The 60,948-nt window shown below is 42.4% G+C and overlaps 1 protein-coding gene across 2 annotated transcripts; it reads left to right on the plus strand.

Annotated features, from left to right (window-relative positions):
• Positions 1-28,527: 28,527 nt before the first annotated feature.
• On the plus strand, positions 28,528-53,940 carry ngfb (nerve growth factor b (beta polypeptide)). Of its 2 annotated transcripts, none has more exons than XM_029686869.1 (3): positions 28,528-28,680; positions 49,447-49,590; positions 53,035-53,940. In XM_029686869.1, exon 3 carries the CDS (start codon positions 53,047-53,049, stop codon positions 53,659-53,661), a length of 615 nt encoding a protein of 204 aa, XP_029542729.1. In that variant the 5' UTR covers positions 28,528-28,680; positions 49,447-49,590; positions 53,035-53,046; the 3' UTR covers positions 53,662-53,940. The 2 variants fall into 2 exon arrangements, with proteins under 2 accessions (XP_029542729.1, XP_029542740.1); XM_029686880.2 differs by lacking the exon at positions 28,528-28,680 and adding an exon at positions 48,916-49,312.
• The last annotated feature ends 7,008 nt before the right edge of the window (positions 53,941-60,948 follow it).

Here is a 60,948-nt window from a genome sequence, read left to right on the forward strand (position 1 = left end):
TCAATCTCACTCAAATCATCAAGGAACCCACCAGGTACAACCCTAACTCTGTAAACAAGGGCACCCTCATATACGTCATCCTGACCAACTGGCCCTCCAAATACACCTCCGCTGTCTTCAACCAAGATCTCAGCGATCACTGCCTCATTGCCTGTATCCGCCACGGAGCCGCAGTCAAACGACCACCCCTCATCACTGTCAAACGCTCCCTAAAACACTTCTGTGAGCAGGCCTTTCTAATCGACCTGGCCCGGGTATCCTGGAAGGACATTGACCTCATCCCGTCAGTTGAGGATGCCTGGTCATTCTTTAAAAGTAACTTCCTCACCATTTTAGATAAGCATGCTTCGTTCAAAAAATGCAGAACCAAGAACAGATACAGCCCTTGGTTCACTCCAGACCTGACTGCCCTCGACCAGCACAAAAACATCCTGTGGCGGACTGCAATAGCATCGAATAGCCCCCGTGATATGCAACTGTTCAGGGAAGTCAGGAACCAATACACGCAGTCAGTCAGGAAAGCTAAGGCCAGCTTCTTCAGGCAGAAGTTTGCATCCTGTAGCTCCAACTCCGAAAAGTTCTGGGACACTGTGAAGTCCATGGAGAACAAGAGCACCTCCTCCCAGCTGCCCACTGCACTGAGGCTAGGTAACACGGTCTCCACCGATAAATCCACGATTATCGAAAGCTTCAATAAGCACTTCTCAACGGCTGGCCATGCCTTCCGCCTGGCTACTCCAACCTCGGCCAACAGCTCCGCCCCCCCCCGCAGCTCCTCGCCCAAGCCTCTCCAGGTTCTCCTTTACCCAAATCCAGATAGCAGATGTTCTGAAAGAGCTGCAAAACCTAGACCCGTACAAATCAGCTGGGCTTGACAATCTGGACCCTCTATTTCTGAAACTATCTGCCGCCATTGTCGCAACCCCTATTACCAGCCTGTTCAACCTCTCTTTCATATCGTCTGAGATCCCCAAGGATTGAAAGCTGCCGCAGTCATCCCCCTCTTCAAAGGGGAGACACCCTGGACCCAAACTGCTATAGACCTATATCCATCCTGCCCTGCCTATCTAAGGTCTTCGAAAGCCAAGTCAACAAACAGGTCACTGACCATCTCGAATCCCACCGCACCTTCTCCGCTGTGCAATCTGGTTTCCGAGCCGGTCACGGGTGCACCTCAGCCACGCTCAAGGTACTAAACGATATCATAACCGCCATCGATAAAAGACAGTACTGTGCAGCCGTCTTCATCGACCTCGCCAAGGCTTTCGACTCTGTCAATCACCATATTCTTATCGGCAGACTCAATAGCCTCAGTTTCTCGGATGACTGCCTTGCCTGGTTCACCAATTACTTTGCAGACAGAGTTCAGTGTGTCAAATCGGAGGGCATGCTGTCCGGTCCTCTGGCAGTCTCTATGGGGGTGCCACAGGGTTCAATTCTCGGGCCGACTCTTTTCTCTGTATATATCAATGATGTTGCTCTTGCTGCGGGCGATTCCCTGATCCACCTCTACGCAGACGACACCATTCTCTATACTTTCGGCCCGTCATTGGACACTGTGCTATCTAACCTCCAAACGAGCTTCAATGCCATACAGCACTCCTTCCGTGGCCTCCAACTGCTCTTAAACGCGAGTAAAACCAAATGCATGCTTTTCAACCGATCGCTGCCTGCACCCGCATGCCCGACTAGCATCACCACCCTGGATGGTTCCGACCTTGAATATGTGGAAATCTATAAGTACCTAGGTGTCTGGCTAGACTGCAAACTCTCCTTCCAGACTCACATCAAACATCTCCAATCGAAAATCAAATCAAGAGTCGGCTTTCTATTCCGCAACAAAGCCTCCTTCACTCACGCCGCCAAGCTTACCCTAGTAAAACTGACTATCCTACCGATCCTCGACTTCGGCGATGTCATCTACAAAATGGCTTCCAACACTCTACTCAGCAAACTGGATGCAGTCTATCACAGTGCCATCCGTTTTGTCACCAAAGCACCTTATACCATCCACCACTGCGACTTGTATGCTCTAGTCGGCTGGCCCTCGCTACATATTCGTCGCCAGACCCACTGGCTCCAGGTCATCTACAAGTCCATGCTAGGTAAATCTCCGCCTTATCTCAGTTCACTGGTCACGATGGCAACACCCATCCTTAGCACGCGCTCCAGCAGGTGTATCTCACTGATCATCCCTAAAGCCAACACCTCATTTGGCCGCCTTTCGTTCCAGTACTCTGCTGCCTGTGACTGGAACGAACTGCAAAAATCGCTGAAGTTGGAGACTTTTATCTCCCTCACCAACTTCAAACATCAGCTATCCGAGCAGCTAACCGATCGCTGCAGCTGTACATAGTCTATTGGTAAATAGCCCACCCATTTTCACCTACCTCATTCCCATACTGTTTTTTTATTTTTTATTTATTTACTTTTCTGCTCTTTTGCACACCAATATCTCTACCTGTACATGACCATCTGATCATTTATCACTCCAGTGTTAATCTGCAAAATTGTATTATTCGCCTACCTCCTCATGCCTTTTGCACACATTGTATATAGACTGCCCATTTTTTTTCTACTGTGTTATTGACTTGTTAATTGTTTACTCCATGTGTAACTCTGTGTTGTCTGTTCACACTGCTATGCTTTATCTTGGCCAGGTCGCAGTTGCAAATGAGAACTTGTTCTCAACTAGCCTACCTGGTTAAATAAAGGTGAAATAAAAAAAATAAAAATAAATGTCTCTCTCCATCCACCAATGCCACGTTGCACCACAGACTGTCCAGGAGTTGGGAGCATCAGGAGCATGCCCAGGCGTTGTAGAGAGGTCATACAAGCACGTGGAGGCCACACACACACTACTGAGCCTCATTTTGACTTGTTTTAAGGACATTACATCAAAGTTGGATCAGCCTGTAGTGTGGTTTTCCACTTTAATTTTGAGTGTGACTCCAAATCCAGACCTCCATGGGTTGATAAATTTGATTTCCATTGATAATTTTTGTGTGATTTTGTTGTCAGCACATTCAACTATGTAAAGAAAAAAGTATTTAATAAGAATATTTCATTCATTCAGATCTAGGATGTGTTATTTTAGTGTTCCCTTCATTCTTTTGAGCAGTGTATGTTGAGGTAGTGTATACTAGCTACAGTGTCTCAAAATGGACAAACAGTACTATTTCCGTTTTTTTCTCGTTTTTCAAGTGAAAAAGGGAGTATGCGAGAGTGCTCGTTCGGTTCGCCTAGCTGGCCAGGCGAACTGCAGCATGCTGAAGCCTTTAGAAGTGAGTTATCATATACACGGAGTGTATGAAACATTTGGAACACCTTCCTAATATTGAGTTACACCCACTTTTTCACTCAGGACAGACTCAACTCGTCGGGGTATAGACTCTACAACGTGTCAAAAGAGTTCCACAGGGATGCTGGCCCATGTTGACTCCAATGCTTCCGACAGTTGTCTGAAGTTGGCTAAATGTCCTTTGTGTAGTGGACCATTCTTGATACACACGCAAAACTGTTGAGCATGAAAAATCCATCAGCATTGCAGTTCTTGACACACTCAAACCGGTGCGCCTGGCACCTACTACTATGCCCGTTCAAAGGTACTTAAATCCTTTGGATTGCCCATTCACTCTCTGAATGACACACATACACAATCTATGTCTCAATTTTGTCAAGGCTTACAAATCCTTTTTGAACCCCTTCATCTATACTGATTGAAGTGGATTTAACAGGTGACCGATAAGGTATCAAAGTATTTCACCTCGATTCACCTGATCAGTCTATGTCATGGAAAGAGCAGGTGTTCCTAATGTTTTGTACTCTCAGGGGGGTGAGGGGGCTGAGTTGTGTTTATCTCAGCTGATTAGTATTTCTCTCTGCTTATACAGGAGTAATAAAGGACTAATTCAATAATTGTGAATAAATATATTTTTGTATTATTACTTTTTAATTTCAATGGAGAATTAAGTAGAATTAATAATTCTCCCCTCCCATCTCCCAACAGGCACTAGAGAACAATTAACAGAAATAGGAGAGAGAGAGAGAGAGAAAATTTTGACATTGCAGCTGGCCCATCTAGTGGACATCGCTCAGTTCTGCCTCCAGGGCAAGATTCATGTCAACCTGCTCACCTATACCATCCATATGGTTTGGAGAAAACACAATCTCCACTGCCCATGGCACTTTGTTCTTTATGTAATGGTGAAAGAGGTAACCATTTCCTACAGTCAATGACTAATGAGGCCTCCTTGGCCTCATGGGTGGAATGTTATAAACGTTTTTCATAATGAATCAATATATACAGTACCAGTCAAAAGTTTGGACACACCTACTCATTCAAGGGTTTTTCTTTATTTATATTATTTTCTACATTGTAGAATAATAGTAAAGACATCAAAAATATTAAATAAAACATATGGAATCATGTATTAACCAAAAAAGTGTTAAACGCATGAAAATGTATTTGATATTTGAGATTCTTCAAAGTAACCACCCTTTGCCTTGATGACAGCGTTGCACACTCTTGGCATTCTCTCAACCAGCTTCATGAGGTAGTCATCTGAAATGCATTTCAATTAACAGGTGTGCCTTGTTAAGTACATTTGTGGAATTTCTTTCCTTCTTAATGTGTATGAGCCAATCACTTGTGTTGTGACAAGGTAGGGGTGGTACACAGAAGATAGCCCTATTTGGTAAAAGACCAAGTCCAAATTATGGCAAGAACATCTCAAATATGCAAAGATAAACAGTACATCATTACTTTAAGACACGAATGTAAGTCAATGCGGAAAGTTCCTTCAAGTGCAGTTGCAAAAACCTTCAAGCGCTATGATGAAACTTGCTCTCACGAGGACCGCCACAGGAAAGGAAGACCCAGAGATACCTCTATTGCAAAAAATAAGTTTGATTGGGTTAACTGCATCTCAGTTTGCAGCCCAAATAATTGCATTAAAGAGTTCAAGTAACAGACACATCTCAACATCAACTGTTCATCAGGCCTTCATGGTCGAATTGCTGCAAACAAACCACTACTGTAGGTCACCAATAAGAAGAAGAGACTTGCTTGAGCCAAGAAACACAAGCAATGGACATTAAGTGGAAATCTGTCCTTTGGTCTGATGAGACCAAATTAGAGATTTTTAGTTCCAATCGTCATGTCATTGTGAAATGCAGAGTAGGTGAATGGATGATCTCTGCATGTGTGGTACCCACCGTGAAGCATGGAGGAGGAGGTGTGATTGTGTGGGGGTGCTTTGCTGGTGACACTGTCAGTGATTTATTTGGAATTCAAGGCACACTTAACCAGCATTGGCTACCCCAGCATTATGCAGCAATACACCATCCCATCTGGTTTGCGCTTAGTGGGACTATAACTTGTTATTCAACATGACAATGACCCAAAACACACCTCCAGGCTGTGTAAGGGCTATTTGACCAAGAAGGATAGTGATGGAGTGCTGCATCAGATGACGTGATCTCCACAATCACCCAACCTCAACCCAAATGAGATGGTTTGGGATGAGTTGGACGGCAGAGTGAAGGAAAAGCAGCCAACAAGTGCTCAGCATATGTGGGTACTCCTTCAAGACTGTTGGAAAATCATTCCTCATGAAGTTAGTGTGCAAAGCTGTCATCAAGGGAAATGGAGGCTACTTTCAAGAAAAAAAGTAAAAATAAAGAAAACCCCTTGAATGAGTAGGTGTCAACTTTTGACTGGTACTGTATATATTTTTAAACAACGAATATCTGGTGTTTCTATGTCAAAAAGTATTATTTTTCAGTCTTCTGTGTATGTATGTTAAGTGTAATATTGGGAAGCAAAACTCAAAATTTAATACATTTCAACTCTGTTTGACATGGTAAAGGTGTATTTTTGTGTGTGTGAGGTGTATACTTTTGTTTCAAACTATATTTGTTTATGACTACCAAGAATCACTGTGTGACCCGGATTTAGCACACTGCAGTAAAAGGTTAAACCACTTCATGGAAACACAGTTATCTGTATACTTTCATTCATTTACAAGTAAAATCTTTTTACAATCACTTAAATGGACTCAAACTTTATATGCTCGCCTAAGCCAGTTTTAGATATGTTTGCATAAGAATGGAAATTCTCTCTGATGAACAAAGAAACCAACCCATCAATTTCAGTAAGGAGGACTGGATTTCACTAGAGGGGGCTGTGGTGGAGTTTGTGATGGCGGGATGTTTGATCACGTACCCGATTTCAAAGGTACAGGAGGGTCACCTGATCCTCTTGGTAGGGGAGGATGGGGGCTTCATGAGCCTCAATGCCCCGGGCCAGGGATACAATAGGTACCCACCCCAGGGGCCAGCCCTTTCAGCCCCCTAGACAGGGTGGCCTGCCTTTCACACAGATCTCATTTCAAGGACCAATTTATCGATTTGATGAGTGCAGGACAGGTTGCAGGGAGTTCAGCCCTTTGAAGGGAGAAGACTATGTGCTGTGCTCTTTAGGCTGCCTCTTTCCCTTTCTCTCAAACTCATGGTTTCCAGCTTGGTTGCAATAGAATAGAAGAGCTGGGGTAAGCTAGTTTATGGATTTGAGAGCTTTGGGGGGTGTATATTTCAGTAGTATACAGTAATGATTGTATTTCTACAGTATACTGCATGTTTTGGTCGTTACACCTTAGTGACTCTATGGGCATTTGTTCAGTGCTGAGTGAACCCAATCATTCAGCATGTTACGCAACAGGTCTCTGTCTGTCTATAAATGGTTGTGGATTGTGTGGTTGAAACAGTATCTGTCTACATACCATGTATGCCTAGTTTATTTGGTAGATGAGAGATGTTTGAAATGGATGTGGTTACGATATGTGGGTTTGTTATGCTCCTGTCTTATCAGGTTGGGGCTGGGGAAAAGTGGATGTGATTTCTGAGTAGCTGTTTAATAGTTGCACTGAAGGACACAACCAGATGGATTGAGTAATCATCTGCCCCTAAAAAAAACACTTGTTTATGTGGACAAAGTTGCATGAAGCATTTGATGGTGACATTTCAAGGATCTTTTTCTCGTGGTCATGGAGCCGTGCACCTTTTTTTAATCCACTTGTGGTCATAGCTCACGGCCAATGAACATCAGTTTTACATAAAAGACCAAGCTGTGCACTTGTTGAAATTTGTCTGACTGCCACAGAGAAATGTCCTTACTCATGTCAATGAGAACAGGAAGCTCATTATTGATGTCCAGAGAGAGGGAATTTTAATGCAAAGGAGCATTCCAACTCAATGACAGAGAAAAATCCATGAGCACTTCACTGTGAATATACTGTAAGATGTGTTGTCCATTGGTTCAATATCACTCCTTCAACACACTACCACTTGGAGAAGTACCCTGGCACAGACTCAGCCCCTCAGGGAAGAAGTAGTGGGAGGCCAGCCAAGCCACCAGTGACATAGAGTGGCACTCTGTCTTACAATGCTTTATTGTGGAAGTGAATCCTTGGTGGACATATCTCTAAGGGTTTCGAAGAACAATGACGCATTTCCATCATTTTGAACATGTGATCACACTTAATGTATAGGCTTTTATTACTGTAAATAAATTCTATCAAAATTATATATTCATATAATTACAGTACCAGTCAAAAGTAAGAACACACCTACTCATTAAAGGACCAAATTCCAGCGTAGTTCGTGTTCAACATGTTTAATAAAAGACGATAACGTGAACACTACACATATACAAAATAACAAACGTGGCAAAACCCGAAACAATCCTATCTGGTGCAGAGAACCAACACTAAAACAAGGAGAACACAAAAGAACTATGGTCAGAACGTGACAGTACCCCCCCCCCCCGCGGACTCCGACCGCACAACCTAAACCTATAGGGGAGGGTCTGGGTGGGCATCTGTCCGCGGTGGCGGCTCTGGTGCTGGACCCCACTCCACCCCACTCCACCATTGTCTTTGTCCACCTCCTTAGCGTCATTTGAGTGGCGACCCTCACCGCCGACCTTGGCCTAGGAACCCTAACAAAGAGCCCCACTGGACTGAGGAGCGTCTCTGGACTGAGGGGTGCCTCATGACTGAGGGACGGCTCCGGACTGAAGGGCAGCTCATGACCGAGAGGTAGCTCATGACCGAGAGGTAGCTCAAGACCGAGGGGTAGCTCAGGACCGAGAGGTAGCTCAGGACCGAGAGGTAGCTCAGGCTGGTTGACGGCTCTGGCAGCTTCTGGCTGACTGACGGCTATTGGACGCTCCTGGCTGACTGACGGCTCTGGCAGGTCCTGGCTGAATGGCGGCTCTGGCAGATCCTGTCTGAATGGCGGCTCTGGCAGATCCTGGCTGAATGGCGGATCCTGGCTGACTGGCGGTTCTGGCGGATCCTGGCTGACTGGCGGCTCTGGCGGATCCTGGCTGACTGGCGGCTCTGGCGGATCCTGGCTGACTGGCGGCTCTGGACAGGCGGGAGACTCTAGCAGCTCTGGACAGGCGGGAGACTAGCAGCTCTGGACATGCGAGGCGCACTGTAGGCCTGGTACGTGGTGCCAGCACTGGTGGTACTGGGCCGAGGACACGCACCTCAGGACGAGTGCGGGGAGGAGAAACAGGGAGTACTGGGCTCTGGACACGCACAGGAAGCCTGGTGCGGGGGGCTGCCACCGGAGGGCTGGTGCGTGTAGGTGGCACTGGATAGACCGGACCGTGCAGTGCACTGGAGCTCTTGAGCACCGAGCCTGCCCAACCTTACCTGGCTCGATGCCCACTCTAGCCCGGCCGATACGAAGAGCTGGAATGTACCGCACCGGGCTATGCACCCGCACTGGAGACACCGTGCGCTCCACAGCATAACACGGTGCTTGCCCGGTCTCTCTCGCTCTTCGGTAAGCACAGGAAGTTGGTGCAGGTCTCATACCTGGCTTCGCCATACTCCCTGTGTGCCACCCCCCAAGACATTTTTGGGGCTGACTCTCAGGCTTCCTACCGCGCCGCCATGCTCGTTTCTCCAATTCCATTCTCCTGTAACCCTCCTCGCACTGCTCCAGCGAAGCCCAGGCGGGCTCCGGCACTCTCCCTGGGTCGACCTCCCACCTGTCTATCTCTTCCCAAGTTGTATAGTCCAGATTCTGTTCCCCATTCTCCAGAAATCCTGACATCGCTGCCTCTCCTGCTCCTGTCCATTACCACGCTGCTTGGTCCTGTTGTGGTGGGTGGTTCTGTAACGGCTTTCTTCCGTCGAAGGAGAGGAGGACCAAAATGCAGCGTAGTTCGTGTTCAACGTGTTTAATAAAAGACGATAACGTGAACACTACACAAATACAAAATAACAAACGTGGCAAAACCCGAAACAATCCTATCTGGTGCAGAGAACACAAAGACAGGAAACAACCACCCACAAACCCCAACACAAAACAAGCTACCTAAATATGGTTTCCAATCAGAGACAATGACTAACACCTGCCTCTGATTGAGAACCACATCAAGCCATACATAGAAATGGACAAACTAGACACACAACATAGAATGCCCACCCAGCTCACGTCCTGAACGTGACAGTAACCAAAAAAGTGTGAAACAAATCTAAATATATTTTACATTTTAAATTCTTCGAAGTAGCCACCCTTTGCCTTGATGACAGCTTTGCACACACGTGGCATTCTGTCAACCATTTTCACCTGGAATGCTTTTCCAACAGTCTTGAAGGAGTTCCCACATTCAGTCTTATGTAGCAAAATGTGAAATTGTGTTTTTTACCGTGGATAAAAGCAGAGACACAGAGCTACAAAGTTGTATATCATACACTGCATTTGAAGAACAATGGGAAAGTAATTCTGCTTTTAAAGTTAATAAACTTGAAACCTCACATTTGAGAAAAATGGCCTTTGAATGTTTTGGTACCAACTGGAGAGCTCTTCTTTGTCTACACCCAATTCAGCATCGTTAACACCCTCTTAAGCATTAGCCCGACCCATCTCTTTAAGGGTTGATCCGAGCGTTCTGTACTAACAGCAGCAGTCAAGCACCGAAGCTAACTGGCTAAATTGCTTGTTACTTCCAGACATAAATGAGAGAAAAGCTCACTGAACATTATTCACCCTAGCAGAGCTGTTTAGACTGTTTTTATGTTATCTAGAGCGTTGGTTACTACAACTGTGCTGTCAGATTGTCCGTTCGTAAATTCAGAGTGTTTCACTCACACTTAGCTAGCTAAACAATGAACCATAATCCCAACTCGTGACATTACTACCCTTCATGAATCTGCAGGTAGCTAACCAACCAGGTCCAATGTTAGCTACCTAACTTTATGCTATAACTAGCCAAGCAAATGGCTCAGAGATACGAATAATAAGATCACACATGTAATGTTAGCTAGCGAGGCAGCCAGCTAATGTTAGCTATCAAGCTAACAGTACACTAACCTCAAATGAAAACAACTTTGTCAAAATTGGAAACGTGTAATATCTGAAAATGTAGCTAGCTACACTATCTTACATACATCATGGTTGGACACGTCTCCCACTGATGCCATGGTAGCCCTTAGTTTGAAGATGTAATCTGGATACAGGTGTTTTCTCCATCTCCTTAGCTATCATACTGTAATTCCACTAATGTCAAAACTCTGTCCTCCAGAAAGTGGCAGGCAACAATTATGCAGTTCTACTAAGCAAAGCTAAGTAAGACAGGATTACCTACACATACTAACCAGCTAAAATAGACAGAAGCGTGCTATATGGCAGAATAATCTGAACTCATCTCTCGACATGTCCAGCCCACTCATTATCTCAGCCAAGCATGGCTAGCAGGAAGGTTGCTGGCTTTTTCTGTGGCTAAACCAACTAGGCTTGTAATTTAACTAGTTTATTTGCATTTACAGATGGCCTACATGTTTGTTATTAATGCACATGAAAGTTCACATGTTCCAGAAGGTATTCTGGATGCCAAAAAATGCATTTTTTAAAAATATATTTTTAAATTATGTTCAAATGGCTCTCGTTTGAAGTAGTGACCCGTGATCAGCCTAGTTTCCTGAGATGAGTCACATATGCTGAGCACTTTTTGGCTGCTTTTCCTTCACTCTGCGGTTCAACTCATCCCAAACCATCTCAATTGGGATGAGGTTGGGTGATTGTGGAGGCCATGTCATCTTATGCAGCACTCCATCCCTCTCATTCTTGGTCAAATAGGCCTTACACAGCCTGGAGGTGTTTTGGGTCATTGTCCTGTTGAATAAAAAATTACAGTTCCACTAAGCGCAAACCAGATGGGACGGTGTATCTCTGAAGAATGCTGTGGTAGCCATGCTGATTAATTAAGTGTGCCTTGAATTCTAAATAAATTACTGACACTGTCACCAGCAAAGCACCCCCACACCATCACACTTCCTCCTCCATGCTTCACATTGGGAACCACACATGCAGAGATCATCCGTTCACCTACTCTGCGTCTCACAAAGACACAGCGGTTGGACACAAAATCTCACATTTAGACCCATCAGACCAAGGACAGATTTCCACCGGTCCATTGCTCGTGTTTCTTGGCCCAAGCAAGTCTCTTCTTCTTATTGGTGTCCTTTAGTAGTGCTTTTTCAGCAATTTGACCATGAAGGCCTGATTCACTCAGTCTACACTGAACAGTTGATGTTGAGATGTGTTTGTTACTTGAACTCTGAAGCATTTATTTGGGCTGCAATTTCTGAGGCTGGTAACTCTAATGAACTTATAATTCTGGGTCTTCTTCCTTTCCTGTGGCGGTCCTCGTGAGAGCTAGATTCTTCAAAGTTCTTGAAATTTGCCCCTCAAGGATTGTCCCCTTTTTTTTCAGTTTTCACCTAAAATGACATACCCAAATCTAACTGCCTGTAGCTCAGGCCCTGAAGCAAGGATATGCACATTTTTGGTACCATTTGAAAGGAAACACGTTGAAGTTTGTGGAAATGTGAAAGGAATGTAGGAGAATATATCACATTAGATCTAGTAAAAGATAATACAAAGAAAAAAACAACTTTTTTTGTACCTTAATCTTTGAAATGCAAGAGAAAGGCCGTAATGTATTATTCAAGCCCAAGTGCAATTTAGATTTTGGCCACTAGATGGCACCAGTGTATGTGCAAAGTTTAAGGCTGATCCAATGAACCATTGCATTTCTGTTCAAAAGGTTGTATCAAGACTGCCCAAATGTGCCTAATTTGTTTATTAACTTCTTGCTCCTACCCTCTACTTTTTTGAACATTTTGTTAAAAATCGCGCAACATTTCAGCGCCCTGCTACTCATGCCAGGAATATAGTACGTTCATATGGTTAGAATGTGTGTATAGGAAACCCTCGGACGTTTTTAAAACTGGTTAAATCACGACTGTGGCTATTACATAACGTGCGTTACATTGGAAAGCGCAGGAAAACCTGATCACAGAAAATGGAAATAAATATCCTTGCGCCACTTCCAGCAATTGTTAACAGTGAGCCGAATTAGATAAGACCGAGCATTCAACTCCCACAGCATCCCCATGTAGTCGAGTATCTTGTGAATTTAATCCTCTTTGATTCTTGGTTGAACCGAAAGAGGGGCACGACGTACCTCCGGTCTCCGCCCAGATCATTCCGGAAGAGCTCTCTCCTGAAATTTTTTCCAAGACGACAGCTAATGATATGTACATCGCCTACGGATGAATTTTATCGCTTATTAACGTTTACTAATACCTAAAGTAGCATTACAAACGTATTTCGAAGTGTTTTGTGAAAGTTTATCGTCTACTTTTTGAATTTTAAAAAATGACGTTACGTTGTGAAATCGCTGTTTTTTTCGTTTATCACACAGTCTACATATAACGATATCTTGGCTTTATATGGCCCGATTTAATCGAAATAAAGACCCAATAGTGTTTATGGGACATCTAGGAGTGCCAACAAAGAAGATGGTGAAAGGTAATGACTGTTTTCTATTTTATTGTGCGGTTTGTGTAACGCCGAAATGCTAATTATTTTGTTTACGTCCCCTGCTGTGCTTTTCTGTTGTAGTGTATTGGTGCATGCTATCAGATAATAGCTTCTCATGCTGTCGCCGAAAAGCATTTTAAAAATCTGACTTGTTGCCTGGATTCACAACGAGTGTAGCTTTAATTTGATACCCTGCATGTGTATTTTAATGAACTTTTGAGTTTTAACTAATACTATTAGCATTTAGCGTAGCACATTTGCATTTCCAGAGCTCTAGTTGGGACGCAAGCGTCCCAGGTAGAGGTAAGAGGTTAATAACTTTTCATGTTCAAAACTGGGCACTCTCCTCAAACAATAGTGTGGTACTATTTCACTGTAAAAGCTACTGTAAATTGGACAGTGCAGTTTGATTAACAATCATTTAAGATTTCTCCCAATATCAGATATGTCTATGTCCTGGGAAATGTTCTTGTTACTTACAACCTCATGCTAATCGCATTAGCCTACATTAGCGCAACCATCCCGCAGGGGACCCACCAATCCACCAAGTTTTAAAGTAATAATGGATTGTTGTTTCTCTTTGCTTATTACAGCTATTCTTGTTATAATTATGGAATTAGTCTTTACCAAATAGGGCTATCTTCTCTATACAACCCTACCTTGTCACAGCACAACTGATTGGCTCAAACGCATTAAGAAATTCCACAAATGTACCTTTAACAAGGCACACCTGTTAATTGAAATGCATTCCAGGTGACTACCGCATGAAACTGGTTGAGAGAATGCCAAGAGTGTGCAAAGGCAAAGGGTGGCTACTTTGTAGAATCTCAAATATAAAACTTGTATAACACTTTTATGGTTAGGACATGATTCCATATGTGTTATTTAATCGTTTTGATGTCTGCACTATTATTCTACAATGTAGAAAATAGTAAAAATAAAGAAAAACACTGCAATGAGTAGTTGTGTCCAACTCCTCTTGACTGGTACTGTGTATATTTCGATATCAATAAAAGGAATCCGGCTTCCAACAAGTTAACAAGATCCTTTGTGTTCAACCCCTGCCTACCTGAAGGTAACATAATGATCAATATTTACAATGCGGATACATTTGGGTAGATAACAGTAATCATCAGCAGCAGCACACAGTCTGGTCTTCTGAGAACCGAGCTTCATGTGACCTCATCTTTCACCACACTGCATGCGTCACATAGAATGGGAAACAACCTTCCAAAGACCAAACAGGAACAAGACCTTTTACAAACAAACCTCCAGGACAAGAGACAATGGATCTTTCAATCGTCAGAAAGATACAGCTGCAAACTCATATATACTCAGCTATATCATTTGTACGGTGTAGGTGGATGTTGAGCAGGATGTTGTTTTGAATAATGTTGATTGAAACTACATACATTACTGTTTCCGCACACTGCACTGAATACTCTTGGATAGATTAAATAATTATCAGCCAATGGTAATCACTTTTTGCAATCTCCAAAATTATCATACATTTATTTACCTTCACAGATTGGACTGTAGGGTCAATGTGGCCAGAATATTTGTGTGTTGAGTTGACTACTACGGCCCAGTTATCTGGTGTTGAGGTTAATTTAATTGAAGGTCATCGGTTTCTGCTAAACTCACTTGAAGTCTAGAATTCAAACCAAGCGATTGTCTGATTCAAAATTACGTAGAGATGTGAGGTTTTGGAATTCTTCATTTTAAACAGAAATATAATCCAGTGTGAAAATTGTCCATTCTGTCAGAGACAACACCAGCATTGTGCTCTCGGCCCCGGCAGCCACACTGAAAGGCCATCTACCCAACATCCCCCAGGCTCATCTCGGGGTATAGGCGGTGTGTGTGTGTGTGTGCACGTCCATGCAATGCTCTCTAAATTAGGCCTGAACAAGTTCCACTCAGCATCTCCCAATCCCAATCTCCAGCACCGGTTTTATAGGACTGGCTGCTGAGTGTGTTGACGTACATGTGGGGTAAGGGTTCAACTCACAGGGGCTTAAGTGTAGTGCACCCATATCCAACACCAAGGAGGGAGTAGTCAAGGTGCGGATTGTTAATCAGAATAATTGAGCCACTCACATATACCAGGTAGCCAAACTTTACTTTCTCTTCATATCCCTGCATGATTTTTTTAAATGTATATTTCTATCACAGGTACTGATTCGATGTGGCTAATGGTGCCCACATCTGGCAAAACTCCCCACAGCCAGAGCAGAGACCTGGAAAGTTTTCACAGGTAATTATCTCTCATCCATTGACCCACTGAAATCAGATTCCCCTATTAATCGTGTATGAGTATTTTCATATTTAGAATATTTTTGCAGTTTGGCTGTGCAACTTGTCATAGATTTCCAGTGAGTTGTGAGAGAGCATTGGATGAGCATTGGAATCACCAGGAAGCCTGATCTAGTATACCTAAGGTGTCAGCATGATACAGTTTGGTTGGCGGCTAGCCGAAGTTGGCTACGCGAACCGAACGAGTGTGCTCTCATACTCACATAAAAGACCTTAAAAGAAAAAAGCGCCAAAAGTACTGTTTGTTCAGTTTGAGACGCCGTAGCCAGTATACAATTCCTCAAAATAGTCACAATTAATCTAACTCAAGAAATCAGTCATTCCTTTTGAAGTTTTTGCAGAGGAGATCTTAGTCACGCAATTTTAAATCTAACTAAGATGTTTGGTGCAGTATTTCTTATTGAAAAAAGGTGCATGAAAAGTAGTCTCTCATTGAATGACTACAAAGACTTTATTGAAGAATCCTTACAGTTGACCAATCACAAATGAAGGGGCGTAGACTTCAGCTCCTGAATTCCGGCTGGCCTCTGAGAAAAGCTGAAAAAACCTTTCTCGAAGCAGCAAAACGAACAAAAACATCACAAAATGTTGCCATACTATATGCACAAACTCTTACTAAACTGTTTTGGCTGGGAAGCATACCTAGCCTTAGCCTTAAGATTCCCCTTCTCACCACCTGACTGGTGGCTGCAAACAGTGAAAGATGGCTTCCTCTTCTTCCAGACCGTCTTAAACTCCCCCACTGGGTGCTAGTGTATATTACCACAAAGGACGGGATATATCTCTCACTTCCTTTTGTTCACATTTTACTGTTACACTTTGATTTACTATTACACTTCCCAGAGCAGATTTCCCAACTCTGTCATGTTTTAGGTCATATAATAAAGATACACATAAATACATCCTTATCCTATAGTTCCTGAAATCATTCACATCATTATTTGGGTATGGTAGTCCCTGAGACTCCTTAGACAGATGTAAACAGATCTTTCACTTTCCATCGTTCCCTTGGTCTGATTGTACTTATTCCTGCCAGGCAAGCATATCAAAGCAGTCATCACGGTGTAATTGGAGTGGTATCTTATTACGCCTAGTGGTTAGAGCATTGGGCAAGTAACCGAAAGGTTGCAAGATCGAATCCGCCACTTGACAATGTAAAAATCGGTCATTCTGCCCCTGAACAAGGCAGTTAACCCACGGTTCCTAGGCCGTCATTGTAAATAAGAATTTGTTCTTAACTGACTTGCCTAGTTAAATAAAGGTTAAATTAAAAAGCTAAATTAAATAGCACTGCAGTGCATAAAATGTGGTGAGTAGCTGACTCAATAGTTGAACAGTTTTGAACAAATTCATTTCTTCAAAAATGAAGGAGAGGAGAGAGAGAGATTTTATATATTTGTTTCACTTTACTTACCTAGCTAGCGAATACAGCTAGCTAGTTTAGCCTACTCAAACACCAGGCTGGCTATGGTTATGGTTATGGCTATCCAACACTGCAACTCTTCCAAGTCAAGGTAAGCTTTATTTTATACATTTATTGCCACCAGGCCCTGCCGGTGTAACTTCAAACTGCTTGCTATACATTGTTTTGCATGATTGTAGAAGGTTTATTAACACTTTAGTTCTAGTAGCTAGCTGTGTTGACTATGATGTTAGCTAATATGGTGACGATGTAAGCTGTGTGTTATGGTATGAAGGTTTGCCTTGGAAAGGTTTTTTCGCCTGGTCACAGACAGCTGTTGTATTGTGCACTGAAGGCCACAAGCGAAGGGAAAAGCTGAGAGAAGGAGAGCGCATAGATGCGAGAAAGAATTATACAATGAGCAAATGATCGTGCTGGGTCATAATATGTGGCTGCTATGAAAGTGAACTGTGTTTGCAGTAATCAGGGTTGTATTCCTCCACCGATTCTGAATTTGTCTAATAGAAACTCTTGTTTTCAACTGTTGGACTAATGATTACACCCTAGATCAGCTAGATGCAGGCAATAGTGTGCAAGGCAGTACCTGAATGTATCACGGTCTGTCACCTTGATTACTCAAAATGTTCTCTCTACCTGTGCACTTACGTTGTTAACTTAATTCGTAGGCTAGGTTGTAAGCAACCTCATGAAAGGTATAGAGAACATTTTTGTATCATGTCATAGCCTAAACCTATCGATGTTACATTGAGCTGGGTGAATGGAATACGAATGACGGTCATCCAAAATCTTCATGCTCATTAAAAGAAAACCGCCCTCCCTCATCTTAAACTGCACCGACTGTCAGTGATATACAGTAGTATAGACAGAGACACCCCCACGTGGCAAACAATGACTCTTAATGACAACTTCAAACTTATTGCCCCTCAAATCAGTATAACTTCATATGATACATTGCAACAGTCAGGAAAGTACCCAGAGCTGAACTGTAGTAAGCAGGTTACATGGATCCCACTTGGACTGATCGGACGTTGATGGAAAGCAGGCTGTCCTCAGAATCCTCCGTAGTGTGAGTTATGTTTCCTCTCCGGTTACTGTCATTCCCTTATTGTGTCTAAAGACATTCACGTGGAACAGCATGAGAATGTAAGCTGCGTGACTGTGGTCTTCGACATTTGATTTACAGGAGATCAGCAGGAGGCCAGGGTCCAAAGCCCACAAAGCCCCCCAGTGTTAAAGCAGGAAGTAGCGTCTGCTCCCTGTTTGTAGAGACGGGGGGGTCTGATCCCTCACAGACACAGGGACTCTGGAGTGGCAGACACCACTGGTGCCATAGGGACTGGCCTCAGGACTGCTGTTTACACGTACTTATAAGGGTTCAATTCAATCAAAGCCGCAATACAGTATTTGGAAATTAGCATGGATAGTAGCATGTAAAACTTTTAAGGTCATCTTAGCTAACAATTCTAGGGTGAGATAACATTTTTGTAATGTTACCCAGATGTCTAAGTGTCCAGTTTGCCATTAGTTAGGGGTATATTCTATGAATGTTAGCAGAAACCTCCTGAGAACCTTTTTAGCATGTTTTGGCATTAGAGTTAGAGTTACAGAATTTACACAGAATGTGGTTCACATGTTCTCAGAATATCATATTTGAATGTTCTAGACAGGTTGCAAGAACATTCCTGTGTCCACTTTTCTGAGGACAATATCCATCAACATCCCACCAAACATGGTTGCCATGCTCTCAGAATCTAAGATATTAACATTCAAGATACGTTTCATAGGAACGTTATAAGAACATTCCTGTGTATCAGAAATCAAGAATTCACATGATGGTCCCAAAGAAATGATCCCTCTCCCCCACAAAAAAAGTATCTTTACACATCACCCCTTGTTACTGTGGCCAAGGCAATCAAGGCTCTGATTGGTGAACCACTGATCTTGATCTGAACCACTGATCTGATACTTTTAACAAAGCACAACATGTTAGTCATTATTTGGCAACATTTACAACACCCCTAACTGTTTTAATTAACATCAGTTTCTCATTGAAAGATGCAATTCTGTAGGATTACCCCTTGAGCACAAATTATGACCACATTTCCACTGTCACGCCCTGACCTTAGTTATCTTTGTTTTCTTTATTATTTTGGTAAGGTCAGGGTGTGACGAGGGTGGTATGTGTGTATTTGTCTAGGGTCTTTTGTATATCTATGGGGTTTTGGTTTGTCTAGGTATATGTAGGTCTATCGTGGCCTTAAATGGTTCCCAATCAGAGGCAGCTGTTCATCGTTGTCTCTGATTGGGGATCCTATTTAGGTTGCCATTTTGGTTTTGTGGGTTATTGTCTATGTGTAGTTGCATGTCAGCACTAGTTGTTTATAGCTTCACGTTCGTGTTGTTAGTTTGTTTAAGTGTTCTTTGTTAAATCAAAGAATGTATTCCAATCACGCTGCGCCTTGGTCTCCTCGTTATGACTCGTTATCCACTACCACTCATAAATTATGCATATTTATTAATTCTACCTAGCCACATATTTAGCTACATTGATTGGACTAAATAGTTTTTGGTATCTTTCAGTATGTTTTCAGTGTATTAAACTAACCAAATATTCAGAGGCCATCGTTGTAAATAAGAATTTGTTCATAACTGACATGCCAAGTTAAAGATGGGTAAAAGAAAAAAAAAAAAATATATATATATATATACATATATAGCCTTGTTGATTTGATGATCTTCAAATGTATAAGTTGAAATGGCGCTGGAATAAAAAACAAAAAGAAGAAACTGTATTATGAAGCCAAGATCAATGATATAAAAAAAAAATGGAGAAAAAAAAACTAATAAAATTATGGTCAGAAAGACATTCAACTCCATCTTTTATCAAATCAGTTTATTCATCACAGCAATTTTGATGTTGCTAATTATTTTAATGATTATTTCATTGGCGAAGTGGGCAAACTTAGGCAGGAAATGCCAACAACGAACAGTGAGCAATTGTACTCTTGCATAAAAACATATTGAAGTTTGCAAGTTTGAATTTTCTAAAGTTAGTGTGGGAGAGGTGGAAAAATTATTGTTATCGATCAATAATGACAAACATCCTGGCATTGACAACTTAGATAGCTACTGAGGATGGTAGCTGACTCAATAGCCACTCCTAGCTGTCATATTTTTAATCTGAGCCTAGAGGAAAGTCTTTGTCCTCAGGCCTGGAGGGAAGCCAAAGTGATTCCCCTACCCAAGAGCGGTAAAGCGGCCTTTACTGGTTTTAACAGCAGACCCATAAGCTTGCTGCAAACTGTTGGAAAAAAATGTGTTAGACCAAATACAATGCTATTTCTCTGCAAACAAATGAACAACATACTTTCAGCATGCTTATAGAGAAGGGCACTAAACACGTTCTGCAATGACACAAATGACTGATGATTGGTTGAAAGAAATTGATAATAAGCAGCCTTTGATAGTATCGACCATAACCTGTTGTTGAAAAAACGTGTGTGTTATGGCTTTTCAACCTCTGCCATATTGTGGATTCAGAGCTATCTATCTAATAGAACTCAAAGGGTTTTCTTTAATGGAAGCTTCTCTAATGTCAAACATGTAAACGTGTGGTGTAGCGTAGGGCAGCTCTCAAAGCCCTCTACTCTTTTCTATTTTTACCAATGACCTGCCACTGGCATTAAACAAAGCATGTGTGTACATGTATGCTGATGATTTAACCATATACACATCAGCAACCACAGCTAATGAAGTCACCGAAACCCTTAACAAAGAGTTGCAGTCTGTTTTGAAATGGGTGGCTAGTAATAAACTGGTCCTGAACATCTCTAAAACTAAGAGCATTGTATTTGGTACAAATCATTCCTTAAGTTCTAGAACTCAGTTGGTAATGAATTGTGTGGCTGTTGAACAAGTTGAGGAGACTAAATTACTTGGCGTTACTTTAGATTGTAAACTGTCATGGTCAAAACATCTAGATTCAATGGTTGTAAAGAAGGGGAGAGGTCTGGCTGTAATAAAGAGATGCTCTGCTTTTTTTGACACCACACCTCAAAAAGAAAGTTCTGCAGGCTCTAGTTTTGATTATTGTCCTTTCGTCTGGTCCAGTGCTGCAAGGAAAGAGCTAGTTAAGCTGCAGCTGGCCCAGAACAAAGCTGCACGTTTTGCTCTTAATTGTAATTAGGACTGATATAAATACTATGCATGCCAGTCTCTCTTGGCTAAGAGTTGAGGAGAGATGGACTGCAACCCTCTTTTTATAAGAAACATTCATGTTTTGAAAATACCAAATTGTTTTTACACATAGCTTGGACACACACACTTATCCTACCAGACATGCCACCAGGGGGGTCATTTCACAGTCCCAAAATCCGGAACATATTCCAGAAAGAGTACAGTATTATATAGAATCCCTAACTGCATGGAACTTCCTTCCATCTCATATTGCTCAAATTAACAGCAAACCTGGTTTCAAAAAAACAGATAAAGCAACACCTCGCGGCACAACGCCTCTCCCCAAATTTGACCTAGATAGCGTGTGTGTATGCATTGATATGTAGGCTACGTGTGTAAAAATGTACGTAGTTCTGTCTTTGAGCTGTTCTTGTCTATTGATGTTCTGTCACACTGTATCTTGTTCATGTTTTGTGTGGAACCCGGGAATTATAGCTGCTGCTTTTGCAACAGCTAATGGGGATCCTGAAAAAATACCAAAATACCAAAAATTAAACCATTTGTTTTGGAGAATGTTTCTTTGGAACCATCAGGTGACCTCCTGACAATTGACAGACATAAATGTTTTTGAAATGTTCCCATGAAACCTGTCTAGAACATTAAAGTGGAACTGACAGCGTTTTAACTACTTTGCAGATATGAAACAGACAGTCATAATATCAGTCAAAAATATCAAATTCCCAATTTATGCTACAAAGCCAACTTTATAAGAGGTTTTAAAAATAGATTATATTTGACTCATTCAAAATGCAGTATAGAGGCGTTCACGTGCTAGTCGGAACTAGGAAACTCTTGCTAATTCGTTGAAGATGGCATGTTATTAACTACAACCATTTAGCAAATTGGACATTTTCTCAGTTTCCTAGTTCCGACTAGCAAATGAACGTAGCATAATGCTGCGTTCGTAACTAAGCGGGAAGTGGGAATTAATCACATAAGTGGGAAAAATCCACTTGAACTGCCCTCCAACTGATATTAACTAATGAGAAACTGGTCAATTATCCTGAGGGCCCACTTCTCCCACCTTCTGGCCTCTGATGTCACCTACTAAGGAATTACCTTGAAATTAGCATTTTCTGCAGTTATTTGCAATAAAACATTATGAATAAAAAGCATCTACTAATAGGGTTTTTGAACACAATCATTTGTTTTTACCAGCATGATAGTTGTACTTTTAGTTATTGGTTTAGACAGCTTGTTTGCCATTAGCCAATCAGCGTTTATCAACGAGTTCAAAGCACATGAATGCATCCAACTGGTATTTACTAACCATCTCCCACATGGCTATGAATGCAGCATTAAATTGGCTACATTGGGTATAAAAATTATTCACCATTATACTAGATTATCCTCATATGTACCCTAAAAAGGTACCAACAAGTACCATGTGCGTTCTGAAGGTACCATATGTGTACCTTTGACCTTTTTGTACACCTGGGAACAACAATGTACCGCAACACAGTTACACTAACGACACTGCAAAAACAACAGCTATTAGGGTGCCGGCTATCGCATGTTTATGCTTGACTTAAGCCTCAATGTCCCTGAGCACTGCTATTTATTTGTTGGTGTTGCACAGTTATTTACTTGCCAATAAATCTGTAAACTGTATATAGGTTCAGAAATGTTGTAAAATAGTGTAACAGTATAACTTTAGACCGTCCCCTCACCCATACCCGGGCGCGAACCAGGGACCCTCTGCACACATCAACAACAGTCACCCTTGAGGCATTGTTACCCATCGCTCCACAAAAGCCGTGGCCCTTGCAGAGCAAGGGGAACTACTACTTCAAGGTCTCAGAGCAAGTGACGTCACCGATTGAAACGCTATTTAGCGCGCACCGCTAACTAAGCTAGCCGTTTCACATCCGTTACAATAGCACAGTTACAAAACAGTTAGCAAAACACTAATACAGTATCTTATTACTGTATAAATGTACCATAAAATGACAAACGTCCCACAAAGCAATGGCTAATAGTGTGGTTTCCTGTTATCACATGTTTTCACATGTGGAAAGTCACTTGATTTCACACGTGATACATGAAATTTCACATATGAAATCATATGTGATATTTTTTTGGGGGGGGAAAGTTCACATGTTTTTCACAATTTCATGCGTTCTCTGTTCCGCTGAAGTATGAACTGCCTGGGATTTGAACTCACAGCCTCTTGATTTCAGAGTACTCTGACCTTTCTGCTGCACCTCAAAGTCTGCAGCATTCCCATACACATTCAATACCTATAAAACATCTCTGCACTTAGCAAATGCGTGCCATCTGAACAGCTATTTTAGTTATCAGTTATTCTCAACTATTTTCTCATCATTGAATACTTATTTCAGCATTTGTAGGGTTTTCTGTATAGTTGCCTCATGTTGATGGGGCGTATGATTCTGTTTTAATGTTACATCTGAATCACTATGAGAAATATAATTGTTTTTCTTGAGTGTATAACAAAAAACTGAGATGTACTTTAAAGTCAAATGTCTAGGAATAGAAGTGAAATCACTTATTGACATAGACATGGTGGTAGTAGGATGATCAGAATGCAGTGAACTAAGAGAGTTCAAATCTCATGTAAGGCCATGTTGAATAATAATTACTGTATAAATAAACACTCACAATGTAGTCAAATATGTACATTAAAAAACCATATGTTAAAAGCACTGTGTGTGTATCATAACGACAAATTGTTATTTGCAGGACATCAGGTGTGAAATCCCATGTGAACATGTTAATCCACATGTGAAAGGTTATGTCATCGCATGAAAATCCACATGTGAAATATCATCACATGTGAAGTGTTCCAAAAATGCATGTTTTCATGTAATTTCACATGTGAAAATCCACAGGTGAAACTTCATGTGAAAATATCTCATGTGAATGGTTCCAAAAAAACATGGTTTCACATCTGCAAAACATGTGGAAATGACACGTGAAATCATGTGATTTTGTACATGTGAAATGATGTATTTTCCGTAAGGGATGTGTAGTATATAAAACAGTGTCTTTCTGTTTCACCATGGGTTATTTTTCTCAACATTTTAAAACATAAACAATATTTCACTCCCCTGTAAAAACACATTTTTGGAGTATAAACATGTGAAATGGGCCTGCTAAGACATCCAATGTATTTTTATGTCATATTCATCAACAACCAAGGATGGTTCAAAATGATTCCCAAGATGTGGTATGGAAAAAAACTAGTACCATGTCTAGTACTAAGACATCGGGAGACATATTAGAATGTTTAAATAAAACAGCTTGGCCATGAAGAAGTTTCAGTAGATTAGGAACTCAGTCCTATAAAGCTATATGGTGTATATTGTACATTGTTATTATATTACTTCTTATTGAAATTCAACTTGTGAAAAATTATTTGTATAAAAAAAAAAAAGTACAAAAGACAACATGCTCAAAACAAATATATTTTAAATGCAACTGTAACACGCTATAAACAAAATCCATATCTGCACAATATAATCACATCAGCAACAGCAAATATCTTTCAGAAAAGTGCAAATGCCTGTTCTCAGTATTGAACAACGTGAATACAGATTGTATTACAACTTTTGTGTTTTGTCTGAATGATTGTTCAGTACAGCAGTAAATAGGAAATTCAGCGGTGTGGTAAAATATCCTGAAAAAAACATCAACTAGATAGTTGTATTATCGTTGTGTGAACATTGTGTGAACATTGAAATGTAATAGTGATGGGGACAGATATGGAAAATCCATCCAATAAATTAGATAAGGATAGGCTCACCATTTAGTATTTTTAACTACCATTTTATACAATAGCAAAAATACAACATGCACATTTAAAAACGTTGTTTTCTTGCACTGAACAGAATTAATTGTAGATGGTAATGTTTTTATTTTGTTTTTTTTACAGCTTTTCCGGTACTTTTATATACAACAATCACATACATTACTGAACATAACCTCTTTAATGTTACAGGCTTTGGTTTTTCCATGTATGTTTTGAGGTTGGACTTTAACAAGTATAGCTTGTTAGCACGTAGAGCTCACCGATTGCTGTCACCTCGTTTGTCAGTATATGCGTTACACCTGGGAAAATTTAGTGGCCACTTATGGTGGGTGTCTTTTAGGTCTCAGTTGTTGTTGCTATGAAACTTTCAGTGGACACCCCCATGACCATGAGTTTCTTTCAGAACCCCTCCTAAAACCCCACCTGTTTTGCTTCTTGTCAGTGACTCTTAGTTAGTTCCGCTTTCTCTTTGAGCGACAATTTTAGAATTTCTTGCTGGGGAACGTAACAGTAAATATCATTTTCCATACAGTATTTGACTATAACTGGACGTATAATTTATTTTATTTTATCCAATGGCAGGTTGTGAGTATGTTGAGAAATATGTCAGTCTTACAGTTTCATTATCCTTATACACTATGCCATTTCTGCCCACTGATACAGTATCGCCAAGGGCTGGGAATTGCCAGGGACCTCCCAATACAATATTGTCAGGATACTTTGGTGCCTATATGATATGTATTCTCACGATTCTATGTATTGCGTTATGATACTGTGATTTTATTGTGATTTGATGTTCCAAAAATATTGCTCACTATATGTCTGCTGCAGAAGGGCTTGGAGGGCTCCCAAGTGGCGTAGCAGTCTAAGGCACTGCATCTCAGTGAGTGAGGCATCACTGCTAACCCTGATTTGATTCCAGGCTGTTTCACAACTGGCTGTGATTGGGAGTCCCATAGGGCAGTGCACAATTATCCCGGCGTCATCCGGGTTAGGGTTTGGCCCGGGTAGGTCCTCATGTAGAAGGGTGCACACGGGACTGTAAAATGAATGTACACTATGTATTTGGTTTTCAATGGAGCTTATAAAATGCTGCCTATGATGCTGATGAATGGATAAGAGTAATCCTTGACTGATCTGGGGAGTTAGGGGTTGCTGTAGGAGAAATCAACTGTTGATGAAAGGGTCTACTCCATAGACCCAAATAGAACTGAATGAGTGATGACATCTGTGCAGGAAATCCCAACCCAACAGAGAACAGAAGAAAGAATAGCATGTTATTTTTCATGAGGACTAAATGTCAGTTGGTAGAGCTTGACGCCAGGGTAGTGGGTACGATTTCTGGGACAGCCCATATGGAAATGTCGCACACATGACTGTCACGTTTGGATAAAAGCGTTTGCTAAATGGCATATTATTACTACATATGATTGTTTTCAGTAAGTGTCGAAGAAAGCATCAACAAATTAACTTTTGAGCTGCATAAACATCTGAACTTGGCTGGGTCTTGTGCATGCGTGCAGGTCAAAAGTTGATCTTTTGATGCTTTCTTTGACATTTACTGGAAACAGTCATATGTATTATATGCCATTTAGCAGACACTTACATATGGGTGGTCCCAGGAATCAAATCCAGTATCCAGGCATTGCGGGCTCCATGCTCTACCAACTAAGCTACAAATGACCACATGCAGTCCATTTGGAAAGCATTCAGACCCCTGGACTCTTCCACATTTTGTTACGTTACAGCCTTAATCTAAAATTGAATAAATTGATCTACACACAACAACCCATAATGACAAAGCAAAAACAGGTTTTTAGAAATAATTGTAAATGTATTCAAAAATATATATATTAATATCACATTTACATAAGTATTCAGAACCTTTACTCAGTACTTTGTTGAAGCACCATTGGCATCGATTACAGCCTTGAGTCTTATTGGGTATGACGCTACAAGCTTGGCACACCTGTATTTTGGAAGTTTCTCCCATTCTTCTCTGCAGATCCTCTCAAGCTCTGTCAGGTTGGATGGGGGGTGTCATTGCACATCTATTTTCAGGTCTTTCCAGAGATTTTCGAGTCTGGGCTCTGATGGGACACTCAAGGATATTCAGACACTTGTCCAAAAGCCACTCCTGCTTTGTCTTGGCTGCGTGCTTAGGGTTATTGTCCTGTTGGAAGGTGAACCTTCACCCCAATTTGAGGTCCTGAGCACTCTGGAGCAGGTTTTCATCAAGGATATCTCTGTACTTTGCTCAGTTCATCTTTCCCTCGATCCTGACTAGTCTCCCAATCCCTGTCACTGAAAAACATCCCCACAGCATGATGCTGCCAACACCATTCTTCACCGTAGGGATGGTGCCAGGTTTCCTCCAGATGTGACGCTTGGCATTAAAGGCCAAAGAGTTGAATCTTGGTTTTATCAGACCAGAGAATATTGTTTCTCTTGGTCTGAGAGTCCTTTAGGTTCCTTTTGGCAAACTACAAGCGGGCGGTCATGTGCCTTTTACTGACGAGTGGCTTCCATCTAGCCACTCTACCATAAATGCCTCATTGGTGGAGTGCTGCATAGATGGTTGTCTTTCTGGAAGGTTCTCCCTTCTCACAGAGGAACTCTGGAGCTCTGTCAGATTGACCATCGGATTCTTGGTCACCTCCCTGACCAAGACCCTTCTCCCCCGATTGCTTCTTCCATTTAAGACTGATGGAGGCCACTGTGTTCTTGGGGACCTTCAGTGCTGCAGAAATGTTTTGGTACCCTTCCCCAGATCTGTGCCTCTACACAATCCTGTCTCTGAGCTCAACGGACATTTCCTTAGACCTCATGGTTTGGTTTTTGCTCTGACATGCACTGTCAACTGTGGGAACTTATATAGACAGGTGTGTGCCTTTTCAGCTCATCTCCAATCAATTTAATTCACCACAGGTGGACTCCAATCAACTTGAAGAAACATCTTGGATAACATCAAGGATGATTAATGGAAGCAGGATGCACCTGAGCTCAATTTCGAGTCTAATAGCAAAGGGCTTGAATAGTTATGTAAATGAGCTATTTCTGTGTTTTATTTTCTATAAATTTGCAAACATAAAAAAAAAAGTGTTTTCACTTTGGGGTAGTGTCTAGATTGATGAGGAAAAAAGTTTTTTATACATTTTAGAATAAGGCTGTTTTTTGTTTTACACGTGCAGTGTGCATGGTTATTCTGAAGCAAACTCAGTGCCAGCGAGGCTGCTGGTCACTAAAGGGGACTGGGCATCGTGGCAATTCAACAAGTATTTTTTATTTAACAAGACAAGTCAGTTAATAACAAATTCTCATTTACAATGACGGCCTAGGACCAGTGGGTTAACTGCCTTGTTCAAGGGAAGAACTACAGATGTATTACCTTGTCAGCTCAGGGATTCGATCTAGCAACCTTTCAGTTACTGACCCAACACTCTAACCTCTAGGCTACACACTGCCATCTTTAACCCAATTACATGACTATTGTCAACTGGTCACTTTTCAATCCCAGCCTGGTTTACCTCTAGGAATGTACAGGGAGGTAACCCAGGGAAATTAGCATTGGACACACACACTGATATTAACATTGTCTGCAAAGCATTGTATTGTTCTGGTCCGTGAATGCTGTGTTGTAAGAGACTTGTTACTTTTTTCCCAATAAGATCCTGTTTTGACATCACATAAAAGTGTGTGCTTTATAATCAGATACTATAAACTACACATTAAAGGTGATTGTCTACAGCATTGATCATGAAAGCAATATAGTGGCAGGGCCAGGCAGCCAGGCACTAGGACCTGCAGCACTCCTCAGCTGAAAGGAGTCACTGGCACTGGGACTCTTCTGGCTATAACTTTTCAGAACGGTCAATTTCCAAACAAGTACAAGAGGCTGACTGGATTGTCTTCACTCAATGAGAAGGAACTGGGCCTTTTGAGACCCGACTTGTGGAGATAAACCTGTGGAATAACACGCACACTGGAATATAGCTCAGTATTGGTTGGGACATCCACTTGTGAAGAGGTAGGAGACTTTACACAAGTTCAGCCACTCTGCTGCTGTGTTGTAAAGCCACATTGGGAAACATACTTACTCATACATTGTGTAAAAAAAAAAAAGGTTGAAAATGATTTGACCTGAGCTTTTCAGGGGAAAAAAACATTGCTATTGAACATACAAGTATGTTGTTCAACTTATTACAACCAGATAAAGCTCTTGCAATTAGTCAAATACCTTCATCTTTTGTGTACCAAATCAATTTATTACGTCTTTATGATTGTACTTGCTTGCATGCCAAAACTTTCTCTGTCAGTGGTCTGGTCTCCCTGAGGGTACCATTTTTTTTTAAATAGCCACCTAGCTCATTCATAGACTGTCTATTCACGAGGCTGTTTGCTGGCTGAGAACAGCTGTCCAACTCTCTGACAGAGTCCTGAAGCTCTTTCTAAATGCAAATACGCCTCACATGCAATATAGTTTTGGAAGCATATGGAACATAACCTTTATTTCAGCAAATAATCGTAAAAAAAAAAAACTAAAGGTTTAATTACTACACACCTTTGCAGGGTTAAGGTTCCCACGCGGCCATATTTCCATGTTACAGCGCTTGTTTACGGAAGACAGACGCAAGATAGAGGCCTGTGCTAATTAGCCATCTGCATCCCCGAACACCTGTGTGAAACGGAAGAAAGGGCGCCACAAACGTAGTGTAACTGAAAAAAAACTGTCGGCTGCAACTGTGTTAAAACTGGTTGAAACAGTGTACAGTAAGTACAGTTTAGTATTCGTGAAACTATTGATGTGATATGAAGGTAGAGGGCTTCATGCTTTTAGAAACGTAAAACAATTGAGAATCGAGTCACGTTTCGATGGAGTATTTGGCTGTTTTGGCAAACAGAGCTTAACGCCTCTGAACATAACATGTAAGGTCCTTGGCTCTTATAGTAAATTCTTACCTTGGTGTTTCAGCCCCGTACTGGCCTTCACCAGGCTGCCTGGTTGAGGGCTCAGCAGAGAGGTGGTAGAGGTAGAGATTGAAGCCCGTGGTTGAATGGGATGCTACCATCTCATCTTTTCCCTAAGGGAGAGTTGTCACTCATAGCCCAGCCTCGAAACTCAGCCTCTTGCTCCTCAGGTTACAGCTGTACTCAGATACCCACCACTCTCTCTCATCTATGGACTGCTAGGCACTACTCCAAAAGCTAATCATTTTCTGCTTTGTTTTCTTTCTATTAAATTTTCAGTTAGCAATTTGAATTTTATAGACTTTAACATTTATGTTCAGACATGAATTTCACATGTTATCTCCACTCAAAGGAGTTGTTGAGATACACTGAGGTATCCCCCCAAGGCCTATGTTCACTCCCCTTCAAAGAGCTGTCACTCAAATGGCACTTACATAGAGATCACAGAGTTAGTTGTTTTGGAGTGAGAGGAGGGAATGGAGGGTGCCAAACGACAAATGGAATTGACCCCTATTGTGGAATTCTGAGGGGCTGCCGGAAACAAGAGAGCAGCTGTACTAAATGTTTACCTCTCTGCAGTGCTCAAATGTCCTGCACTCTAAAGGTTGCTGGGTTAAAAACAACCCAATTCGGGTAAATATTGGACAGAACACACGTTGGGTTATTTTGACTCTGCCAGTTGGGTAACAAACAACCCGTTGTTTTCTTTAAGTTGGGTTGTTGATGCTGGGTTATTGAGCTTTATACAACGAGTGGATCTAATCCTGAATGCTGATTGGTTAAAACCGCATTCCAGCCGGTGTCTAGTCCACAAGTTGCCACCGGTTAAATCTTTGACGTTAAAATGTCTATTTACTCTGTTCCATCAGACTGCACAGTCCACTGTCTCATCAGCCCAGCCACACACTTTATCTCCACTATAAAAAGCATCTAGATATTATCTCACATTTCTTTTATACTAACATTTAGTTTTCAACAGCGGAGATTTGTATAAACCTTGATGTCTGTCTCTCCAACATTTGCAACATTGTTTCAAAACTCAAATTCGATCTCCAGCTGTGCCATAGTAATGAATGTGTCGGAGCGAGACAGACAGACAGGCATGCAGCGTTTCTCAGTCAGTCGAAATCATGAATAAGCTGGCATAATTTTTATGGATATAGGCAAACAAGGTAAAACGAAACTCAGTGCAGCTAGTTTGCAGTCTCTCCAGCTTCAGTTTGAAGTGATTGTGTTAGCTATGTTGTTGGCTAGCTTCTCTGAGCAACAGTGTCAAGGCGAGTGAGCATGTATGCCAGGCGAAATCACACCTCATTAGCTCATTGTTATGGATATATCCAAATAAATGCCGCTAGAGAACAGCTTGAAGAAATACAAATGCTTTGCTGTTATTCTGGCTGCACTTTTTGAAGTGACTGTAAGTAAGCCGTAGCCGCGTCCATAGATGAAGAACAAAAAGACTGAATGACTGGGTCGCGTCTCTAGCAACCGAACCGATAGAACGAACGACCAGCCGGCTTGGGTAGGAACGCTAGATTTGTGTCGGGACTATATGTTGTGGAAGGATGAAATAGTATGAATAAATTGAATAAAAGTGCTAATACCATAAAAGCCGGTGTTTGAAGGATATATATTGGCACGGCTTCGTCTCGAGAGCCTAACAGCACCGGTGCCAATATATCCTCCAAACACCGGCTTCTCAGACATCATCACTTTCCACCTGGTCATATCGGAAAGACTGGAGGCGTGGCTTTCAGATAGGTATTGTTGGCCATCCGTGAGAGTAAATGTAATTCCTGTTCATCCTGTTGTTTGTACAGCACAAATTATTCTACCACATTAGATATTTTAACATACAATTAATAACGTTATTATTTAAATATCATAACAAAGTGGTAACTATAACAGCATTGGGATATGCACAGGCACTTGTGGAAATAAACTTGTGTGTTTGCTGGATTCCAAATAAACAGATACATTTCGGGATATTTATAACGGGTGGGCCTCAACTATACAGCATACAACATACAGATGTTTAATTTCGCAAGAGCTAGACAGCACACAACTTACAGATGTTTAATTTTTGCAAGAGCTAGACGAACTGTATGCAGTTCATCAGACCAGAGATGCTTTCCTTCTTATCACACTCATCGTCATTCGTTCTCTCAGCAGAGGCTGTCAACACAGAAAATGTAACAATAGCAAATTCCATGCATCATCTGAATGGGAGATGGGCACTGTTTCAGTGCTATTATCACTGCTAATAAGAGAAAACACTCCCTAACCTCCCTGGATTTTCCTGCTCTTGGGGTCTGTGCAAATCCAACTTACTTCCAAATCTTACCTGTACACACAGCAAGTTCTTTTGTGGCTTAAATACAATACTTTCCCAGCCCAATCGCCTTTCGGCCACTCCTTTTTGAGTCTCTTATCCTGAGGTATTACGTGAGGTGTTTGGTTTTAGGGAAGGTGTTTTACAGTGGTTAGTCTCACCTGACACAGTATGTCTCTCAGAGTTGACAGTGTGAAGGGCTTGAAAACAGGTCCCTAGGGACAGATAATCCTTCCCTGCTTGCTGGAGGGGTTTCACGGTGCGAACCAAAGCCCCCAGGCGTTCCTCTGACTGATCCCCAGGATTACTAGTAGAAGTTCAAACCGGAGAGGGCACAGGGGAGAAATATTCGATTTATATGATATATTTGAGCATATTTGTACATGTATGAAACAGGACAAATCTAAGCACCCCTATTTGACTGCTGGCCCGCTCTCTTTACTCCTCTTTTGTCTCTCCTCATCTGGTATGAGCTGAGTTGCATTGCTGCGGGGTTGCAGTGCACTCAGGAAGTCTACAGCTATTTGACCCTATGGTCCGGTTCATCTGCCAAACAATCTGTTCCACAGGTGGGTGGGTGGGCCTGGACTCCCAGACGTGAGATCGCCCTACTCATTAAAGTAATATGCTTCAGCGCATGAGGCGTTTTCAATCAAAAGTGAATATAAGATTGTGTTTATACTGCAAATCTGTTCCGTCTATATCACAGATTGCAAATGTCACATTTGCTTAACTTTCAATTAATGTCATTACTGCCAAACAAGAATGAACCGATTTAAATCATATGAAAAACACATTGAAGTTAACCCTTCAAAATATCATATTTTGAAGACAAAAATCTACAGCACTAGAATGCCTGGCCACACTTTAGTCGACATAACACAAATCTTCTACCCGAGTCTACCGCTGTAATAACTTACCCTGTATCTGTCACGGACATCTTCCTGGAAATGACCGGACCAAAGCGCAGCTTGATGAGCGTACATTTATTTTATTTTTAATGAATGTCTCTAACAAAACAAGGACACGACCGTGAAGCTTAACTTGGGCAACAATGCCACTAACAAAGTCAACTACCCACAAATGCGAAAGGAAAAAAGGCTGCCTAAGTATGATTCCCAATCAGAGACAACGATAGACAGCTGTCCCTGATTGAGAACCATACCCTGCCAACACCTAGAAACAGAAAAACATAGAAGTAAAGAAACTAGAATGCCCACCCTAGTCACACCCTGGCCTAACCAAAATAGAGAATAAAAGCCTCTCTATGGCCAGGGCGTGACAGTACCCCCCCAAAGGTGTGGACTCTGGCCGCAAAACCTGACTCTAAAGGGCAGGGTCCGGGTGGGCATCCCTTACGGCGGTGGCTCTGGTGCGGGACGTAGACCCCCCTCCGCCTCTGGCTCCCTCCAGTTTGGTGGCGCCTCTGGTGTGGGGACCCTCGCCGCCGACCCCGGACAGGGGACCCTCGATGCGGACCCCAGACTGGGGATCCTCGTTGCGGGCCCCGGACTGGGGACCCTCGTTGCGGGCCCCGGACTGGCCAGGCTGGGGAGACCTACTGAAGGCCTGGTCCTTGGAGGAGTCTAAGTAAAGCACAAAAGAGCAAAGAGATCTGTAGCAGACCCCGTATGTGTTGCATTGGGTTGAGGAGAACCATCGACAGACTGTGTTAGTTTGCTTTCATACAGTCACATCCCAATTTATTGGCCCTCTTGATAAAGATAAAGATAAAGAATACAAATACTGAGCTATCGCATGCTCATGAAATTGGATTTTATTATACTATACTGTTCAGAGAACTAAATTTTGGTTAATAACAAGTGACACAAAAAATTCTGTAAAATGTAGGTCTCAAAATTATTGGCACCACTGTTTTCAACACCAGCACGGCACTGAGCCTTTTTCTGAAAGATTTTATGAAATTATTGAACACATTGGGAGGAATCGTAGACCATTCCTCCATATAGAATATTTCCAGATCCTTGATATCCTTTGGTCTGTGCTTATGGACTGCCCTGTTCAATTCAATTGCAATAACTTCATTGCTGTTGTAACATCCCAAACGGACATGTCAGTTTCACCATTAAGAATTCCAGCTTTAACAAGGGTCCCAGGACCAGTGGAAGGAAAATAGCCCCATAACATCATATTTTATAGTAGGCATGAAGTTGTCTTCTGCATATACATGCTTCTTTCGACGCCAAACCCACCACTGATCTGTGGGGTCAAAGACCACTATTTTCGTGTCATCTGACCATAGCATCGGTTCCAATCCTAGTGCCAATTTTATTTAGCAAACTCCAGGCATTTAAATTTGTTGGCTGCTCTCAATAAAGTTTTTTTTCTTCTGGCAACCCTTCCAAACAGTCTATTGAGACAGAGACAGTGTCTAATTGTAGATTTGGAGACCCGGAGATTTGTAATTTGCCAAGTTTGGCCCTTGGATTTGCCTTTGCCTCCCGTACCATCTTCCTCGCTGTGCATGGGGACAAGATACACTTGCGTCCAATACCAGGCATGTTTACCACTGTTCCACTGTTTTAAAAAGTCTTAATTGTTGCCCTAGTAGTGTTTTTTTAAGCATTTTTTTTGCGCTCATTACCTGAGTCATGAAGGTCAACAACCTTTATCTCTTTTCATCTGTGATGGATGAGAAAGGGATTATACATGCGTGTTACCACAATTTTATATTCCAGTGAAACAGGAAGCCATGGAAGGCCAAAATAGTTCCTTAAAATGAAAATAACTTGAAAAAGTATCATGTTAATGCAGATAAAAAATATATATTTTTGTCCCACACAATGACATCGGGGAGGGGACTGTGGATCTGTCTCTGTTCGTTTATACGTCGGTTCGTACATTAGTCACACGTGATATCTCAGACAGAACTGGCCCGATTTTGACAAAACTTGGGTGAATGATGCATCTTGCCATAGAGATCTGGCAATTACAAAATTACACTGATTGTTCAGATGGTGGCACTATTATTAACCAATAAGGCCTGAGGGGGTGTGGTATATGGTCAATATACCACGGCTAAGGGCTGTTCTTAAGCACGACTCAAAGCGGAGTGCCTGGATACAGTTGTAGCCGTGCTATATTGGCCATATACCACAAACCCCATAGGTGCCTTATTGCTATTATAAACTGGTATTTAGATGTATTTAGAAAAGTAAAAATACATGTTTTGTCATATCCGTGGTATACGGTCTGATATACCACGGTTTTCAACCAATCAACATTCAGAGCTCGAACCACCCAGTTTATAACAAATTTTGAAAGGTAAAGCCCCTGATCCCATTTGACCTATAGTCACGACATTCGCTACATAAGTCCCTCTCCTCACAAGGAACACATTTGCCTCAGGGACGCATAAGGTCCGCCATGATGGAATTTCTGCCATTTTGAAAAAACGCTACTCTTCTGGGACCGAATGACCGATCTGCACAAAAGTTGATATTGTAACTGACAGTTAGACTTACAGGTTATGTCGTTGTCTTTTGTTTGAATTGTTTACGTGTCCGCTGTGCGGGGGAAATGATAATACAAGCGAACTACGTAGCTAATACTGTTGTAACGGGGATCCTTATTGTAGCAACACACTTTTGGAGGGAAGGCAATCCTGCACTGCGTTAGCTAAGTTTTCATGTCATCGGGTGTGGTTCATAAAGGTTGAAGAGTGTATGTTAGAATGAAGTGTGAATTCATGCCAGGAATAATAAGTGTGAAGTTTGATTTCCTCCCTTCTGTAATAAGCAGCCAATTAGGTATTTTTTCCTTTATTCATGTGTTTAATCTGAACCCGCTATAACGCCGGTTAAACTTTTATGTATGTAAGCACTTCAGAGTTATACCAAGCTAATAAGTCACTCGTAAGATAAGGTTGTAAGAGTGTGCTGAATTGTATTTTTCATTTAATTTATAGTTCTCACGGAAGGTGATAATTCTGACTACAGAATAAAGCCGCCAGTTAAAATCAAGGAACGGTTGTGCTCGTGGTTACTGAAGGGAGCTACAGATATGTGTCATCTAAACATTCACATGGGAGTGGTCTTGCACATTAATACAAAAAATCTGTCAAGGATATTCGTATTGTACAAAAATTCTGTACACATGTTGCAAACACTGTCAAGACTCAACATATGCAAGAACATTCATATTGACCTCACGGTGGCGCTATAAAGAGCACATGTTTATATCTCGATCTGTTTGACCCTGTTGATTTGAGTGATTAAATTTGGCACACATGCTCAGGGATACAAGGCATTCGGAAAGCATTCAGACCCCTTCACTTGTTTTTGTTACATTACAGCCTTATTCTAAAATGGATAAAATATTTTTTTCCTCATCAATCTACACACAATACCCCACAAAAAACAGGTTTTTAGACATTTTTGCGAATGTATTAAACATTTTTTTAAATGTCCAAACGCCACTTTGCATTATCTTGGCTGTGAGTTTAGGATTGGTGTCCTGTTGGAATGTGAACCTTTGCCCCAGTCTGAGGTCCTGAGTGCTCTGGAGCAGGTTTTTATCAAAGATCTCTATGTATTTTGCTACGTTTATCTTTCCCTCAATCCTGACTAGTCTCCCAGTCTCTGCTGCTGAAAAACATCCCCACAGCATGATGCTGCCACGACCATGCTTCACCGTAGGGATGATGTCATGTTTTCTCCAGACATAATGCTTGGCATTCAGGCCAAAGAGTTATATCTTGGTTTCAGACCAGATAATCTTGTTTCTCTTGGTCTGAGAGTCTTTAGGTGCCTCCAAGAGGGTTGTCATGTGGCTTTTACTGAGGAGTGGCTCCCGTCTGGCCACTATACCCAAAAGGCCTGATTGGGGGAGTGCTGCTGAGATGGTTGTCCTTCTGGAAGGTTCTCCCATCTCCACAGAGGAACACTGGAGCTCTGTAAGAGTGACTATCGGGTTCTTGGTCACCTCCCTGACCAAGGCCATTCTTCCCTGATTGCTCAGTTAGGAAGAGTCTTGATAGTTCCAAACTTCTTCCATTTAAGAATGATAGAAGCCACTGTGTTCTTGGGGACCTTCAATGCTGCTGAAATCTTTTGGTACCTTTCCCCAGATTTGTGCCTTTACACAATCCTGTCTCAGAGCTTTACACACAATTCCTTCAACCTCATGGTTTGGTTTTTGCTCTGACATGCACTGATAACTGTGGGACCTTATGTAGACATGTCTTTGCCTTTCCAAATCATGTTCAATCAACTGCATTTACCACAGGTGGACTCAAATGAAGTTGTAGAAAAATCGCAAGGATGATCAATGGAAACAGGTTGAACCTGAGCTCAGTTCCAAGTCTCATGGCAAAGGGTCTGAATATTTATGTAAATAAGTTATTTAGTTTAAAAAAATAAATAATTTTAAATGTATTTTACTACATCTTTAGAATAAGACGGAAAAGTAACAAAATGTGGAAAAAGGCAAGGGGTCTGAATACTTTCCGAATGCACTGTATGTATTTTTAGGCATACAGTTGAAGTCAGAAGTTTACATACACTTAGTATGGAGTCATTAAAACTCGTTTTTCAACCACTCCACAAATTTCTTGTTAACAAACTATAGTTTTGGCAAGTCGGTTAGGACATCTACTTTGTGCATGACACGTGTAATTTTTCCAACAATTGTTTACTTATAATTCACTGTATCACAATTCTAGAGGGTCAGAAGTTTACATACACCAAGTTGACTGTACCTTTTAAAAAGCTTGGAAATTTCAAAAAAATGATTTCATGGCTTTAGAAGTTTCTGATAGGCTAACTGACATCATTTGAGTCAATATGAGGTGTACCTGTGGATCTATTTCAAGGCCTAGGTTCAAACTCAATACCTCTTTGCATGACATCATGGGAAAATCAAAAGAAATCAGCCAAGACCTCAGAAAGAAAATTGTAGACCTCCACAAGTCTGGTTCGTCCTTGGGAGCAATTTCCAAATGCCTGAAGGTACCACGTTCATCTGAACAAACAATAGTACGCAAGTATAAACACCATGGGACAACGCAGCCGTCATACCGCTGAAGAAGGAGATGCGTTCTGTCTCCTAGAGACTAACATACTTTGGTGCGAAAAGTACATATCAAACCCAGAACAACAGGAAAGGACCTTGTGAAGATGTTGGAGGAAACAGGTACAAAAGTATCTATTTCCACAGTAAAACAAGTTCTATATCGACATAACCTGAAAGGCCGCTCAGCAAGAAAGAAGCCACTGCTCCAAAACCTCCATAAAAAAGCCAGACTATGATTTGCAACTGCACATGGGGACAAAGATTGTGCTTTTTGGAGAAATGTCTTCTGGTCGAATGAAACAAAAATAGAACTGTTTGGCCATAATGACCATTGTTATGTTTGGAGGGAAAAGGGGGCGGCTTGCAAGCCGAAGAACACCATCCCAACAGTGAAGCAAGGCGGTGGCAGCATCATGTTATAGGGGTGTATTGCTGCACTTCACAAAATATATGGCATCATGAGGGAGGAAAATTATGTGGATATACTGAAGCAACATCTCAAGACGTCAGTCAGGAAGTTAAAGTTTGGTCGCAAATCGGTCTTCCAATTGACCCCAAGCATCCAAAGTTGTGTTAAAATTAAGGACAGCAAAGTCAAGGTATTGGAGTGGCCATCACAAAGCCCTGACCTCAATCCCATAAAATAATTGTGGGCAGGACTGAAAAAGCATGTGCGAGCAAGGAGGCCTACAAACCTGACTCAGTTACACCAGCTCTGTCAGCAGGAATAGGCCAAAATTCAGCCAACTTTTGTGGGAAGCTTGTGTGACCTAAGACAGGAAATATTTACTAGGATTAAATGTCAGGAATTGTGAAAAACTGAGTTTAAATGTATTTGGTGAAGGTGTATGTAAACTTCCGACTTCAACTGTGCGTGTAGATCTACTATGCAATTTGTTTAGACGTGTAATTTTTGTTAATAAACCCTACCCTTTAAAGCTGGAGTCCTTAATGGTGAAACTGTCATATCCGTTTGGGATATTACACCAACGAAGAAGTTACAGGAAACAACAAACCTCAGACATCATTGCACATGTGATAGAACAGCAGAATATGTACTGCTAATTGTTTTACCACACTGCTCAATGCCCACACCTTTGTTTTGTCCACAAAACAAAGACATTAACAAAGGTGCTGGAGTGGACAGTTACACGGTTTCCCCTAATGCAGAATCCATCTTTAATTGTCATGGAAAAACCAGTACAATAACATTGGACAAGTTAAGAGGCTAAATGAAGGTCAGCGAGAGGATAAACAAGATCCAACTTTCCATTTGAAATGGAAGGGAACCTATGAAGTCCTAATTGGATAATATTACTGTAAACAGTTTAGCCTCTTAAGGTCGTGCAGAATGATTTGAAGCGCAGACTCTGTACCTCACCTCTACATTCTCTGTAGGCAATAAGACACACTTGAAGGAATAGCTCATTTAATAATGATCAACAAGGGGGTAGTTGGGAAGGCAATGAAGTGTTGAACCATCACTGGTTGCACATTAACTCCATGCTGACTATGTCACAAACGACGTGAGTCTCAATTATTACTCGAAATCGGAATTCAATGTCTCAGGTAGTCAGTTCTCTTGTTCCTTTGTCCAAAGGCAAACATTTGTCATTTGATTTTTGGGTGAACCTTTCAAGATGATTGGCCATGTCCGGATACCCTTACTTGTATCCTAAACAGTAGGCTGTTTTTAAAAAAAGCTACTCTGAAAATATAGTTTACCAAGCTACCAATTACTTCAAACTGGAAGAAGTTAAGCTACCCTTAAGAAAAATATAGTTTACTGAACTAAATGTACTTTGAAAAAATTGTTCATTACATATAAATTGCTTGGTGAAAATGTGTAAATCTGAAATGTCATAGACTACAAATTTCAAGGACAGATCACTTTGGAGTCATATGTTAACATAATGTGTTATTTAGCCTATTAAACACACAAAATATGTTTCAAGGGAGAATAAGGCAGATCTGGTACCTAAAAAGAAAGGAAATTATTGCCTACTTCACCCATAGTTTGTTTTCTTTTGACAAAAAAAGTAGTGTGTAGTTCGAGTGATTAGCTACACTGCTACATGGAAAAACAGTAATCAACTACTGAACACACTACCAAGATTTAAATTTAGTTCAACTACCACCAAGCTACTGCAAAATGTACACTGAACCAAAATATGAATGCAAGAAGAAACAATTTCAATGATTTTACTGAGTTACAGTTCATATAAGGAAATCAGTCAACTGAAATAAATTCATTCGGTCCAAATCTATGGATATCACATGACTGGGAATACAGATATGCATCAGAAAACCAGTCAGTATCTGGTGTGACCACAATTTTCCTCATGCAGCGCCACACATCTCCTCTGCATAGAGTTGATCAGGCTGTTGATTGTGGCCAGTTGAATGTTTTTCCCGCTCCACTTCAATGACCGTCCGAAGTTGCTAGATATTGGCGGGAACTGGAACACGCTGTCATACATGTCGATCCAGAGAATCCCAAACGTGCTCAATGGGTGACATGTCTGGTGAGTATGCAGACAGTGGAAGAACTGGGACATTTTCAGCTTCCAGGAATTGTTTACTGTCCTTGCAACAATTATCATGCAGAAACATGAGGTGAGGTTGGCAGATGAATGGCATGACAATGGGCCTCCAGGATCTCGTCACGGTATATCTGTGCATTCAAATTTCCAATGAGAAAATGCAATTGTGTTCATTGTCCGTAGCTTATGCCTTCCCATAGCATAACCCCACCGCCACAATGGGGTACTCTGTTCGCAACTTTGTCATCAGCAAACCGCTCGCCCACACGACTTCATACACGTGGTCTGCGGTTGTGAGGCCGGTTTGACTTACTGCCAAATTCTCTAAAATGACGTTGGAGGCAGCTTATGGTAGAAAAATGTAATATTAAATTCTCTGGCAACAGCTCTGGTGGACATTCCTGCATGCCAATTGCATGCTCCCTCAAAACTTGAGACGTCTGCAGCATCGTGTTGTGTGACAAAACGGAACATTTTAGAGTGTGTTTTTATTGTCCCAAGCACAAGGTGCACCTGTATAATGATCATGCTGTTTAATCAGCTTCTTGATATGCCACACCTGTCAGGTGGATGGATTATCTTGGCAAAGGAGAAATGCTCACTAACAGGGTGTAAAAAAATTGGTTCAAAAAATTTGGAGAGAAATAAGCTTTTTGTGCGTATGGAAAAATCTGGGGATCTTTTATTTCAGATCACAAAACATGGGACCAACACTTTTCATGTTGCGTTTATAGTTTTGTTCATTGTAGTTAAATTACTAGCTGATCTACATGTAGTTCACTACTCCCCAACACTGAAACTGAGTATGCTTTAAATGCAAGGATGTCATGCTAATTCATTTTTAAAAATCTAGTATGAATTCGCTGCATGCTATATTGAGAAGGAGAATCCTCTTTTCAGACCCACGTGTGTTTGACAACAGCTGATATCCAGCTGTTGCGCCTTACCAAATGAATGAATGGCGGGAAACAATTGCTCATTAGAGGGCGCATTCTCAGAATGGGTGAGCCTAGTATGTTGACATTTGTTACTTACTGCATACATTTTCTGTAAAGTACATTCTAAATAGACCGTGGTGTGATTCGTGTACAGTAAGACTGTCACTGACAGTTGGAGGCTGGATATTTTTTTTCTAGGGGGAAAGATGTTTCTTCTAGTCTGTTGGCAGCTTTTCCGATATGAGTCGGATGGATGGATACACTACACAGCCTCTAACGCTGTTACATGGAGAGGTCCCTCTTAAGAACCCTGAGCCCAGACTGGTGAAGGAGGGTCAGTGCATGTGAAATTGCACACACCAGAGAAAATGTTGTATATCGCAAGCGTTAAGTCAAGTTTATTTTACTTGCAGAGGGGCAATCATCTCTGATATTCTGCGTGACTAGATTTATGTATGCCATCTAAACTTGGGATCTAATTTCAATATTTAGAGGAACCGCAGACAGTTGTATACAGTGCCAAGGGACATAATGTAAATCTGAACATCTGCTCAGATGATCTGCCCTTTGCAAAGTTACCGGAAACGTGAGAGGGCCACACAGCACGAAGGTACTAAAACTTGTGTTTTTTTTTGGGGGGGGGGCTCTTGGCTTACCTTTGAAATAGAGCAGTGCCATTTAACACATTCTGCAACTCTGGGGGAGAAAGACCATAACAAACACAATGCTTTCATCCTGACACGGCTAGCAGTCATAAAGCAACATGCAACCTGAGGCAGAGGCTTTGAGCCCCGCCGACTGACTGACAAGTAGAGCCATAGCTACACACAAACCGATGTAACAATGGTGTAAACAGACGGAGCCTCCGTCATTTCACAGCAAAACATTGTGAGCTAGATGGACTTGAACGAGCCAAAAGTGGCCTGCTGGCTGCCATTGGTCCAAGCTAAACACTGTACAATGCATTATTGGCTGTGAGATGCACTCAAATGCGTTCTCTTCAATGTTTTGTAGGGTATGCCAGATGTGAGGCCTGTATCAAAATGTTTTGTTCATTGACACATTTATTCTCTAGCTACATCAAAGGACATGTTATTTCAGTGGCCAGGTGTGGATGCTTTGGGACAGACTACGATCAAGGTAAAATCATCTCCCAAGTCTTGATACATTGGTCACGCATAACGTTTAAGGCCTTGTGATAATCTGTCCTATAATAGCTGAATTTGTCCTTTGTGTCTGTGAACTGTAATGTTAACCCAGGAACACAATTTCATCCTATCCTTGTTTGCCTTTTCTAGGCCTACTTCGTGGACATCACTTCATTGGAATGATATGAGATCAATGTTATTCCCGCTAAGACTCTTTCCATTAGGTTAAACTGGATCACGTTGACCAATTCAGGTCGACAAAATATTTCAGGCTCTTTGTTTAAGTGAGCAGAACAATGTGCTAGACAATTGCTACAATGTTGCTTACCAACACCTCTCCTACCCAGGGATCGGGATCGGACAGGAAGACATCATATTGAATGGAGAAATCAATACTGATCTTTGAATCTTTACCATCTAGTTTTAATTTATAATTTACAGCGGAAAAACAAAGCCTTTCATGCGTTTTGCTCAGTATTATTTTGTGCTGGTTGTAAGTTCACAGGAATGGCTGTCTTCTTTTTGACAGATGTGTTTAAGTGAGGATAATGTGTATGAAGTGACAGTGTGTACAGAGACAAGGGTCCGCTGTGTTCCCTCCAGGCACAGAGACCAAACACAGCCATCAGTGACTAATGAAACTGTCCTAGTAAAACTCCAGCTCCATACAAGTTTACGGTACCTTCCTGCTTGAACTTTTTTCTTTCTTGGTGAATTATGTTTTCAACACTGAAACATTTAAGGACGAATGGCGGAAGGAAAGATAAAAGTGTTTATTCTGATGTCTCTTTTTTTTGTGGGGGGGGGGGGGGGGGGATCTACCGGATTCTCAATATTACATCAAACTTTTATTTTATTGCAGAAATCACAACAGCAGAATGCAGGCCCGTTTCACTGGCGGAGACGTCTCTACATTCTCTTTCCAGACATTTCTAAACACCCTCTTTGCAGGAACTTCTAACACACGGCTCTGCACATTATCTCCAGATAGACACAGCCCCTTCACAATCCCATTTGTTGATTTTGAGTTCTTGGTATTCTGAATGGAATAGTAAGTGATGGCTCAATCTGTGAGATCAGCAGATACACTGGACTACATCCCACTTCCACAACACTAAAGTCAGAGCAAGTGTGCTGGGAACGCAGAGCTGCCCTGCAGTTGATTACTACAGGTCCTCTTTGGCTTTCAGCAGGCCTAGACGACAGCCTCCTTCCTCCACTCTCACACATCTGCAGTGAATCAAAACAGCCTGCCAATTTCACTCTCTGGAATTGTCATATTTAAGATGATTTCCCACAAAGTGATCACGTGATAACAGTAATACATCCCCCCCCAACTAGATCAAACAAGAATGTTGTCAAGAAAATGAGAAACAGAATGCTTCAATTGCATGCTATTATACTTCTTAGAATGTTCACGCTGGAGCGGGGTAAAATGCAGCCTTATAAAATAAGGGCTTCAATTGAGCTAATGTGTTTTGCATCAACTCCTTAAAGGTCAAACCTTCTACTGTATGACAACATACCATTTTTGCTTGAAATTTATCCTTATCATCTCCCGCTAATTGCATTTTCTGAGACGACCCAGGACCAAAAAAGTCATATGATGATATAATACCTACAGTGAGTATATAATACCTACTCACCCCTTTGGATTGTTTCACTATTTTCATTGTAGAATAATAGTGAAGACATCAAAACTATGAACTAACACATAAGGAATCATGTAGTAACCAACTGGCATGCGGTCTCTCCTTCACTGCAGCCGAGGTGAGTAAGACATTTAAACGTGTTAACCCTCGCAAGGCTGCAGGCCCAGACGGCATCCCCAGCCGCGCCCTCAGAGCATGCGCAGACCAGCTGGTCGGTGTGTTTACGGACATATTCAATCAATCCCTATACCAGTCTGCTGTTCCCACATGCTTCAAGAGGGCCACCATTGTTCCTGTACCCAAGAAAGCTAAGGTAACTGAGCTAAACGACTACCGCCCCGTAGCACTCACTTCCGTCATCATGAAGTGCTTTGAGAGACTAGTCAAGGACCATATCACCTCCACCCTACCTGACACCCTAGACCCACTCCAATTTGCTTACCGCCCAAATAGGTCCACAGACGATGCAATCTCAACCACACTGCACACTGCCCTAACCCACCTGGACAAGAGGAATACCTATGTGAGAATGCTGTTCATCGACTACAGCTCGGCATTCAATACCATAGTACCCTCCAAGCTCGTCATCAAGCTCGAGACCCTGGGTCTCGACCCCGCCCTGTGCAACTGGGTACTGGACTTCCTGACGGGCCGCCCACAGGTGGTGAGGGTAGGCAACAACATCTCCTCCCCGCTGATCCTCAACACGGGGCCCCACAAGGGTGCGTTCTGAGCCCTCTCCTGTACTCCCTGTTCACCCACGACTGCGTGGCCATGCACGCCTCCAACTCAATCATCAAGTTTGCGGACGACACAACAGTGGTAGGCTTGATTACCAACAACGACGAGACGGCCTACAGGGAGGAGGTGAGGGCCCTCGGAGTGTGGTGTCAGGAAAATAACCTCACACTCAACGTCAACAAAACTAAGGAGATGATTGTGGACTTCAGGAAACAGCAGAGGGAACACCCCCTATCCACATCGATGGATCAGTAGTGGAGAGGGTAGCAAGTTTTAAGTTCCTCGGCATACACATCACAGACAAACTGAATTGGTCCACTCACACTGACAGCGTCGTGAAGAAGGCGCAGCAGCGCCTCTTCAACCTCAGGAGGCTGAAGAAATTCGGCTTGTCACCAAAAGCACTCACAAACTTCTACAGATGCACAATCGAGAGCATCCTGGCGGGCTGTATCACCGCCTGGTACGGCAACTGCTCCGCCCTCAACCGTAAGGCTCTCCAGAGGGTAGTGAGGTCTGCACAACGCATCACCGGGGGCAAACTACCTGCCCTCCAGGACACCTACACCACCCGATGTTACAGGAAGGCCATAAAGATCATCAAGGACATCAACCACCCGAACCACTGCCTGTTCACCCCGCTATCATCCAGAAGGCGAGGTCAGTACAGGTGCATCAAAGCTGGGACCGAGAGACTGAAAAACAGCTTCTATCTCAAGGCCATCAGACTGTTAAACAGAAATCACTAACATTGAGTGGCTGCTGCCAACACACTGTCATTGACACTGACCCAACTCCAGCCACTTTAATAATGGGAATTGATGGGAAATGATGTAAATATATCACTAGCCACTTTAAACAATGCTACCTTATATAATGTTACTTACCCTACATTATTCATCTCATATGCATATGTATATACTGTACTCTAGATCATCGACTGCATTCTTATGTCACTAGCCACTTTAACTATGCCACTTTGTTTACTTTGTCTACATACTCATCTCATATGTATATACTGTACTCGATACCATCTACTGTATGCTGCTCTGTACCATCACTCATTCATATATCCTTATGTACATATTCCTTATCCCCTTACACTGTGTATAAGACAGTAGTTTTGGAATTGTTAGTTAGATTACTTGTTGGTTATCACTGCATTGTCGGAACTAGAAGCACAAGCATTTCGCTACACTCGCATTAACATCTGCTAACCATGTGTATATGACAAATAAAATTAGATTTGATTTGATTTGATTTGGCAGCTTCATTAAATAGTACCTGCAAAACACCAGTCTCAACGTCAACAGTGAAGAGGCGACTCCGGGATGCTGGCCTTCTAGGCAGAGTTCCTCTGTCCAGTGTCTGTGTTCTTTTGCCCATCTTAATCTTTTCTTTTTATTGGCCAGTCTGAGATATGGCTTTTTCTTTGCAACTCTGCCTAGAAGGCCAGCATCCCGGAGTCGCCTCTTCACTGTTGACGTTGAGACCGGTGTTTTGCGGGTACTATTTAATGAAGCTGCCGGTTGAGGACTTGTGAGGCATCTGTTTCTCAAACTAGACACTCTAATGTATTTGTCCTCTTGCTCAGTTGTGCACCGGGGCCTCCCACTCCTCTTTCTATTCTGATTAGAGCCAGTTTGCACTGTTCTGTGAAGGGAGTAGTACACAGCGTTGAATGAGATCTTCAGTTTCTAGGCAATTTCTCGCATGGAATAGCCTTTATTTCTCAGAACAAGAACAGACTGACAAGTTTCAGAAGAAAGTTACTTGTTTCTGGACATTTTGAGGATGTAATTGAACGCACAAATGCTGATGCTCCAGATACTCAACTTGTCTAAAGGCCAGTTTTATTGCTTCTTTAATTAGCACAACAGTTTTCAGTTCTGCTAACATAATTGCAAAAGGGTTTTCTAATAATCAGTTATCCTTTTAAAATGATAAACTTGATGAACTTAGCTTACACAGTGTGCCATTGGAAGACAGGAGTGATGATTGCTGATAATTGGCCTCTGTACCCCTATGTAGATATTCCATTAAAAATCAGCCGATTCCAGCTACAATAGTAATTTACAACATTAACAATGTCTGCACTGTATTTCTGATCAATTTGATGTTATTTTAATGGACAACAAATGTGCTTTTCTTTCAAAAACAAGGACATTTCTTAGTGACCCCAAACTTTTGAATGGTAGCGTAGATTGATTCATTGATTAGGATAACACATTTGGTCCAGCATCTGCTAAACCTTCATGAAGCATTGCAGCATCTCTCTATGAGTCACTTTGAATAAAGGCAGATTAAAAAAAGAGTCTCACACAGCATAGCACTATCTACGGTAACTACAGTTATTCTACAATGTAAAGACCAAACTATTCCCAGTATCCATATCTCTCTCCTGTTCTTTGTGCTTGCTCCCCCCCCCCCCCCCCCCCCCCGAGCCCTGCTATATCAGGCTCTAGGCCAGCACAATGCTATGCTTCATTCCTGCTGTGAGCAGTTTCGCAAGAATGCCCACGGCAACGCACTGAGCAGCATGTCATTCAAAGCCCAGAGGTGGCCCTCAGATAAAGTCACCGGTGCCACAGCTCCCTCTACGCCGGACGGCTTTGAATGGGGGCCGGGCAGACAGGCTCAGGTTACCAGAGGCACTGTGTGACTTTTACCATATAAATGAAGCCAACGTTTTCTGGAGGGGGGGGGGGGGGGTGTTCCCGTGTGGCAGACGGTGGATTGTCTGTGTCGCCGGGGTCTGGTTGTCAGTCATGCCAGACGGAATTCATTAAATGGACTGACTCCATTAGAGCTAATGAGTTGTAGGTCAGTAGTTGTGGGTGGGCCGCGCTATTCTGAACTAACAGACCATATCGATTACTGGGTGTAATTGCACTTGTCAGTGACGCTGCAATTTTTTTGTCATTGCATACATGTATATTCAATGTAAACTCGTTAAAAACCACACAGTGCCTTCCACAGAGTCTTAAATAATATAGTGGTCATGGTACAAAGTAACTGGTCTCAAAGATTCTTGGAAGGTTATGTAACTGAAAGCAAGCAGGATGTTTCGGATTCTTTCATTTAGAGTTCCATATTGGTTTGGAAAATGTGTCTTTCCCTGAGAGAAAGACAAACACGGCTTTTATATACAGTACACTACACTTAAGAAAAAGAGTTCCAAAAGGGTTTCTTCGGCTATCCCCATAGGAGACACCTTTTTGGTTTCAGCTAGAACCCTTTTGGCTTCCATGGAGAACCCTCTGTGGAAAGGGTTCTACCTGGAACCAAAAAGGGTTCTTCAATGTGTTGTCTTATGTGGACAGCATTTTAGGCTCGAGATAGCACCTTTTTTTCTAAGAGTGTTGATAGACATCTGGCAAGGTTCAAGGCAATTGGGCTGACAAACTATATGATTTCGTTCTCCCTTCTTCTAGGCCTGTTGGCTGTGACTATGATGAGGAACTTACAGCTCAAAACTCTATTCTGTAGATATTCTCTGAGTGTATACTACGAGCAGCTCTGCTAAGTTCTTTGCCTCTTCATCCATCCATCCAGTTGTCTAACTTCAGGAGAAAGACTGTCTGGTGTGGTGTGTTCTCAATTATTATGTTGGGATGATTCTGTGGATGATACTGTGTGTTCTATGTGGTTGATTTATAGTAGCAGTCAGACTGTGTGACAGTAACAAGGTGTTGTTGGAGAAGAGCTATTTGGTGAGGAGCTAAGTCTTTCTCTCTGCCCAAATGGTTATCCACTGTCCTTACAATGCTGCCTCTGCGAGAGGGGGTAGAGGGATTACACTGGAATGTTTTGGAGATTCCTGGGAGAGCAATACCGAGAGAGGGTTTAGTGTTCTGTTCACAGATCTATGAGAAAAATGGCTGTGGCAAAGTCATTGAGTTTAATGCACTAAGACCCAAATCTAGTTTATAGTTTTCATATGGGAAACCACACATGGAAACACTAATACAGACAGTATATCACCTCAGCTGCATGTGAGGAATATGTGTTATTATGTCTCACTGTGGATTGATTAAATATATTTCTTGAGCAATGTTTTATTCAAACCTGTGGGTTCCATACTGTACAATGAATCCCACAGGTCCTGTGTATCACGTGTGTGTACTGGTATGTAACGAGTATATTACACTGGCGCTCTTTGGCCATCCCTCTCCCATGTCAGTGTGTTTAGAGTGGCTTGATGGGCTGCTTTACAAACCCTGTGCATGACTCACCACAGCGCAGAGGGGAAATAATACTGTGGCTATCCCACTTTCCAACCAAGGTGCATGAACACTGAAAGAGTAAGCTGAAGATATTCCGCAACTTTTGGCAGGACCGTTGACGTTGGCTTTAGAAATAATTTGTTGTTGTTAAAACCGTGTGCTTTGGTTGCATGCCTTCCTCAGGTTATTTGTGTCTTTCTCTCTCGCCATAGGCAGGTGCCAGAGCCAAGCTGGGGGCCATAGAGAGCCAGACAGACAGTCCTGATGGCAGAAACCTGGAAGGCAGTCTGCTCTGAACACGTGCTCTAGGAGCCCGCCCCGCCAGGGGCCACACTTCACGCGGAAACACTGCACAGGTGAGCTGAACAAGATTTTTTTTATATGTGTTGAATCCAATTCAAATTTGAATCATTGTATTTTCATAAAGAATTCTGCGCGGGTCACAATCTCAAAAAGGGTCACCTGTTTACAGAGTTTTTCCTGGTCAGGTCACTATAAGAACTCCTGGTGTAGAGTTAGAATACAACACACTGTAATGCTGCTTTCATTTTTTTTGTGTAAAATGATGCCGGAGAAGGCGTGTTCATAGGCGATCGAATATACCCCCACTTCCATCCATTTTGCTAGCAAACATGCAATCTTTGGAGTGTAAAATCGATGACCTACGCAGAAGATTCAAAACTGTTATATCTTATGCTTTACGGAGTCGTGGCTGAACGACGACACTGTCAACATACAGCTGGCTAGTTATACGCTGTTCTGGCAGGATAGAACAGTGGCGTCTGGTAAGACAAGGGGCGGCAGACTATATATTTTTGTAAATAACTGCTGGTGCACGATATCTAAGGAAATCTCGAGCTATTGCTCGCCTGAAGTAGAGTATCTCATAATAAGCTATAGACCACACTATCTACCTAGATAGTTTTCATCTGTATTTTAGTAGCTGTTTACATACCACCACAGACTGAGGCTGGCACTAAGACAGCATTGAATGAGCTATATTCCGCCATAAGCAAACAAGAAATCGTTCACTCAGAGGCAATGCTCCTAGTAGCCGGGGACTTTAGTACAGGGAAACATAAATCTGTTTTACCAAATGTCTATCAGCATGTTAAATGTCCAACCACAAGGGAAAAAAACTCTAGACTACCTTTACTCCACACATAGCTCTCCCTCGCCCTCCATTTGGCAAATCTGACCATAATTCTATCCTCCCGATTCCTGCTTATGAGCAAAAATTAAAGCAAGAAGCACCAGTGACTAGATCAATAAAAAAGTGGTTAGATGAAGCAGATACTAAGATACATAACTGTTAAGCACAGACTAGAATATGTTCCGGGATTCCTCCGATGGCATTGAGGAGTACACCACATCAGTCATTGGCTTCATCAATAAGTGCATCGATGATGTCATCCCCACAGTGACCGTACGTACATACCCCAACCAGAAGCCATGGATTACAGGCAACATCTGCACTGAACTAAAGGCTAGAGCTGCCACTTTCAAGGAGCGGGACTCTAACCCAGAAGCTAATAAGACATCCCGCTATGCCCTCCGACGAACCATCAAACAGGCAAAGCATCAATACCGGACTAAGATCGAATCGTACAACACGGGCTCTGACGCTCGTCGGATGTGGCAGGGCTTGCAAACCATTATAGACAAGAAAGGGAAGAACAGCCGAGAGCTGCCCAGTGACACAAGCCTACCAGACATGCTAAACTACTTCTATGCTCGCTTCGAGGCAAATAACACTGAAACATGCATGAGAGCACCAGCTGTTCCGGAAGACTGTGTGATCAAGCTCTCCGCAGCCGATGTAACATGTCAACATTCACAAGGCCGCAGGGCCAGACAGATTACCATGATGTGTACTGCGAGCATGTGCTGACCAACTGGTGTCTTCACTGACATTTCAAACCTCTCCTTCTCCGAGTCTGTAATACCAACAGGTTTTAAGCAGACCACCATGCCTAAATGACTACTGACCCATAGCACTCATTTCTGTAGCCATGAAGTGCTTTGAAAGGCTGGTCATGGCTCACATCAACACCTTTATTCCAGAAACCCTAGACCCACTCCATTTTGCATACCGCCCCAACAGATCCACAGAAGATGCAATCTCTATTGCACTCCACATTGCACTTTCCCACCTGGACAAAAGGAACACCTAAGTGAGAATGCTATTCATTGACTACAGCTCAGCGTTCAACACCATAGTGCCCTCAAAGCTCATCAATAAGCTAAGGAACCTGGGACTAAACACCTCCCTCTGCAACTGGATACTGGACTTCCTGACGGGCCACCCCCAGGTGGTGAGGGTAGGTAACAACACATCCGCCATGCTGATCCTCAACACAGGGACCCCTCAGGGGTGCCTGCTCAATCCCCTCCTGTACTCCCTGTTCATTCATGACTACACGGCCAGGCATGACTCCAACACATCATTAAGTTTGCAGATGACACAACAGTGGTAGGCCTGATCACCGACAGCACTGAGACAGCCTATAGGGAGGAGGTCAGAGACCTGGCCGTGTGGTGCCAGGACAACAACCTCTCCCTCAACGTGATCAAAACAAAGGAGATGATTGTGGACTACAGGGAAAAAGAGACTGAGCACACCCCCATTCTCATCAACGGGTCTGCAGTGGAGCAGGTTCAGAGCTTCAAGTTCCTTGGTGTCCACATCACCAACAAACTAACATGGTCCAAGCACACCAAGAGGGCACGACAAAACCTATTCCCCTCAGGAGACTGAAAAGATTTGGCATGGGTCCTCAGATCCTCAAAAGGTTCTACAGCTGCACCACCGAGAGCATCCTGACTGATTGCATCACTGCCTTGTATGGCAACAAATCGGCCTCCGACCACAAGGTACTACAGAGGGCAGTGCGAACGGCCCAGTACATCACTGGGGCCAAGCTTCTTGCCATCCGGGACCTCTATACAAGGCAGCGTCAGAGGAAGGACCTAAATATTGTCAAAGACTCCAGCCACGCTAGTCATAGACTGTTCTCTCTGCTCCCGCACGACAAGCGGTACCGGAGTGCCAAGTCGAAGTCCAAGAGGCTTCTATAAACGGCTTCTACCCTCAAGCCATAAGACTCCTGAACATCTAATCAAATGGCTACCCTGACTATTTGCTTTGCCCCTCCCTTTTTTACACTGCTGCTTCTCTCTTCTCCCTGCATTGGTTTGACTCTGTACTGGTATCCCCATGTATATATTCTCACTATTGTAATTTTACTGCTGCTCTTTAATTACTTTTTTATTTTATATCTTATTCTTGTCCATATTTTTTTTAACTGCATTGTTGCTTTGGGGCTCATACGTAAGCATTTCACTGTAAGGTGAAATGTTGTATTGTATTCGGCACATGGGATAAATAAAAGGTGATTCGATTTTTTTCCACACCCACCACAAGAGTAAACATGTTTTTCTTGCTGCACAGTATGTATTGTGTAAAGCATATTGTGCGAGCTGCCATTACCAGTAACCTGACAACGACACAGCTGTTGTTGTATCTCTCCATCCCTGCACAGTACTGCCATCACACTGAGCCCACACTCTAACAAGTGTCACACATTATAATCCTCAAACTACCTTTCTCTATGGATGAATATGACAAAGTCCCTCACCTATTTTGAAACCACCTGTCTGTATGCTCTATGATGGATGAAGCGGGAATCCGAAGTCAGTTTCTACAATTCTTGAACAAGATTTGATCCCTAATGTTGATGTCTGTGTGTGTATTTGATCCCTGATGTTGATGTCTGTGTGTGTGTGTTTGATCCCGCCAGGTGTGTGAGTCCATGAGGTCGTCCATGCTGGTCCTGCTCCTCATGGTCAGTGCCCAGGCAGTGGCCACCATGGGAGGGGACTTCTGCCCCCCGGTCTCCGTTCAGCAGCAAGGCCCTGCCCCCAAAAGGACCCCTAACTCTGCCCCCACCGTGGATCCCAAACTGTTCACCAAGCGACGCTACCGCTCGCCCCGCGTTCTCTTCAGTGCCCAGCCGCCCGACACTGAGCCCATGGGACGCCAGGGGTCCGGGGCCAGCAGGGCAAGGCGCAGGGTTGGTCAGCCGAAGCACCGGGGGGTGTACTCTGTGTGTGAGAGCATCAGCGTCTGGGTAGGCAACAAGACCAAGGCCACGGATATATCTGGCAACGAGGTGGAGGTGTTCCCGGATGTGAACATTAACAACGTGAAGAAGAAGCAGTACTTTTTTGAGACCACGTGCCGTGGCGCACGGGGAGGCAGCACTGGCTGCCTGGGCATCGATGGGCGACACTGGAACTCCTACTGCACCAACTCACACACTTTTGTGCGGGCGCTGACTTCCTTCAAAAACCTGGTGGCCTGGAGACTGATCCGCATCAACGTGGCCTGTGTCTGTGTGCTTAGCCGAAAGTCCTGGCGACAGTGACCGTACTCTCACGGGTCATGTGGTCACTTCAGTACTGACGACAGGACCACTTGGTACTATCATATGTCACTGCAGTACTGCAGTCCCAACCCCCCACCACCTACCCACTGGAGTGCTCTGAGACTCTGCCCCACTACAGCCCTCACCTAGCCGTCTGCACAAAGTAAATTATTGATTATGAGGACTGCAAGTATATAAACCAACCATTTCTTTATCACTTGTTGTTGTTGTTGTTGTTTTGTTGTTGATATTGTTATTTATTAAACACCTCAGTACATGCACTGCATGTTGTTTGGCGTTATTGTCTGGGTGGTGGCTGTCACAGGGACCAATGTCAAAAGAAGTGGCTACACTTTTTTTAAACTGTAGAAATGTCTGCTCCATGAGAAAGTGGATGAATAGAAACATACAGCCTCACTTTGAGGTCCTTTGGTCAGCATTTGGCTCATGGCTTCTCTGAGATGTATCTCTTTTACTCCAGAACAAATTCAGTTCTGTTTTTTCCAATTGAGCAATTTCAAGGCGGATGAACAAGCCATACCTAAAATAAAAAGTCCCTGTGGATAACATTTCTCTCCACGGGCTGACTTTCCTAACTGCCTCAATCCGTTTGCATCATGGAAAGAAATAACATGTAGAGAATAGCTAAGGTCCTTGTTAGCTACGAAGCCTTTAGGAAACTCACCCCAGGAAACATATTTTTGCCACTTTTTATTTGACTTTTTATTTTTAGAAGGTGTGTTCATCACCCTTTTCAAGGTTTCGCATTAGCTCCGTAGCTGAAGTAGCACTTTAATTTCTCCCATATTTAGCTTTTTCACCCATGACTAAACGCAAATACAATACTGACACAGACCACTGCTTTCGGGAAACTACCCGCACACAGCGTCCCTCACACACTTTTAATGTGGTCCAGCAGTCCTGGCTAGGTGGTCGAAATCAAGGGATTGGAATCTTCTCCTGGCTGCGTAGAGCATTTCCATAGCCCAAACACTCAGCTGGATAGCCATCCATCCACCTCCTGGCTGTGACCCCAGGACCTGGGCAGGTCGGGTGTAAACACTAATAAAGGTCAGGTTAACCACAGGGCAATGAGGTCACATCTGTGAAGCGAGCTACGGCACTGGTCTTCAACCCCAAGCCTGAAAAGACCCACATGGTCTGACTTGTTGTAATTTATGCATTGTATATTATGAAAGTTTGCACGGATAATGATGTATTTAATGTATGTTGCATATGTATTTCATTTATCATTTATTATGTGTGGCATATGCATTTATTCAGAATTTACTCATGGAAAAAAAAAATTCAGCCCAGTGCTAACACAGCTGGTTCAATGTATTCAACTAATCAGGAAGCCCATGATTACGCTCTTAGAAAAAAAGGTGCTATCTAGAACCTAAAAGGGTTCTTCAGTTGTCCCCATAAAAGAACCCGTTGAAGAACCCTTGTTGGTTCCAGGTAGAACACTTTTGGTTCCAAGTAGAACCATTATGGTTCCACATAGAACCCTTCCCACAGAAGGTTCTACATGGATCCCAAAATGGTTCTACATTGAAACAAAAACAATGGTTCTTTTGAAACCCTTTTTTCTAACAGTGTAGTTGAATCAAGTGTACTCATTGGCTGGAACAAACATATGCATACCTGTGGGTTTCCTGGGACTAGGACTGAAGAACACGGATCTACAGTCTGAGAGTTTACAGAAGTCATAGTTAGACAGTATACTTTGATCCCAAAGCCAGAAATATAAGAGCAGACCAGCATTAGTCGTTTTCAGAGCCCTTGTTCTGTTAATTCCAGAGGAAGTAGAGGTGATGTTTTTGTTTACATAACCTAAGTGATATTGTGGTGAAGAATGCAGACAAACTATCGACCAAGGACGTATTGGCTAGTAATATGTATCTGAAACTACTATTTTGGACCCATGGTTCTATAACCAATGCTGTCTCGATTGCAACTCCCAGTCTCCCACATCTACTATTAAAACTGTATTTGGATGAATAGTAGGCCTACAGGGCTTATTTTCAAATTCACACTAAAATGCATTTTTATTCCACTGTGATATTTGAAAGGCGGACCTTTTAGGGGATGTTTTAAAGCTGAAGAAGAGCTAAACACTGAACTTTTGCCAACATTGAATAGTGGAGAGTAAACCACGTGTCCACACTCCCCTCTGGTGTTCTTTTAGATGATCTACAACCTCCCTACAGTTCAAAGACTGCACAACACTGACCATCGCCCATCCCATTCATACTGTCATAGACAGCTGGTACAATTCTGGTCATGGAAAAAGGACAGGTAAAGACAACTACAAACTCCTCTCAGAGAGTAATGTTAAACCAACAATCTCTATGCGTGATTTCTTTACCAACTAGTTACATTTAATAACCATTAACTATTCCTAGTTGAAAACAAACATTTTGCTTCAAAAACATTTGTCAAACAGGGATTTCCACAGGCTAGTTGGAGAAAGCAGCCATTCTGACACAGATCCAGAAGGGGTCACTGTTTACATCCCTTCAGCCAATACAGAGTCAAAACAAAGTGATCAGAGATACTGTAGCTTTGACCATCACTGCCACAATTGCTTGACCTCCTTCCTGCCCATGGACAAGAGGCCCAAAGAATACACGCTTAGAGGTCCTCTGCTAGTCTTACAATGAAAAGAAAACAGAAGATAACTTAACTGTAAAAAAAATGAATAAAACATCCTTTAATTTGGTTGAATGGAACAATGATATGGCAGTTAGGATCACGCAGACTAAGATATGCTCCAGGTTGCCTCTGAGAATAACATTGACTGGGTTCATCAGGACATGCATAGAGGATGTTGTTCCTACTGTGGAATCTTGGTGCATGTAAACCTTGGTGGGGCAAACTCCCCCAATTCTTTTTTAGATTGCCAACTTGATTCATGATGATTTATTAAATTTTTACATTAAACCTTTATGTAATTAGGCAAGTTAGGTAAGAACAAATTCTTATTTACAATGATGGCCTACCCCATCACAACCCAGACAACACTGGGCCAATTGTGTGCTGCCCTATGGGACTCACAATCACGACCGGATGTGATACAGGCTGGAATCAAACCAGGGACTGTAGTGGCGCCTCTTGCACTGAGATGCAGTACCTTAGACTGCTATGCCACTCGGGATACCTTTTTTTTAAGATGACTCCTTGTCTAGCTTGCTAGCTAAGATTTTGAAAGTATGACGTTGACATGATCAGTCCAATCCAAGCTACGGTAGATATAAGGTAATTTGACATAAATGTATATGTGGCCAATGACCTTGAGCCTTCTTGGATGGGCACTTCTAATGTAAATCTATGGCAGCACCCAATGGGCTTGAATTTTCAAGCTCTCCCTGTAGATTTTGCGGTGACGTAGTGTCCCCATGAGTGACAGAACACAGAGCCAATCATTGCGCAACTAGAGAATATTTTCCACTGGCAATTTATTTTTTATTTTTTACATTGTATGCAAACTGATACATTATGTGACATGTTTTAATGCAAAACAGGCAACAACAAAAAAAGACATGTATTTTTTTTATTGCTGAACAGGTGGGGCTCTGAATGATGGGTCGCCACTGGAAAGATGGCAGCGTTAGCACAAAACTAAAAGCACAAACCACCCCATTTAAACACGGCAAGGTGACTGTGAACATGGACGTGCACAAACAGCCCAGTTATGCCCTCTGAAAGGCAATCAAGCAGGCAAAATGTCAGTACAGACACAAAGTGGAATTGCAATTCAACGGCTCACACATCAGACATACAGTATCAGTCAAAGGTTTGGACTGTAATACTCATACAAGGGTTTTTCTTTATTTCTAATATTTTATACATTGTAGAATAATAGTGAAGAAATCAAAACTATGAAATAACACATATGGAATCATGTAGTAACCAAAAAAGTGTTAAACAAATCAAAATATATATTACATTTGAGATTCTTCAAAGTAGCCACCATTTGCCTTGATGAAAGCTTTGCACACTCTTGGCATTCTCTCAACCAGCTTCATGAGGTAGCCACCTGGAAGGCATTTCAATTAACAGGTGTGCCTTGTTACAAGTTAATTTGTGGAATTTATTTCCTTCTAATTGCGTTTGAGTCAATAATTTGTGTTGTGACAAGGTAGGGATGGTAAACATAAGATAGCCCTATTTGGTAAAGGACCAAGTCCATATTATAGCAAGAACAACTCAAATGAGCAAAGAGAAATGACATGAAGGTCAGTCAATACAGAAAATGTCAAGAACTTTGAAAGTTTCTTAAAGTGCAGTCACAAAAACCATTAAGCTCTATGATGAAACTGGCTCTCATGAGGACCGCCACAGAAAGGAAGACCCCAGAGTTACCTCTCCTGCAGAGGATAAATTCATTAGATTTACCAGCCTCAGAAATTGCAGCCCAAATAAATGCTTCACAGAGTTCAAGTAGCAGACACATCTCAACATCAACTGTTCAGAGGAGACTGAGTGAATCAGGCCTTCATGGTCGAATTGCTGCAAAGAAACCACTACTAAAGGACAGCAATATTAAGAAGAGACTTGATTAGGCCAAGAAACATGAGCAATGGACATTAGACCAGTGGAAATATAATATAATATTTTTGGTTCCAACCGCTGTGTCTTTGTGAGATGCAGAGTAGGTGAACGGATGATCTCCGCATGTGTGGTTCCCACCGTGATGCATGGAGGAGGTGGTGTGATGTGTGGGGGTGCTTTGCTGGTGACACTGTCAGTATTTATTTGGAATGCAAGGCACACTTAACCAGCATGGCTACAACAGCATTCTGCAGCGATACGCCATCCCATCTTGTTCGCGCTTAGTGGGACTATCATTTATTTTTCAACATAACAAAACACGCCTCCAGGATGTGTAAGTGCTATTTGACCAAGAAGGAGAGTGATGGAGTGCTGAATCAGATGATGTGGTCTCCACAATCACCCGACCTCAACCCAATTGAGATGGTTTGGGATGAGTTGGACCGCAGAGTGAAGAAAAAGCAGCCAACAAGTGCTCAGTATATGTGGGAACTTCTTCAAGACTGTTGGAAAAGCATTCCAGGCAAAGCTGGTTGAGAGAATGCCAAGAATGTGCAAAGCTTTCATCAAGGCAAAGAGTGGCTACTTTGAAGTATCTAAAATGTTAAATATGTTTTGATTTTTTTAACACTTTCTTTGGTTTACACATAATTCCATATGTGTTATTTCATAGTGTTGATGTCTTCACTACTATTCTACAATGTAGAAAATAGTAAAAATAAACAAAAACCCTTGAATGAGTAGGTGTGTCTAAACCTTTGACAGGTACTGTATGTGACAGGGACTCCAAACAATAATGCGTTATTGTTACGGATACAGATATTCTGTGTGTGTATCCTGTGTGTGTGTGTGTGTATTTCTTTTCTCTCCTTCTCCCCTCACAGGTGGCAATCATCATTCCCCAATCAGTCAACATAGAGTCATCAATCAGAAGACACACCTCCTAATTTTCCCTTACCCTATCACATTTCCTTTCCCTTGGTTTAAAAACCCAATCAGTTGTTTTCTCAGAAGCTCGATCTCTTTGTAGTTCCATCTCTCTGTCAATCTCTCTGTAGTTCTCTGGTTTTGTTTTTGCAACTACATGTCACTTTGTCCCCACCTGTGAGTATTGTTTTTGTTATGGTGTTTGACGGTGGGAAAAGGGGGAACCAAGACAAGTTGCCCATGGGCATACACTACCCGTAGGACTACTTTGTCTAAGAACACTAAATAGAACTAGGCGGACCACCCACTGTATTTTTGGTTAGTTAGTTAGCTGTATGGAAGTAGGCTAGTCTAGCTTAGGGGTATTTTTGGATATTTGTTCCTTTCCTTGGGTCCAGCTCAGCCCCTTTTTCCTGCCCCCCCTTTACCGTGTGTTTGCAAATAAACCCTGAGTGTTTGACGGTAGACATTAGTTGTCTGTGGTTATTTCGTTCTCACCGTTACTTTGTCACTATTCCACTTTGCATGATGTATGTTACAGGTCTCGATACCCCCCCTAGACTGCCGGGCCAAAGGGATTTGTAACAGTTATAAAGGGAAAACCACCCTCTTTGCCTGCTTAGAGGAAAACACAGTGTTGCCGAAGCAGGCTACCTCTGCTCATGAGGACAGTAATTTAGTTCAGTTACCATCACCCCATAGCACTCACTTCTGTCATCATGAAGGGCTTTGAGAGGCAAGTTAAGGATCATATCACCTCCACCTTACCCGACACCCTAGACCAACTGCAATTTGCATACCTCCCCAATAGATCCACGACGACGCAATCTCCATCACACTGCCCTATCACATCTGGACATCAGGAATACTTATGTAAGAATGCTGTTCATTGACTACAACTCAGCCTTCAACATCATAGTACCCTCCAAGCTCATTAACAAGCTCGTGGCCCTGGGTCTGAACACCGCCCTGAACAACAGGGTCCTGGACTTCCTGACGGGACGCCCCCCAGGTGGTGAAGGTAGGCAACAACACCTGTTACGCTGATCCTCAGAGGTCCCACAAGGGTGTGTGCTCAGCCCCTTCCTGTACACCCTGTTCAACAATGACTGCGTGGCTATGCACATCTCCAACTCAACCATCAAGTTTGCAGAAGACACGACAGTGGTAGGCCTGATTACCAACAACGACTAGACAGCGTACAGGGAGGAGGTGAGAGCCCTGGAGTAGTGGTGCCAGGTAAATAACCTCTCCCTGAACGTCAACAAAACAATGGAGCTGATCATGGACTTGAGGAGACAGAGGGAGCACACCCCCATCCATATCGACGGAGCCTCAGTGGAGAAGGTGAAAACAGTGGGGGGGAAAAGTATCCCATTGTCATACTTGAGTTAAGGTAAAGATGCAGTGATGGGGAAAAAAGTATTTGATCCCCTGCTGATTCTGTACGTTTGCACACTGACGAAGAAATTATCTATAATTTTAATGGTAGGTTTATTTGAACAGTGAGAGACAGAATAACAACAAAATCCAGAAAAACGCATGTTAAATGTTATAAATTGATTTGCATTTTAATAAGGGAAAAGTATTTGACCCCACTGCAAAACATGACTTAGTACTTGGTGGCAAAACCCTTGGTGGCAAAACCCTTGTTGGCAATCAGAGGTCAGACATTTCTTGTAGTTGGCCACCAGGTTTGCACACATCTCAGGAGGTATTTTGTCCCACTCCTCTTTGCAGATCTTCTCCAAGTCATTAAGGTTTTGAGGCTGACGTTTGACAACTCAAACCTTCAGCTCCCTC

Source organism: Oncorhynchus nerka, linkage group LG2 (genome assembly GCF_034236695.1).
Source record: "Oncorhynchus nerka isolate Pitt River linkage group LG2, Oner_Uvic_2.0, whole genome shotgun sequence".
Taxonomy (NCBI): Eukaryota; Metazoa; Chordata; class Actinopteri; order Salmoniformes; family Salmonidae; genus Oncorhynchus; species Oncorhynchus nerka.

Coding starts and splice junctions, on each gene's coding strand:
- ngfb (XM_029686869.1), top strand. CDS start 53,047: ATGAGGTCGTCCATGCTGGTCCTGCTCCTCATGGTCAGTGCCCAGGCA.